The following is a 72,089-nucleotide window of genomic DNA, read 5'->3' on the forward strand; positions in this document are numbered from 1 at the left end:
CGACTGAATTTTATGGACAATTTTGTTTTAGTTCAAGGACCATAAAGATCGTAACCGAAACCGACCAAATTGATGTCGACTCACCACCGTAACATCGGGAACGCCAACGCTTGAGTTTTACAAACGTCCGGGTTTTATTGACTAAATAAACGCCATTCTAGATATTTTTCTTATATGCTAATTTGACGAACCTTTGGGGGGGTGTTAACGCTTACGTTTTTCCTAAATTGTTGATATTGTATCGTAAAAAACGTAACTAAAACCGACCAAATTTGTGTCGACTCACCACCACAACACCAGGGACCAACAATTCTCGGGTTTACCAACTTTCGGGTTTTAACGACCAAATTAACGTCGTTTTAAATATTTTATTTTTTTTTAACGCTTGTGTCTTAGGATTTAGGGTAACGTGACAAGGTTATAAGCATATCCGACCCGGCGCAATGCACCGGGTAATTTACTAGTTGCATATAATACAACACTTATCGGTGTAGTGCATATGTGCACTAATGCCTATTGCATATATACAATAGTGTTTCATTGCATATAATACAACACAGTTGCATTATATAATACACACTATTGAATATATGCAAATACAACACTAATAAGTGTATGCAATACACACTATCGCATATAGGTAATACAACACTAATACACATATGCACTATATCGATTTTTTTTATTTTTGTATATAATATAACACTATTGCACACATACAATACAAACAATTGCATATATGATAATCAACACTATTGCACATATAAAAATACACACTAGTGCACATATGCATTAAGAAAAAGTCGATGTATTGCATATATGCTTTACAACAAGTTTTTTTTTAAATTGTTTTTTATTTTTATATTTTTTGTGGTGAATAATAACAACATATAAGAAAGATGAAAGAAAAAAAATTTAAATATTTTTTAAAATTAAATTAAAAATACTTTATTATTAGTTCTCTAGTTCTCTCTCTAAGTATGAGTTCTCTCTTGATTCTTTCCCTATATATATATATATATAGAGAGAGAGGGCGGTTATTGTACAATAATCCCTTATCGTACAAACCAGTACGCGACACAATCAAGCGTCCGATCAAATTTTTAAAAACACTCGCCTCTTTCTTCAAAAAAGGTAACATCGTCAATTAGTCTCCCTAAAATCACTAGCAATAATCAACCTATTAATCAACTAATCTCGGAGACGAAGCGTACTTATTCAATCAAATAAAACTATCAATTGTTCCGGCGACGAAGCAACTGAAGCATACTACATTCAATCGTAATGAAGATGGATAAAACAAAGAACCCTAAGTTGTTTGCTTCAACGAAGGAACGAAGATCAAAGCATAAACAAGATAAACCTCAGATTACTAATAAATCAGGTGTTTGTTTATTATTCTTGTAATCGTTTTAGGTTTTAGAGAGGTTTTAACAGTTGTTTTCATGAGCGTTTGACAACAATCAGTAGATGTAATCGTTTTAGGGTTTAATTTTATGTTAAATTGTATTATTTGTTTTTAATTATTGGTTATTACGTTGTCAATTAACCTCTGTTTGTAAGCATTTGAAAAGCGTTTGGGTTGATTTCACCATATGGGTATACCAAGTGTTTGGTAAGCTTGTTTGTGATGACTGAATAATAGGTTCTTTAACTGGTCTTGTGCGTTTGATGAGCGTTTGACAAGCGTTTGGTAAGCTTGTTTGTGATGACTGAATAACATGTTCTTTAACTGGTCTTGTGTGTTTGATAAGCGTTTGATAAGCTTGTTTGTGATAACTGAACAACTGGTTCTGCATATAGTATTAGGCGTTTGATGAGCGTTTTGAAGTTATTTAACATATGAGTTTTATGTGTGATCAGTTAAGCGAAAGGTTAAAACAAAACAAGTTGATGCCGGAGTCAAAAAGCTTAAGACAAAACATGTTGAAGCAAACTCTGATTCGGACTTTGAAGTTCCAATCAACAAATTTTTATTAAATAAGAGGAAAGAGGTGGAAGAGAGTAGTTTAGACTCAGACTTCCAAAAACCAAGAAGAAGGTTGTTAAAGCAAAGAAGCCAGCTGAGAAGGTACAAAGGAAACCTTTTTTTTGAATTTATTGACAGAAAGTTGCGGCTCAGATGTGTACCATTTAAAACTGTCGATGCAGTGAGTGCAATGAGCTCTGACCAAAAAGATTGTTTGAAAGAATGAGATTTGGTTCAATATTAAACCTGAAAATTAAACAAACTCCATCAATGTTAGGGCATTGGTTGCTGATGAACTATGATCACCGGTTTAATGAATTGAACATCGGCAATGGTGTTATTAAAATAACAGCAACAAAAGTTCATGAGGTGTTGGGTATACCAATGGGTAAAATACCTGTTTTAGACAGGAGTAGACCAAGGTTGGGGGATGATGCAACTACAGATTTGTTCAAGAACCAATTCCCGACTCCAAGAATAACTATAAAGCACGTGAGAGAGAAATTGATGGCTGATCAAGGAGTTGTTGACATGTTTAAAATTAATTTCCTTGTATTGTTCAACCAACCGCAATCGATAAACTCTTAGATATTCCAAATATGGATTGGTGCAGCTATGTAATTGAAAACCTAAAGATGACAAAGTGTTGGTGCATAGATGTCAGTAGTTCATATGTCTAAAGTCTGTAATCGAGTCTGTAATATTGTTTATGTAATTGTTTGTAAAAGCGAAGTTGTTGACAAGTTCGCTTAGGCGAACTTGTTAACCAAGCGAAGTTGTTGACAAGTTCGCCTAGGCGAACTTGTTGAACGAGCGAAGTTAAGGACAACTTCGCCTGAGGCGAAGTTGTCGTGTATTTATATTGTTTACGGGTTTACTGTTTGAGGTTAATCAGATAATCGGTTGGTCAGTTAGAGTTTTGGTTGATCGAGTTCAGTTTACGTGTAAGTCTATTGACGTGAGTCTGTAAGCATCTCGGTTTAAGTTATCAATATAACGTGTGGTTGTTCGTATTGTGTGTACGTGTGTTCGTGAGCTAATATTCTACGTCCGTAACGATCTACACAGGGATTCCGCACCTGTGTATATCGGGATATCTCGTGTGATCCGTCCAGGGAACCTACAATTGGTATCAGAGCCTTTAATGTTATAGCTCTTCTTGAACATGGCTGGAACAGCAGGCTTCTTGGTCTTGATAAACCAATGAGCACAGCCTTCCTTCCACCTAGGCTGCTCCTCCCACTCAGTCTCATCCATCTCAACACTCACGTCAGCTTTCTCAACCTCAGGGATCTCGTGTTCAACGTTTTCTTCTACTATCTCCCCCTCTTCTATTCCATCTTCAATCACAATCTGCTCACCGATCTTTTCAATCATATCACTCGGTAGCACATCTTCATCAAACAGCACATCGTCGCTGAACATATCATCATCAAGCTCTTTCAGCGCATCAATAACATCATCTTCAACTAACACCACATCATCACCAGAACCACCAGCCACGTCAGTAGACTCCCCCTCAGCTGTGGAAGTACCAAGAGCTTCAGAAGTTCTTGGAAGCTCACCACCTGCATCTTTCGATGCATTGGGATCATCGTCACGGTCATTTTTCTTCTTCGTTCTGAGCTCGTCGCCCTTACAGCTCATCTCCCCCTGAGATGCCAAGAACTCCTTCAAGGCATCTATGATTTTCCCATGCTCGACCAGGAGGGATGCCTGTAGTTGATTTGCTTCCACTAGGCTTTGAATAGTCTTCGATTGTTCTGCCACGATCCGCTCTAGTGAAGCTATTCTTTCTGAATCTGACATTGGCGAAGGCGAGACTCCAGAAGCAGGCGTAACCGCAGGTGGTACCATACCTGATAACCCTGCAGCAGTAATAACCGTTGACTCTACAAATCGTGCTGCTACCACCGACTGAGTAAGCGTTGGCGGCGGTAGAGACACGATCTCCGGAGTCGACGTCTGGATGGTAGTGGTGGATGGAATGCCAGCCGTTGATGTAGCCACCACGGGAACATCCGCAGCGCTTGTACTCGTCACCTGTATAGAAGAAGGAACAATGGACATACCAGACAGTGCGGCCGGAGCAAATCGTACAGTCCTTAAAGTCTCTCCAGCTCCCATGCCAGCACCTGTCCTTTCCCGTCTTGATCTTCTAATTAGCTTATGTATGTCTTCTTCTTCTTCCGACTCGTCATCATCTTCCGTTCTCTTCCTCTTCCCAATCGTTCTTTCTCGAGACACCATCAACCGTCTCCCCTCATTCATAATCTCGTCCAAATCGGAGTCAGCCATCGACGTAGCTGCTCTAGTCATACTCACACCCGAACCCTGTGCAGCTGAGACTTGCACCTCTTCCACTTGATCCATGTCAAAGTAGCCTTGACCTCCAAAAACAGCGTCAAGGTCTATATCCTCAGCAGTCGATGCAACAGGCACAGCAGGAGCAGGAACAGCTTGAGTTGCTCTTGCCTGTTGCGGTTGAGGATCTCTGAACTCGTCCCCACCAGCAGGAACACACTCTGGGTTAATTAAAAACCCGAATAGTGGAGTATGCCTGGGACGTCGTTCAGGATTGCTCCTCGCACTTGACGTGCGGCATTGAGCAAAGATACGTTTGCTCACCGATTCCACGTATCTGATCGGGCGTCTCTGAGGTAGAGCCGGAGCGACATGGTTCAATATCATCTGTAAAAAGCGTGGGTACATGATGAACCGCTCCCGAGACATCGCCCTTCTTTGCCTGTCTATCTCGTAAAAGACCATTTGACTGAAACTATAACGCTTGTTATAGGTCAGTGCAGTCATGGCAGACTGCATGGTCGCACCCATACCATCTGTGCCCGCCTTCCTCCCCGACATGCACACGATCATAACGTGCATGAGGAAGCGCCACTGATCTAGAAGGAAACCCTTCCTCCTCTGGGTATCTCCTAATGGACCAGAGTAGCCCATTCGAAGAAACGCTCCATCACGAAAGGGAGCTACGAACTCTGTAGGATCGTCTCGTGTCTCTTCTCCAAATCGTAGCGCCACCCGGATCTGTTCAGAATTGAACTGAACTACTTGATTGTTCAACGTTGCTCTCATTACCGGGGGCTCCACACGGCAATCATATTCTACCGTCTGCCAGAAGTCTTCGATATTCGGCAGAGATATCGGCAGCGTGTTTGTGATCGCATGAAAGATCCTCGAGCGCAGGAGGAAAGTGATAATCTCGCGGTAGTCATCCACACCGCTCGCCTCCGGGTCAAGAGTGATGTACATATTGTGACCCGGGAAAAACTGTCTCTGATTTTCACCATCATCGCCTCCTGCACCACCAGCACCCGCTATCGCAGCCATATCTGCAACAAACTAACCAAGTTAGAATGACAAAAAGACATAGCACAAGTTCGCTTTGTTACCATGAGCGAAGTTGTGATAAACTCTGTATAGGCGAAATTAAAGTTGAGGCGAAGTTGGGAACAACTTCGCTTCAGCTTTAAGTTCGTCTAATTAATATAAGTAAAAAAGATCTAGGCGAAGTTAAAGTTAACTTCACCTCATCACAACATCACCTCAGGCGAATTTAAGTTCTGGGCGAAGTTACGGATAACTTCGCCTCAGGCGAACTTAAGCTTCGGGCGAAGTTACAGATAACTTCGCCTAAACCCTAACTTCGCCTGAATCTGAATCGGCGACAGTGAGATTCATGGAACAACGTGCAGTTGATGATTCGGCTAGTTTTAGACGATTAAGCACTCGTAAACACAAGTTTTAAGGACATGTTGACGATCATTATAGTGTTTAACACGTAAAAACACAAGTTAAGAGAATCGGTTTCAAAACCGATTGGTTCGAGGTTAATAACCGGGTCGAAACGACCCTTGATTTGTACTATATGAGAAAACAACATCTCGAACCTTTGATCGGTGTGAAAAACGGAATTAAAGAACACGTAATCGAGGTTAAATATCAAGTTCGCCGGAGATGGTGTAACTGTGGATATAAGTTCGCCGGAAATAAGTTCGCTGTGGATAAAGTTATGAACAGTTTGACCCTTAAAATCCTTTATATAGAGGCTCTGTTATACAGGCGAAGTTACGGATAACTTCGCCTAGGCGAAGTTATTCACAACTTCGCCTGTTCAATAACATCGCCTAAAATTTCAAAATTTAACCCTTAAAATTTTAACAGTTGTCAATTAAGTTATAAATTTTCCTTTAAGAGATAAATGACATGATCAATTCTAAGTAACCAGTTAAAAAATCATAAAACTATCTAAGTACAAAAACTTAAAAATACAAAGCATAAGGGATCAAATTTCAGTCTCGATAGGGACTGCTACGTTTTAGAAAATATCCGAACAGGAATCATACTAACTACGTGACTGTCACATAGATCCGTGTTTAGCTGTATTATGACATATAGAGACAGGTTGTAAGCAGGTAATATACTTAAGATGATTTTCATCGTTTCTGTGATACGAGTTAGGTTCAATTAATCCTTAAAATTTAAGTGGGCAACAACTCAGAAATATTGATGCCTCCTATCTATCCTCAAGGCGTATTTGGCTTTCTCCAAGTCACCCCGAATTGACTTTGACACATAGTGTCTGATTAAACATGTATGTACTCTTCTTCTGGTTCCCGTTCTTCTTCTTACTCTAAGATAGAGAAGTCTTGATTTTATCATCACTAATATGTTTCAATAACTTCAAATAATTTTTTTTTTTTTTTTTTTTTTTACGAACAACATAGACTTCAAAGTAGAAATTAACTGCAAGTCCCGAATCTGGATCACTGCAGTATCTTGAGACGCTATCTTCACGGGAATCAGAACACACATGGGCTCGTGTATGACTGGGTAATCGCTTTTCTGCCTATCATTCGAAAAGATATATATGAAGACACGCAAAACTCTTAAGGAGTTTCCACGTAAAATCAAGTAAAATTAGTTTGTATCACGTCTACTTTTACGCACCATAAAAAGTTACCATGACATACAATGATTGTTCTAAAGCCTTTTAAGCCTAATAACTTCACTAGTTAAGCACACAAAATTAGTATATCTATCATTTTCCAAGGTTGGATCAATTTTCCGTTTAACATTGCTAACGAACTTCTTACGAAGTAACAGACTTGAAAAGTAATTTCATTTCCCTCGGTAAAATTTAAACAAAAATCGCCCCGACCAAAACAAAGTCTTCAGGTAAACGGCTATCCCGAAGATCCAATGGATCAGCTGGACCGACCACATACTAGTATGTGTCCTTCTAACTAAGTATGATCGACTAATTTTAAGCGAAAGAAAGAAAAACTCATCATAAACCGCCCCGGTCACTATCAGCAATCTTGTTAATGGCTATCCTCAAAATCTACAAGTAGAAAATGAGGACCAAAACATATCCGAAGACAAGTCCTTCAAACTAATGTAACCGACATAATTTTAAGCGATTAGTGACTTTTTTTTTTTTTTTAATAAATAAACAAGAAAAACATGGTTACTCGGGATTGATCATCCCATTCAGTTCAATAAGGTTTTGAAATCTGGATTTTTCAAACGCTTTAGTGTATAAATCAGGGAAATTATCAAGCGTATCCACCTTTTCCAGAATTATCAGTTTCTTCTCAGCATAATCCCGTATGAAATGATGACGTATGTCAATGTGTTTAGTTTTACTATGTTTCACGGGATTGTTAGTTACTGAGATAGCAGCTGTGTTATCAATGCAAATCGGAGTAAGTAAGAAATTCAGACCATAGTCGCGCAGCTGTTGTTGTATCCAAAGAACCTGAGAGCAGCAGTTGGATGCTGCCATGTATTCTGCCTCACAGGTTGAGATTGCGACTGAAGTCTGCTTCTTGCATTGCCACGACACCAATCTGCCACCAAGAAACTGACAACCTCCAGTTGTTGACTTCCGACTCTGATTGCACCCTCCATAATCAGAGTCTGTGTAAGCGACCAGCTCCAAGTCACCTCCTCTCGGGTACCACAACCCCAGCTTCGGCTTGCCCTTGAGATACCGCAGTATCCTCTTTGCACCTTTCAAGTGAGATTCTTTTGGATTTGCCTGAAAACGTGCACAAAGACAAACAGCAAACATTATATCAGGCCTAGATGCAGTTAAGTACATTAAAGAACCTATTATCGCCCGATATTGAGTTGGGTCCACATCTGCATCACCGTCTACTTCAGCACCCAATTTGTGATTGACGCAGATTGGACTGTCATATGGAGAACTGTCCTCCATCTTGAAGCGCTTGAGCACATCATGAACATACTTCGTTTGATGAATGAACATCCCGTCCTTCCTCTGATCAACCTGCAATCCTAGAAAGAAAGTTAGTTCACCCATAGCACTCATTTCAAACCTTTTCTTCATGACGGCTTCAAACTCCTGACACATGGAGACTTTTGATGCAGCAAATATAATGTCGTCCACGTAGACTTGTACCAGCAGGATGTCGCTTCCATCTCTTTTGAAGAACAACGTGCTATCAATTTTCCCTCTTTCAAAACCATTCTCGAGCAAGTAATCCGATAAAGTTGCATACCAGGCACGAGGTGCCTGATGTAATCCATACAACGCCTTGCTCAACCTGTACACGTGATCTGGATAGTCTGGGTCAGGAAAACCCGGTGGTTGCTCAACATACACAACCTCATCAACTATCCCATTCAAAAACGCACTCTTTACATCTAGCTGAAACACCTTCATCTTTTCATGAGCAGCAAACGCCAAGAACAGTCTTATGGCTTCCAACCTAGCGATAGGAGCAAACACTTCGTTATAATCAATCCCCTCTTGTTGATTAAAACCTTTCACGACAAGCCTCGCCTTGTTCCTTATAATAATCCCCTTATCATCTCTCTTGCACTTGAACACCCATTTTGTGCCTATTGCATGCACATTCTTTGGTTTTTCAACCAAAGTCCAAACTTCCATCTTCTCGAATTGAGCCAACTCTTCTTGCATGGCCTCGACCCACGAGCTGTCCTTTAAAGCCATTTGATAATTCTTCGGTTCGATCTGGCTTATAAAGCAGGTATACAGGCATTCATCGATTATTCCTGTCTCCTTAATGCTTGTATAAACACATGTATGTTCATTCAAGCTATTTCTCGTTTGTACACCTGAGGACACATCACCAATCACATTATCCAGAGGGTGATCTTTATGAATTCTCGTGGTCGGAACAGAACCGACATGCAAATTATCTTCCAAATTAGAAGAGATCTCATCAATGGTTGTTTCATGCTGAGAGTGAAAAGGATTGATAAATTCTTCTTCAGTTGAGGCATCAGGGGTACCGATAGTGTTTGATGAGGAAGGTTGACATTTTTCAATCAGCTGTCTTTGCAATAAATTTTCTTCCTCATCGAGTATCATCTTCGTCGCAGCTCTTTCTTCTTCTTCAGAAATCTCCAAATCCGGAACGTTAAATGACTTAAAAAGCTTAACATAGTCGAAAAGCTCAGCAGGTCCATTGCTAGGTTTTGGCGGTTGGTAACTTGTGATGTCAGTGTTACACACCACCTCCACCTTGCAAGTCGAAGTATTGAAGACCCGTCTGTTGGGAGTACCAACAACATAACCGACTAATATTCCTTCATCGGCTACTTCTCCAAATTTCGAATTTGTCTTCAAGATCGAACAAGGAGACCCGAATGGTTCAAGACCACTCAAGTTGGGCTTCCTTCCATGCATAAGCTCGTAGCAAGTTTTACCAAGTCTCTTAACGGTTAACACTCTATTCAGAACATAGCAGGCTGTAGCAACTGCTTCAGCCCAGAACATCACAGGAAGCTTTGAATCTGCCAGCATAGTCCTGGCTCCTTCAATTAAAGTTCGGTTCTTCCTTTCAGCCACTCCATTCTGTTGTGGAGTATACGGAGCGCTGTATTGATGTTCAATTCCTTTCTGAAGACAGAAGATCTCCATTTCAAAGTTCTTGAACTCCGTACCATTGTCACTTCTGATGAACTTAACTGTTTTACTCATGACGTTCTCAACTTTAGTAATCAAACTCTTCACCATTTGAGCCGTCTCATCTTTCGATTTCAGAAAATATACCCACGAGTATCGCGAGTAGTCATCAGTGATCACCAAGCAGTAAGAAGTACCTCCTAGACTTTTTACATTCACTGGACCGAAAAGATCCATGTGAAGCAGTTCAAGAGTACTGGCAATTGAGTTGACCTTCTTGGTGAGATGGGATTTCTTGTGTTGCTTTCCCTTCTTGCATGCAATACATTTGTCTTCAAAGTTAAAACTTTTCAAGGGAACGCCCATCACAAGCCCATTTTTGACAATGTGGTTCATCTTCCGAAGATGAATGTGCCCCATTCTTCTGTGCCATAGTTCGGATTCTGATTCGCTTGCTTTTGTCATTAAACATGATTCTCCCAAGGCCATTTCAGTAGACCTCATATCCATCACATACGTATTTGTATCACGTGGAGCTGTCATCACTATCCACTCTTCTGGTATCTGAAAACCAGGCTTCAACACGATCGCCTCATTCTTCGTGAAGTGAACAGTATACTCCTTATCACAAATCTGCGACACACTCAGCAGATTGTGCTTCAGCTCTTCCACAAAATTCACATTCTCAAGTGTCATCTTCCCATTGGACACCGTTCCTTTTCCCGTAATTCTTCCTCCACTTTCACCAGCAAAACTAACTCTCGCACCCTGAACAGGTTTTAAGTCGTGTAACAAATATTTGTTACCCGTCATGTGCCGGGAACAGCCGCTATCTACAATCCAAAGACTGTGGGCAGCCCTATTCAACTGTTCCTGCACAATAAAGCAAATGATTAGAATCTAGGGACCCAAGACCAATTGGTCTTGGATCTATACATCCCGTACTTCTGCTTTCCAAAGTTAGCATTTGGATAATTCCTGTCAGTCCAATTAGGAAATCTCCTTGGAAATTGAGTGTGAGGCCTTCCAAACCTATGTGTATTGAAAGTATTATATCTTACGGTTTGGTGATTAGCATTGTAAAACTGAGGTTTGTTTCTCTGAAAACCTGAATTAGTTACATTTTGAAACTTTGAAGGGTTTTCATTTTTAAAATTACCATTAAGCTTATGCTCAGTTTTAATAGGCCTCACGCCTCTGAATTTAGGCGTCAGAGGACAATCTGCAACAAGATGTCCTAACTTATTACATCTAAAACAACACCTATATTCCATTTTCTTTTCAAATGTTGTTTTGGATGTCGAGGCAGTGTTACCGGCCGTTCGTCTCACATAAGGTGGAACGTACGGGTTGAGTGGAGTACTCTTTTTAGAAGTTTTATCTTTTTCTCCACCAGTGGGTAACACTACCTTCTCTTTTGTCTTACCTGATTCGGACAACTTATCCGAATCCGATGAGACTGGACTCGCAACAGAAATTTTCACACTTGAAACAGACGAACTCGTTTCGCCACTACTAACACTCGGTTCTGAACTCGTAACCTTGATTGGAATTGTCTGAGGAACTTCAAAATCAGCAGATTTCTGAACACTAGGGTTAAAAGTGTAATTGTGGTTATACGGTGGTGGAACCTCGTGATAACCAATTCCTCCTCTCTTTGTAGAGGTACCTTGATCACTAACAAGGTGATCAAGAATAGCTGAGGAATTTCGGAACTGCTCCAGTTTTCGGTTTAGTTCCACCACTTTCACCTGGTGGTCAGCGATCTGCTTTTCTCGTTCAGCAATCAGTTTAGTCTTTTCTTCTAAAACCTCATAACTAAGATCAATAACTTCAATTTTTTCAGCAAGTTTAGTTTTTAAGCTTTTAACATCTTTTTCACACGCTTTAATTTTAACTTTGTAACTGTTTTCTCTTGCTTTTGTGAAGTGATGATCTTCTTTAAGAGTTTTAAATTCAGCATCTAAACGAACATACTGATCAGTTATGGTAGCAAGTTGCTCAGACAAATTCTCACATTTAGTACAAATAGATTTAGAACTTACCTCGGAGCGTTGATCCTCGTTATCTACCATGAAAGCTTTTTCCTTACCAGTAGCTTTCTCTTCTCCGGTAGTCTTCTCACGTTCTTCACTCTCAACCTTAGCCATATTTGCCTGTTCACCATTTTCATTCAAATGCAGGTTCCAGTTGTATTCACCTGCTTCTCTAGACAGCATGGCATTGATTTCCTTATTATTCCCAGTGTGCTGTGCAGGCCTGCCTTGACCACGTTCAACTCTCTCGTTTCTGCAATCTTTGGCAAAGTGCCCGTTTTGTTGACAGTTATAGCACCTCACTTTGGACTTGTCGAACCCTGGCCTGCCACCAACAAACTTTCTCCCCGTCTTTCTCATGAACTTTTTCACTCTCCTCACTATCATGGCCATCTGCCATTGTAAATCCATCTCCTCCAGATCATCAGCATCGATCTGGTCGTAGTCTTCATCTAGCATTGCTGGATCAACCACCTTTCCTTGAATGTAGTTTTCATAAGAAGCAATAAATGAAGCATAGAGGCCAAACTGCTCTTCAGCAGATTTGACGCTCATTGGCATCTTTGAGTAATTATTGCTTGAGGAACTTGAAGATCCACTACTCTGGCTTGCTGTCTGCTGAGTACCACTTGATCCACCCGCAACAAAGCAAACATCCCCATTTGTTTTTACTGACACATGCCCCTCCTGTGAAGAATTGGCACCCGACTCACCTTTCGAGTAGTAGGCGGCAGAGTCAGTCTTTGAACTTGTATTGGAGTTCACTTTAGCACCGTACATGCTCGGATCTTGAACCTGATCCATAGATGTTTCCTTTCTTACCATATTAAGCTCAAAAGTTCTGAGCTTGTTGACCGCGGTTTCAAGATCATAAGTAGAGAAGTCCTTGTCTTCCCTCATCAGTACTGTATACATCTCCCATTTTGGTGGGAGAGCATCGAGAAGTTTTTCTACAATCTCTTCTTCTCTGTAGGAAATGGAGTAGTTACTCAATTCCGTCATTAGATGATAGTATCGAGTGATAATATCATCAAGAGATTCGTTCTTCAAGTACTTAAAGACTGAAAATTGAGTTTTAAGCAGCTTTATCTTTGAGGCCCGAATGCCTACATTTCCTTCGAATCTGCTCTCAAGAGCTTCCCAAAGCTCTCTAGCCGATGTATACTTTCTGAATGTATGGAGGATCTCCTGTGGAAGAGCCATTGTGATTGCAGCATGAGCCTTGCTTTCGGCTTCGTACATCTTCTTCTCATCCTCTTCCATTTTACTGTATTTCTTTATTTGGTCTCGACCCTCATACTCCATGATCGGTGGAATATATCCATCTTGGATGTATACCCACATTTTTGCATCCTGGTACTTAACATACTGTATGAACCGATCCTTCCACGCAACAAAGTCGGTTCCCTTCAGCAACCTTGGGGCCTTTGTAGCTGACCCCCGCTTCAACTTCCATCTTGACAAGCTCTGAAATATTGATTGACGACATCCTTCTTGAAGACTAAGAAACCCGAAAAATTCTGAAATGGGCGAAGTTAGAAAAATTTCTTCGAAACAGTACTGTAGGCGAAGTTAAGTATAACTTCGCTTAAGTAATAACTTCGCTGGATCCTTCTTAAATTCGCGTAACTGGGCGAAGTTGAGAATAACTTCGCTTAGGATAAGCGAACTTAGAAAGTAAGCGAACTTGAAGAGAACTTCGCTGAACTAGGCGAACTTGAGAAGAACTTCGCTGAGTTAGGCGAAGTTGAGGAGGTAGGCGAAGTTGTGAATAACTTTGCTTCTCCTTATATCTTCGCTGAAACCCCACGAATCCTGACGGCAACATCGCCTGATGAACAGCAACTTCGCCTGACGAACTAAAACTTTCTGCAGATCTGAAAATCGAATTTTAACGACGATTTTGACGGTTTGAAGGCTTGAACACACTTGTAGGAGGCTAGAATGAGCAAAAACACCAAAAACTCGTCCCGGTAATACCCGAAATGGAACAAATTCTACACCCGCGTGAATATCCCGAACCACACAATCGAGCAAAGGCTCTGATACCAATTGTAGGTTCCCTGGACGGATCACACGAGATATCCCGATATACACAGGTGCGGAATCCCTGTGTAGATCGTTACGGACGTAGAATATTAGCTCACGAACACACGTACACACAATACGAACAGCCACACGTTATATTGATAACTTAAACCGAGATACTTACAGACTCACGTCAATAGACTTACACGTAAACTGAACTCGATCAACCAAAACTCTAACTGACCAACTGATTATCTGATTAACCTCAAACAGTAAACCCGTAAACAATATAAATACACGACAACTTCGCCTCAGGCGAAGTTGTCCTTAACTTCGCTCGTTCAACAAGTTCGCCTAGGCGAACTTTTCAACAACTTCGCTTGGTTAACAAGTTCGCCTAAGCGAACTTGTCAACAACTTCGCTTTTACAAACAATTACATAAACAATATTACAGACTCGATTACAGACTTTAGACATATGAACTACTGACATCTATGCACCAACACAAAGAATGGAAAGATGTCAATGAACAATACAAAGGTCCAATCACCTTTCTTACAATGCTTTACACACATGAGTACCAGAAGAAATATGGTCCATTTGGGTCTCCGGTCACAACACCTGCAGTCAACTATATAACAACAACAACTCTTGCAAGGATGGAGAAATACTTGTATAATAATGGACCTCCTTTAGATGACGAAATTGAAAACGAGGAATACGCTCCTGCGTATGAGAATGATGTTGAAAACGATGAAGCTAATGTTGAAACTGCAAACAAAGGATTACTTGAGCCTACAATTGATACTACTGATGCTGGTAAAGATGATGTTGCAGCTGCGGGTGAAATTGCAGCTACTAGTGAGATTGCAGCTGCTGGTGAGATTGCAGCCATCGGTGACAAGATAATTCCTGAAGCTGCTGCTGATAATACAGTTGATATTCCTTCTGCTGATAAACCTGCAGAAACAGTTGGTGAGGCACCTGCTGGTGACAACATGACACATCAGCCTGATACAGATGGTGACAACCAAAAACATGGTAACAAAAAACTTGTTATTTTCATCTAAAAAATCTCTAATGTGTATTTCTTTTAATGACACATTAACATATGTCAGGTACAGACGGGGGAAGTAAAACAGAATCAGATAATGTCGATCACAATGCCGAAGGCGAATTTTAAGATGATGATGATACGTATTCACATTTGAGTTTGCAAATGCCATTGGGAACACACACGCAAGAGCTGGTCGACTTTTATATGACCCCACTTCAGTTGTCTGGAATATCTGCTTACCTACCACCAAAAGAAACAAATGAAGAAAAGGTGAGACATCTATCAAATCAGAATATCTTAATTTAATTAATAACTATATTTTCATTTTACAGTCCTGGAATAAGAAAATGGATAAGAAGATGAAGAAATTTGAAATACTTTGCAAAGAAATCAATAAATTGGTCAGTGAAGGGAAGGAAAAACATCTATCAAATCCACATATCTTTGCTATGTGTTGTGATTGGGAAGACATATTCAATCCTAATGTGGTTACCAAAACACAAGAAAGTGAAACCATGAAAAACAACACACTCCTTAATTTAGGTGAGAAAAGCAATCTAATTCTTTATCAAAATATATATATATGTCTTTGAAAGTTCCCACTTCTTATACAGCTGCCGCAATTGAGTCAGTTCATTCAGATGCAGTAGTTGGTTCAGATACTGTGGTTGGTGAAGAAGGAGGTGGTACGATTCCTGAAGTTTATAATCTATCAGAAGAAAAGTAAAAATCTAGGGAAACTGTTGATGATGCAGGGGTTAGTGGTGCAGGGGTTGGTGATGCAAGGTGTGGTGATGCAGTGGTAAATACAGAGGTTAAAGAGGCCGAAAAAGGTAATAAATTAAAATCTTCTTTTATACAACTTAAAAGAATATTATTTATAAAAGTTTATATGCAACTGTCATTGGTAATGAATCTCAAGTAAACAAAGATGAAGAAATTATAGTAATAGAGCTAGAAGGAATAATAAACTTGATTCAGTTGTCTCTACAGTACTTGCATGGGCAAAAGAAGGTATTAATATGCTTAAATAATAAACTTAAACGCTTGTCAAACGCTCTGAAAATATGTTTATATTTCATATGAAAGATACACAAGTTGGATCGAAAGACGACAAGATGGAACACACTATTGCTGAAATTCCAAAAGAAGCTGAAGGTATTAAGCGCTTCTTAAACGCTTATATATATTTCTTTTACCAGTTTCATACATAAACGCTTTCTACACGCTCACACTTATTGCTTCACAGTTATCTCACTTGGAGCTGATGTGGTGCACGTTCATACAAATGCCCAAGAGTCTAGTGCCCTTGCATCAGAGATGATACAAGGAGGTGAAACCAAAGATGGTGTTGATCTCATAAACATTGATGCAACTCTAGAAGATATCATAGGTAAGACAGAAAAAAAATGCATTTGCTTTATAAAAACAAAAATTTAGTTATCTGCTTCAGTGACTTGAACTTGTTTTTCAGTTACTAGAGTTGCAGAGAAAACCAAGTGAAAAATTCAAAAGTTGACACTGGTATGTCACCAAGTGAAAATTTCATAACCCCGACATCAACTTCAAAAATGATACCCAAAATTACATCTCCGGTATCATTAATACAAGAAAATAAAGACAAAGAGTTGGTTAGAGAAGAAAGAAAGAGAAAGTTACCTCCTGCATTGAGATCACCATATGTTTTAAGAGATGTTGAACTAAACACATCAGTCACAGATGATGAAAAAACAATTGCGGGGTATATATTTTTTTGCCTTGACGACATATGGGAAGAGGTTTTCAAGACTACTTACACAGATTCATTTAAGGTGATTTTTTGAGAGGTTTTGTCCTGGTTTGTATATAACAACAAACGCAATGGATGCATTCTGTGAACTCTTGAACTTTGAAGAAAAGAAAAAAATATGCAGAATCACCATTCAGGCTCTTTGGTACAAGCACACTGCTGGTATGCTTTAATTATACATGTTATCTTAAAAACGCTTGTTAAACACTTGTTAAACTCTTTAACATTATTTGAATTCTTATGCAGACAAGAGACCATTATAATGAGGCATTTGGTCACACAAACGAACAAAGACTCGATGTGTTTACGGACAACATTGAGAAACATATGATGAGGTGTGATGTCAAAACAATGAAGGAAGTTCCTATTTTCTTCGTGCCAATACTACATAAAGATCACTTCTATGTGGTTGTTTTCAACCTTCAAACCAGAGTGATAGAGTTGCTTGACAACAGTGGACATCAAGAAGTACCGACTAATAAAAAGTTTAAAAAGCCAGAAGACAAACAAAAAGAAATCAAAAGACTTTTTGAAGAAAGATACAACAAGAATCCCCAAATCCTGGTAAACGCTCAACAAACTCTCAATAAAATCTATTATAAAAATTGTGAAATACTTAACTGCTTTTAATGTATTTTTAGAGAACTGCATGTATCTTAAGAAAATCAATCACTCCATTGCTGAACAAATCAAAAAGGCTCCAATCACAAGATTAAGGATGTCATGGAGAACAACCGAAAACGGGGTATATTGTGGGATTTTTGTTATGAGACACATGGAGAAGTATGATGGGAAGAAACCGTGGACATGCGGATTTTACAGAAAATGTCCTAAACAAGAGAATCAGCTAAAATAGTTGAGGACAAAGTATCTGGCCAAAATCCTTCTGTCGGATATAAATAAGAAAAGAGATAATCTAATCAAGAACGCGCAACAATTTAGTGAAAAAAAACGACACCGAAATGTCTGGGGAGGAGATTGTTGAAGAACTCAAAAAAAGGCAACAACTAATTTGAATTTGTTGTCTATTTTAGTCAATGGCCTTATGCTAGAAAAAATCAACCAACAAAAACATTGGAAAATTATTATTACCACACAAAATACTACGGAGTACATGATTAAAAAAACATTACAAAACGCTCATCAAACTCTCAAACATCACCCACTTGCCTCCTACTCTAATAGTGACTTGAGAAAATCCAACTTCAATTTCATTGACAGTTTAGATCAAGAATTGCCTTTGATAATTCTTTGAACTGTTCTAACTCATTCTTCCCTATGTCAACCATAAACAAAATCGCAAGATCTCGGATAGCACTAGCAGGCATTTTGACAAGAACATTCGTAATAACATCCCTGTAATCCATGTTATTATTAAGCATCACAAACTCATGTGTTAGCTTTTCACAGTAGCTTTGTCGGCGGCTACCTGCTCAACAATTTTCATCTTCAACGCTTCCTTGAAAGATAATGATGCATCCATTATAACTGACTTTGAGATTGGTGGATATAACTGTGACAAAATATAGCGTATATATAGGAAAAATATGTCAGACCAAATAGTAAAAAAAAGGACAACAAAACAACTGCAGGTTCACAGACCAAAATAGAGAAAAAAAATATTAAAAAGACAAAACGCTTGAACAACGCTCATAACTGCATGCTCACGGACGCAACATACGAACAGTGTAAGTTCATTACTATATGCTCACGTATAATGAGCGATGTTATGAGACTCTCATTATACGCTCTTGAACGCTTTCACACGCTAAGCAGTCGAATCTCGTTAAAAAGAAATTAATTTCTAATCTAGTTTTGTCAAAAACTTAAAGTTACATTTATTACAACTCATCTGCCAAAACTTAAGTCCAAAGAAAAAAGATTTTTGTAATGATAGCCTACATCAAATCACTTAAATTAAATTACACTATGTCAACAACCAAACAAGATTAAAATATATATATATATATATCATGCTTGTATCACGCTTAATAAATTTAAATGCAGTTTGTGTGATGATCATAGCCTACATCAAATTAAATGACATTGAATAAATAAACTCTATCTCAACTACCCACAATTAGTAGACATCCAAAATTATATCTATATATTTCACATCCATTGTTGTTAATCATATCACTCAAAAAAACACACACAAAAATGTTTTCAAGTGATAAAGCCATGAAAATAATAGTGAATGCCAAGCTTGATCTTGAGAAAGAAAAGGACAAGAAGTTTCTCAACACCCTTCAGCACTCACAAGCCTACGTGCTTCAAGAGAAATCAAAAACTCTTGATGCATACAATGAACTCATGGAGCTATCAGACAGTGAGTTCAAGGCCCAGAATGTTGAGTTCTTCAATCAGCAGACTACATGCTACGACTCCGTGTATGGTACTTTGGTTGACACGGTTTCAATTTTGTCAGCCAACATGGAGTTCAAGGAAGATTGGCATGAGAAAATCAAGAAACAAGGAGCGGTGGGGGTTGATGGAGTTTGGGTTGATGGGGGCTGACGGGGTCTGATGGGGTGTAACCCCATGTATTAAAAAATAAATAAATAAAATCTTTATCTTTTGTTATACGTTTGTCATACTCTTGTCATACGCTTGTCATACTCTTGTTATACGTTTGTTAAACGCTTGTGTAAAAAAGGTAACTATATAACACATAATATAAAAACAAAAAAACTAACTCTTTCTATCTAAAACAATCAACTGCGAATTCATTGTTGCGGTTGCTGCTGCAATGCTTTACATGTTCTGTTGTTGTGGCCATGTAGGTGACAAATTTGACACTCCCTATAACCCCACCCAGAGCGACTAATGGCTATCTGTTTCTTTGATTTAATTCTTTTGTGCGAGCCACGACCCTTGTTTCTTATTCTAGTAGGAACACAAATGGTAACTTCTTATGGCTGTTCAAAACCTAAAACAGCAGCAAATCTATCCCTTTTAGATGGACGTACCCTTTCATACCGAGTTAAGTCTGCTTTTTCAATCATCAAATTCATCTCATCTCTAACTTTAATTAATTCATCAATATCTGCAACATAACTATTGATAAGGTAGACACCGACATACTTTATTTCTCTTGAAATTTCTTTTATCTTCCTATTCTGATCATTACCAAACTCTGACATTGGAACTGTTATGATATTCACCGCAACCTCTTTCCTCCATCGATCATTTATATATCTTTTAGGGAATTTCTTGACTTGATACATATTCATGACTTAGAAAATATGCCGACACAACAAACCATATTGTTCGAATCTTTTGCAGGAGCATGTTGCAATAGACTCTTCACCAAACTCACCGTCCTTCTTAAACACAACCTAAAAAAAATGAAAACGCTTATTAAACGCTTGTTAATTAACTTAAAGTTAAACAAATTTAAACTAAACGCTTACTAAACGCTCATAATTACCTCAAAAAAAACTGGAACATACGCATTAAAATCCATTATTTTACACCTAAAAAACCCTCCTTCTTCTTCACAAGAACTGAATTGTGAAACACCACCAACAATTTCATTCATTTCATCTTGAAGATCATTAAATATAGCTCTTGTATATATCCTAACCGTTTCCCTTTCAAGATAACTTCTGGTTTCTAACTGCGGATACGTGTACCTACTATCATGATCACATCGTCTGCCATTGTATCTCTGTATCTCCATACAAAAATCAAAATGGTTGAAAAACTCAACTAATGTTAATTGAGAATTTGTAGCTTTTCCAAAAAAATGGTTTTCGTTCTCTGATTTTGATGTTGTACGCATCAATCCAGACAAAAGTTCATCTCTATAAAAAGAAGGTATCCAGTAAAATCTTATTTCATACATATCAGTAAGCCATTTATTCTTGTCAAGCTCAAACTCAACCATTATAGCCTGCCATTTTTCCTCAAATTCTAAAGGACAAATTGAATCGGTCCACACAATGTTACATAGCCTGCTCTTAAAATCTTCGTTGTTACATAAATCAGCCCCCACCTGATACACAAAAAACATGTTAAAACGTTTGTGTAAACTCTCATTGTCACAATATATAATCATGTTACGCTCATAAAATGCTCACATATTAAACATCAAAAAGAAAAAGACTATTGCCGTTAAACGCTTGTCAAACGCTCATTATTCAAACTGCTTAAAACACAAATAAGAAAAGTTACCTTGTCAGCAACTTTCTTCATGATATGCCACACACATAATCTATGCCTTGTATTTGGAAACACAACTGCAATAGCTTGCTTCATAGCAGGGTCTTGATCAGTAAAAACAACCTTCGGTGCATGACCAAATGACTTAAGTAACATTTGCAATAACCATGTGTACGATTCAATAGTTTCAGAAGCTAGTAATCCAGCACCAACATTAACACTATGACAATGGTTATCAATTGCCGTGAACGGGACAAAAACCATCTTGTACCTGTACATATAAAATTATATAAAATACACACAAAAACATATACATACAGAGAATCCTATACATACACACAAACTTACTTGTTAGTCTTAAATGTAGCATCAAAAGATATAATATCCCCAAATGCAAGATAATTACTCTTTGAAGTCTCATCAGCCCAAAACATAGGAATTAAATCACGATCATCATTGACATCATATTCTAAAGAATAATCGGATGAAAATGTTTTCTTCGCACACAATCTCTGAACAATCATTTCAGCATCATGCTCTCCAATATAACAATTCAAACCTTGTTTAAAATCCTTACAATCATCTATAGTTGCACCTACCTTTTCAAACCCACCGTACTGTGTTCTCATAAGGTTAAACACTTTAACAGGTCCCAAGCTCATATTAGAAAGCTCATAAATAGCTTCCTCTTGGACATGTGTTAACTTCCTCGCAGAACGAACAAACTGCATATCAGAATCTACAACCATTCTATGATTATGGCATTCAACAAAATCATCTACTTCGAAAAATTCACCGTCAACAGATTTCATCTGTATATGTGCTCTACAACCACCTCTAATTGTCGGCCTCTTCCTCCTTTTGTAATATGGCTTGCTTGATTCATTACAATAACCTTTTGAATCATACATTTTAGCTGGCTTGTGACCTTCTTTACAACATGTAAAGTACTTAGTCTTTAATACACCACCATGCATGTAAGATCCACCTTTACGAGCCCCAAATCCAGCTTTTTTTAGCATATTCACAATAAAAATCAAATGCTTGATCAATTGACGAAAACATCATTCCTTTAACAGGTCTGTATGAAGAAGCAACTTCAGGAATGATATCAATCCCTTGACCTTCAACCAAAACACTTGAATCATCTACACAAAACATCAATATAAAAATTATAATCCAAACACGCTCAAAACACTCTCAAAAATTATAATCAAACCATTTTAACAATCCTAATAGTAACACGCTCATAAGACGCTCATATTATACAACATTATAATCAACTCATAATCAGATATAGTAACACGCTCATGATACGTTTGTATTATGAAACATCAAAAATCAAAAGACAATTCTAATATGAACACGCTCGTAACACGCTCACAAACTAGACTAAAAAAATCATCATGTGATTCTCATGAGAACTAACATACAGATTAATGCCCCCCCCCCCCCCCCGATTATAAACATAGTATACATCTACAGTTGATTAATTCAAACACAGCAAAAACTTACATTCGCGATCATCTTCCATTTCAAACACCTAAAATCACAAAAATCGCTTGAAAACTGATTCGTGTACTCAAGAGAGCTCAATTGATAGTTTTTGGTACAAAAATTGTTTCGTAAAATAAGAAATTGATTTTGATTAAGCTAAATATCAGGATCGTTGCCGTATATACCCAAATTACCAAATTTAAATGACGAATTAAAAAGACAATCGCATCCTTCTCGCTTAAAATACACGGGATCTCCTCAACCGCTTTCAACTGAATGATAAGTGTAGATCGATGCTTGCTGTTGTCGCGTACGGTTTAGTACGATAGGGATTAGCGTATTCCATCTTTTCTATATATATATATTATAAGTGTATTTCTAATAATCATAAATCATAGTTATTTTATTTGAACATGACACAATGATTGGTGTTTTCTCGTCCTTAAACGTCTTTATAAATTTGTTTATATTAATTTTATATATAATATTATATATATATATATATGTATCATTCTTTAAACAAAAATTTGTAACAATCGTATTTTAAACGTATTAATTATATTTATAAAATTAAATTTTCGTTAAATATTCTTAGATACACATTGTGTGATTAATGTATATATTTTAATGTTGGCATTAAATTATTTAATATATTACAAGTTATATTTTTTTATGTACACATTTATAATTGCTTTATATTTAGTTAAATATCATTTAAATAATTGCATAATGGTATTATACTCAAAACTAATAATAATTTCACGATAATAATAACCGTAGAGTTCAATCATTCAATCAATAACATTAAAATCCCAAACTTAACTCAAAATCACATCGAAGTCTTAATTCATTAAATCATATTATATATTTTATAATTAATTTTTATTATTATTTAACTAGGAATCCTTAACGGTATATCCCGAGGGATTTAACGTTCTCACATCATCACTTATTTTTCGTTCATCCGATCAGGTGAGTAATCACTCCCCTTTTTACTTATTTTAAATCTTTTTGGGGACATATGTGTATTTACAGTATTTATCTATTATCAAGTATTCAAACCGCATTTGTTTAATCCTTGTGTGTATATCAGTTTATGCCTAACTTGCTATTTGTTTACTTACTTTATTTGAATACATTTCGGAGAGGTCCAACATATTCACATTATAGTATGATCATACGACCGTCGTAGAGGCCGACGTCCGACGCATTGACAATGGTTTCACCGACATCTCATTCTTGGTAACCAATGCTCATTCGCATGGCAACGGTTTAGCCCTTTCTTTATGGTTTGGTTGATTGTTTATATGCTATGATTTAACTGTTTATTCTCATAGGAATAGTTTGCATCTTTTTTTATTTATTATATATTATTACTGTTGTGTCTTAAACTGGTGTTTTACTCACTCAACATGTGTTGCTGACAAAAATATGTTTTATACGCATTTGCATCAGCTTGGTTGTCTAGCGAGATGAAGATCACGTAGAGATGCCTTCTTAGGATACAAACTTAATTGATCATTACACTACGTGAATATTGACCTTCGGCCACACGAAAAAAGTGTGGCCGTAGGCCTTTAGCCACACACATTTGGTTCAGGTCATATGTGGCCAAAGGTCGCGACACCATGGGTATGATATGGGTACACACAGTTTTTAGTGGCCTTATGTGGTAATAAGTATGGCTAAAGGGTAAAGGCATTAGTTGCTGGCCATCAACAAGCCTCTCCAATAAGTGTGGCTAAATGGTAGAAAATGGTCACATGACTATTTACTATGAGTGACCATTGCACGTATAGAGCCACATGAATTAATGTTTCAGCCACATGAATTTTATAATAATGTGGCCAATAGAGTTGTGTTAAGCGTGCATTGTGACCTATACCGTGTGGATATAACAAAGTAATGACCACTTAAATTTAATAATAGTGTGGCTAATTATATTATATAAACACTAATATTACATTAAAAGTGACTAAAAATGTTTACTTACCACTCAAACACTCCTTTGTAGATTATAGTGTGGCTATTGTCTTACCGTTTGTCACACATAATGCTTTTCGTAATTTAAAATGTGGCTATTGTAAACTTTTCATCACACATAGTGAGGTATTGTGTGGCTAATCATATCATATAGACACTGGAGGTTATTGTCAATGTGGCTAAAAATGTGAACTTGCCAGTCAAACACTCTTTTGTAGTTTGTGGTGTGGCCATTGTCTTACCGTTTGTCACACATAATTCTTTTATAATATAAAATGTGGCTATTATCATACTTATACTTTTGGTCACACATAGATAAATGTGGCTATTTCATAAGTTTAACAAACACAATACAATAAATTCAAAACAAGTTTACATTAACAAACCTTCACTAATAAGTTATGAATTCAAAATATTTGAAACTACTACTAATTATTACCGACCTCAAACTTTCTCATAAACTCATCAAATTGTTTTTGCCTCCTTTCTTCATTTTCCTTAAGTTCTTTTTCCATTTATTCCATTCGTTGCCTTCGTTCTTTCAACTCGTTTCTTGACTTCCTTTCATATTTTTCCATTTCGGCTCTAACATTTTGAACCTAAAATTGTTAACATATTAGCATCATAACTATTAAAGGGTTAATGAGAGGCGAAACCTCAAAGCACGACGACTATCACGCACAATCACATTAGACATAATGTATACACAAACAAAAACTTGAATCGACGACTCGTTGGTGATAATAATCAATGTCAACTATATTAAAAGTCCTAACATGTATTCACACATCGTATCATGACAGATCAACCAAACATTCATCATACAACTTAACTTATGATCACTTAGTTCACGAGACAGATTAAAACGTGTACAAACTGATTTTATTCACTAAGAAAAGATTAAGTATAAATTCTACAAAATTTACCACAGTAGAATATATGAATTAGGTTTCTCAAAAGAATTTTATTATATTTTTCTCATACATACAAAACTCACAATAATTCAACCATTACAGATATGTACTAACAGTTCAGCAGATTGCACAACAAACACTTGTTTAATGGTTCTATTAACTCATTAATCTAAATTGTGCAAGACCAATTGGGTTGTCTTCAAAACTCATAATACTAACTTTCAGAACTGGAAACAACCCGTTTGGTTTTATCATTAGGAAGTTATGGTGTCGGAAAGACAGGCCAAAATATAACTCCCCAAATCATCTTTGACCAGTGTTTTTCTAAAATCATAAAAACTATTCAAAACGTGTCCAAAAATTACAAAATTTACCTTTCTGAAAACTAGACTCATACTGCTATATCCTAGAATCAAAACTCGTTCAGTAATCATCGTTTAACATCAAGTTACATACCAATATTTAAACGAAAACGAATCTGTCAGCAAACTGTTGTCATCAAACAAGTGAAATACATACCTTTTTAGCGATGAAAGAAGATGTACTAAGCTTCAATTACAAGAAATAACACTTAAAATTGAAAATTCCCAAACTTGGTTCTTAGGGTTCTTCACACTCAACACAAATCCGGCAAAAATCGTGATAGAATTGATGGAAACCGACACCACACGTGAATTCCTCTCGCAAAATAATTAGATTAGAGTCCGGAATCAAAGGATTTGGTTAAGAATTGAGTGAGTTAGAGAATTAATGATTGAGGATTATGGTGGGTGTAAAAAGATGAAGAAGAAGAATAATAAGAAGGAATGAAGAGAAAGAAAAAAACGTAGGTTAAATATGTGGTCAAATTAAATTTAAGAATGGGAGGGTAGTTCAAAATTTTTTGAAGAAAAGAGGGGGTTGAATTTAATTTGAAATTTTGAGGGAAGTAAAATTAATATGAACTAAATATGAATTTAATTTATTTTTAATAATTAAAATAAAGAGTTGTTAGTGTGTATATATATATATATATATAACAACTAATTAAACCTTATATAATATAAAAAATTGTATTTTAAATATAAAAACATATAAAATAAATACAAGTGATATTTATAGTTGCTCTAAAAGAGTTGTATAAGAGTGTAGTAATCAGTGTTTACGCCCTATAAACCATACTTTCATTAGTGGGTCATACTAGTTCTTGATCGGTGTTAGTGTCCCATTATAGCATCTATCATGTCACAGTTGCTCTAAAAGAGTTGTATAGGAGTGTCATTAGTCATGGTTAGGTGTTAACGCCTGAAACACACCATACTTTCGTCAATAGGCTTTATTTGGCCTTGATTTGTGTCAATGGACCAACATGTTATACATTCATCAATGGGCCGTGATTGGTATTAGTGGTCATTATAGCATCTATCATGTCCCCATTTCTACAAGAGGGTTGTATATTAGTGTAGTGAGCCATAGGCATGTGTCAACGCCCGATAACATGTCATACTTTTATTAATGGGCCATATTGGGCCTTGATTGTTGTTAATGGCCAATATCGTCTCTATCATGTCATAGTTACATTAACAGGTTGTATAGGAGTGTAGTGACTCATAGTTGGTCATCATACTTTGCAGTAATGGGTCGTCTTGGGCCTTGTTGTTGTTAGTGACCCATTGTAGTCTCTATCATATCATAGTTGCTCTAAAAGGGTTGAATATGAGTTTAGTGAGTCATGGTTTGGTTACGGCCAATAATATGTCATACTTTCATCAATGGCCTTTTTGGACCTTGATTGTTGTTAATGGCCAGTATGGGTCTATCATGTCATAGTTACGTTAACAGGTTGTATAGGAGTGTAGTGAGTCATAGTTGGTCTCATCAAATGGCGTTGATTGGTATTAGTGGCCCATTATATCACTTATCATGTCATAGTCGCTACAAGGAGGTTGTATATGAGTGTAGTGAGCCATAGTCATGTGTCAACACCCAATAACATGTTATACTTTTATTAATGGAACATATTGGGCCTTGATTGTTGTTAATGGCCCAATATATCTATATCATGTCATAGTTAATTTAACAGGTTGTATAGGAGTGTAGTGACTCATAGGTTGTGTTAACGCCCAGTATCATGTCATACTTTGCATTAATGGGCCGTCTTGGGCCTTGATCGTTGTTAGTGACCCATTGTAGTCACTATCATATCATAGTTGCTCTAAAAGGGTTGAATATGAGTTTAATGAGTCATAGTTTGGTTAAAGCCCAATAATATGTCATACTTTCATCAATGGGCCTTATTTGACCTTAATTGGCGTTTGTGGCACATTATAGCCTTTATCGCATCATAGTTGCTCTAAGAAGGTTGTATAGGAATGTCATTAGTCATAGTTAGATGTTAATGGCCGATAACATGTGATACTTTCATCAATAGGTCTTATTGGGATTTGCTGGTGTTAGTGGCCCATTATATCCTTTTTCATGTCATGGTCGCTCTAATGGGCCATATTAGGGCTTGTAATGTCTTAGTGGCATATTATGGCATGTAATATGTAACATTAGATATTTAAGGGTTATATCGTGTTATAGAGAGTCATATTAGACCATAATAGACAAAAACAAGTCATACATGTCTTAATGGGCCATATTGGGCCTTGAAATCTCTAATGGGCCATTATACATATAATTTTAAATTGTGTCTTAAGAGGTACAACTTGCCTAACCCGTCGATATACATTAAACATAGGGGTGGCAAATGGGTTGGGTTGGGTCGAAATGGGTTATGGGTCGGAACGGGTTAGGGTCGAAACATGTCAGAGTTGGAACGGGTCAACTAAAAAAAAGGTTGTTATGGTTCGGGTCGGAACGGGTCAGGGTCAAAAGGTTCGGGTCATAACGGGTCCGAGTCAAAATGGGTCAAGGTCGGAACGGGTCAAAATAGGTTTCGGGTCTTTTTTTTTAACAAGGACAACGGAGGAAATGTTTTAGTTTTATCATTAAAGTTCATGTTCCAGTCCAGTTCATTTCAGCACTTAACAACTCATTTTTACCGCAAACAACATGCTAAACAGCTCGTTTCAGCACGTAATAGCTCGTTTTTACAGCAAACATCATGTTAAATAGCTCGTTTCAGAGATTTTTCAGTCCGTTTCAACACTTAACAGCTCGTTTAAGCACTTAACAGCTCGTTTTTATAGCAAACAACATGCTAAACAGCTCGTTTCAGCTACTTTTCATTCCGTTTCATCAGTTAACAGCTCGTTTTAACAGCAAACAACATGTTAAACAGCTCATTTCAGCAAGTTTTCACTTCGTTTCAGCACGTAACAGCTCGTTTTTACAGCAAACATCATGTTTAACAGCTCGTTTCAGCGATTTTTCAGTCCGTTTCAGCACTTAACAGCTCGTTTCAGCACTTAACAGCTCGTTTTTACAGCAAACAACATGCTAAACAGCTCATTTCAATGATTTTTCAGTCCGTTTCAGCACTTGACAGCTCGTTTTAACAACAAACAGCATGTTAAACAGCTCGTTTCAGCAAGTTTTCAGTTCATTTAAGCACGTAACAGCTCGTTTTTACAGCAAACATCATGTTAAACAGCTCGTTTCATCGATTTTTCAGTCCATTTCAGCACTTAACAGCTCGTTTCAGCACGTTTTGACCAGTTTTGCAGCAATTCAGCAATAAAAAATCAACAGTTCAGCTCGTTTTTGCCCGTTTCAGCAGGTTGCATAACCAATACTTCAAAACGTTTAGTGTTTTCAATCCAGAAAACAAGTATAGGCAAACGTATAGTGTTTTCAAAACCAGTATGCAAGTGTGTCCGTGTTTTCAATCCAAAACCTAGTGTCACGTGTAATAGAGTTTTCCAAAACCAAATGAATGCATTTGACTCGCTAACTGTTACCTAGTACAAGTGTTTTAAGTTATTAGAGTATGCTCAACAACACATGACTCTAAGACCCACGTATGAACTCACACACAAACACAAACACAAACTTGAGCCGACGAATCATTGGTGATAATAAGTAATGTCAACAGTACCGAAAGTCCTAACATGTATCCACACATCATGGCAAAGCAACCAAATATTTATCATACAACTTAACTTATGATCATTCAGTTCACGAGACAGATTCTGGCATGTACAAACTGATTTTATTCACAAAGAAAGGATTAAGGATAAATTCTACAAAATTTACCACAGTATGATATATGAATCAGGTTTCTCAAACAATTTTTATTATATTTTTCTCAAGCATAGAAAACTCACAATAATTCAACCATTACAGATAGGTACTAACAGTTCAGCAAATTGCGCAAAAAAAACTAGTTTAATGGTTCTATCAACTCATTAAACCAAATTGTGTAAGACCAATTGGGTTATCTTTTAAACTCATAATACTAAGTTCCAGAAGTGGAACCAAACAGTTTGGGTTTGTCATTTGGGAGTTATGGTGTCCGAAAAATGGACCAGAATATAACTCCCCGAATCAGCTTTGACATATGTTTTTGTAAAATCATAAAAGGTATTCAATACTCATCCAAAAATTACAAAATTTACTTTCTGGAAACTAGACTCAGAATACTATATCCTAAAATCAAAAATCGATCAATAATCATTGTTTAACAGAGAGTTACAGACCAATCAATAAATGAGAACGAATTTGTCAGCCAACTATTCTCTACAAAACTCAAACCCTAACATGTTTATGACATCACTAGGGTTCAACAATGATAAAAAGTAAAGATTCAAAAACGTCACTTGCAACTTGCTTCAAGATTGTTTAAATTAGAACGAATACTAATTGATTGAATCTAAGACCTAATTGCTTACATTCAAACCCTAGAACACCCAAATTTATCAAAATTAAAGTATAAATCACCTACCTAACCAAGATGAGCTTCAATCGACGTTAATGAGTGATGAAAGTATTAGCAGCAGGTGATGGATTAGGATTCAGATTGGTTACTGAAGGGTGGATGTCTGGTTGGTCACACAAAAGAATTAGAATGTGGCTATTAATTATCAATAGTCACACTTTTGTTTTAATGTAACTGTTAGCTTTTAGCCATACATAAAATTTTATAAGTGGCTATTAAATAATGCTTTATGGTCACATAAACCCCTTAAGTGTGACCATATGTATAAGCTTTTAGCCACATATGAAACAATTAAAGTGTGGCCATTAACTACTAACGGTCACACGTTTTGTTTGCTGTCACCGTTAACTTTTAGCCACACATAAAACTTTTAAGTGGCTAACAAACAATACTCTATGGTCACATATACCCGTAAGTGTGGCCATATGTATTAGTTTTTAACCATATCGTTATCAAACTACTGTGAGCGTAGATCATATTTGGCCATAATTTACTAAGTGTGGCTAGTAAAAGTCACATTTTTTTATGAAAGTGTGGCTAACGGTTTCGAACAACTGTGTTTTTTGTCACACGAATTGAAAAATTGTGGCTAAATGTTTCAGCAGGTGTGATTTTTTACCAGAAAACTATAATTTATGTGGCTAAAGGTTCTAGCATGTGTGTTTTTAGTTCTAACATGTGCGTTTTTAGTCACACGAATAACAAATGTGTGGCGAAAGCGACCTTTAGCCACACATTTAGACCGAGGTGTGGCAAACCGCCCAGAGCATGTGTGTGGCCAAAAGCCAATATTCACGTAGTGTTATTATAATTTCTTTATACTTGATGTACTTAACTGTAATTGTTTTATTTACATAATTTAAATAGATATTGTCATTTATCAGTTTGCATGATAGTACCTTGAGAGCTGTGAGCAATCAGCTTACGCCCCGACATTTCCGTCTTAGGTTGGGGTGTGACAGATTGGTAACAGAGCCGTAGGTTTAAGATAGGTCGTTAGTGGTGCCTTAGTAACATGCTTAGGAGCCCCATACATGCTTATTTGTTTACCTGATGTGTTCTGTTTAATTGTTTACAGGTTATGTAATTACTTGTTAGATTAGGTACTTATTTAACTGCTTAGTTAATTGTTTATTTTTATTGTTATGCACACACACAACTCCGAAGCTATGCTTCACTCTCAAAATATTTTATTGCTCTGAGACTATGTCTCATTCTCAAAATATTTTTATAACTCTGAGGCTATACCTTAATCTCAAAATATTTCTATTTAATTTATTAGATCGCTTTTTATTGTCGGAAATTTCCTTGAGAATTTTCTAGCTTTGTTTTTACTCTTTTTCACTTAAACTAAGGAGCGTGACAAGATTCCCCGCCATAGTGGAAATTTCCATGCGACCGACATTTTAAGCGTTTAACGTAATCGACTAAGCGGTTACACCCTTTATTGTGTTTTATTGTTTTTAAAATGTCTAGTCTGGTGAAAAACCCATGGGACGCCATGGACACACCAACTGTACATCTGTACAATTCGTTATATTTGCGATATCTTGTTAGAACATTATCATCCGTGGTGATACACGAGATGTTTCAACTATTTATGCTTGAGTGTGTTTATTCGCTATTTAGTTTGGTCGGTTAAATCGTAAGGTAACGCTCATGGGCCGACAAACTCAATTGATTCGTTGATTTGTTAATTAAGTTGGACCATTCAAATTGTCATGTAACGCTCATGGGAGGCCAACTCACACGTTTGTTTTGGTTTTGGTATGCTAATACGTTGGGGAAACAAAATGCAATGGAAAGCTCATGGGAAACCCAACACATCGAAGAACATTCGTTATTTGTTTATTTTTTGTTTATTTGATTTTTATACGATATAGTTTATGATCTGATTTAATTATTCAATTATTCAATTATGCAATTAATCAATTTCTTACTTACTAAATCATTTTTGAATCAAGATCTATTGATTCAATCTATTATTACACTCAAAACATTTTTATTCTCCTGTCCGGATACAAATTCTTCATTCATCATGACTCGGTTATCATGAGTAAATCAAAACAATTTACGCTCTATTATTAAATTTGTTTTCACCTAACCATCTTATCACATTATCATACTTAATAATCGAATGTCCTTCTTATACTTATGGTATGATATACATCAACTATTGAATATATTTCGAGTATTCAACTTCAAATTTAACTTGTTAAAACATGTCAAACTTTGATAAAACTCATTCACTCATCAAAATTAACTCATTAATTTTTAATTTAGATTCTAACTTATCCTTAAGTTATGAATAAACACTAGCTTAATATATTTTAAATTCACTTTTCTTAATAACTCATATGAAATCTACACCACTGTCCATTCTTCTCATTAAATCACATCTTTATTAATCATAAAATGTACTCTCAACATCAAACCGCATCAATCATTAGTTTCCTATAGCCATCTCATGGCCACATGTTTAGTCAAGGAGATATCTCATGCGATCTCTAAAATATAAACTCAAATTTCCAAAACATAAATACAATCAACTAAATCTTGTTCATTAAACTAATTGTTGGTAATTTTGATTCATTTACCCCTACTTATTCTCACAACAACAACAACAACAACAAAAGCAAGTCTAAACATCAACTATATGCTATTAATCAAATTAACAATCAATCTCAACAAGATCATAGCATCTCAAACAAGAAACTTTACGTCAAAATTTATTTGTTACGGTTCACTTGCCACTATCACTATTCAATTCAATCCTCATATCATTTTGTACCCCATGTAATCATTTGGTTATCTTGTTAATTCTTGCCACGTACCACAAGACGTTCCACAACTGTCTATGCCGTCAAATTCTAAAACCCATGCTACGACGATTTCCTTAATTTTTATACCCTGCTACATGTAATTACTACAACTATGGAAATCTTAATCACCTACGCCATGTGTGTTCTCGATTCAATCATGTTCATCACGTCAAAATTTCCAAACTTATTCTATTAAATTCTACTTTGCAACCTAATCAAAATATTTCAATACAATCAACTTCAAATATTCAAATTTTTATAGATCTAATTAATCAAGTTATTTTAAATCAGAAATCAAATCAATCATAACTAAGTTTATCAAAGAAGATGTTTTTGCCATTTTTATCTAAACATATTTTATATTTTTTAATCATACATTATAACAAATCTTTATTCAATTTTTGATTTAAACAATTTCAACTATAATAATTTATTAACTTTTAAGTGATTATGCTCATGCAATGAATCCTATATTTTCAAAGACAACTGTTTGCAATACTATACTTTTAAAAGAGCTTTGAAAATTTTAATATATTTTATTAAAACAACTCAAAAATCTAATTCATTTTTAGTAATATTTTACACAAAGTCTATCTTCTACTTATAACCAAAACATATTAAGATTTTTATTTCTCTAAAATCATGTATTCCAAATGCTTTGTAACCCACATGATGGGACGAGTTATGTGGACCATCCGAAGATCTAAGTAATTATGGAGGCCTACATAATGCGTGCAATTGTGTGTCATAATATAGAATCAAAAGTAGTTGGGATAACGGTACAAATGTAGAGATGATAAGGACATGGTGGATATGACGTAAGGATGACATAACGTGCTTAAGTGTTTTATATTGTGTGTTTTACTTGTTTATATGTATCGAACACAAGTACTTTGATTAGTTTTATGTTTACGTGTGATCGGAGCTTAAAAGATCTTAAAGGAGTGAATATATAGCATTAATGATGGAGTGGAAATGAAAGTAATGATAATGATATTATAGAGAATTGAAATACGAAGACGTGGCCGCAAATGGGGAGGAAAACGGAGTTGAAATGAAGATTTTATGAAGAAAACAGTGTTTTGATGTTGTAGCTGCCGTAAGGCATTGACCAAAGGCCGTATGCTACGCCCAGGATGTAAGCTACGTTGGCCTAGCCGTAGGCTACGGCCGGGTCTGATGTAAAATCGTTTTTTCTTGTTTTTTCTTTCATATTTAAGCCCAATTCAACCCTAAATCGATTATGCTTCATACCCTAACATCCTTGGGCGATTTTGGGTCCATTCTCCACCATCATAACACCTTCCAATCATCATAATCATTCATGTTATCATCGTTGCAATAATCAATGCAACTATTCAAGTTCAAGATGCAAGGCTAAACCGTTCGTGACCATCTCCGGGAGTAGGGTTGTGTTTGTAAGCAAGACCTTTTGGTATTTGAATCTTTACATTGGAACTAGAGTTGATTAATCATCTGGTTGATTAACCTTTTATGTTTGTTTATGCATTCAATAGTTTTTGTAAGTTATCAAGAGGAGGAGGACTACTACTACCATGAACATCCTCAACCAGTATATAAGGAAGTCCCTCAATATTATAATCATAGTGGTACATATCAAAGAAATTATCAGCAAGACCAAGAAGATTCCTCGGGTAACAAAGAAGAGTCTTGGAAAAACGTTATGGATTTTCTGAAATAGATGAAGAGAGATTAAGAAGCTCACCATCAGGCTTTAAATCAGAGGTTAGAACTCAATGAAACGTTTAATACTGTTCAAGATAAACTGGTGAGTTAACTATTAGAGGAGGTGGCTCAAATTGAACGAGAACAAGAAAAGTTGGCTAGTGGTGCCATGGTTGATGGGGAAGTGATCGAAGAGGATCTTGATCAATCAGATAATGAAGTTGAGGATGTGGTTGTGGAGACTAATACGACACCAATTCCTTCGGTTACTGAAGAGCCATCGAATGCATCGGTTGTAGTTGTTGATGATGAAGTTGAAGGAGATGATTATCCAGACGTGTTGGAGCATAGAACTGCATGCCTAGATCCAAATGAAGAGATACTAGTAGAAGAAGCAGAGACTAAGATAGTTTCAGATCATCTCGATAATCCTCCATTACGCATTATTCATATTGATAAAATCGGGGATGATGATTTGAACTCGAATAAAAAGGTGAATGTGAAGAATAGTGGGAAGAATGGTAAGAAGTGGGGTCATGTGGGTTCTACAGACATGTTAACAATGAGGAATAAGGTATGGGCACAACAACTCAACTACCGAACATACACGGGGAATTCAGTGGGAAAATGTTCAGTCCGACCACGATCGAATCCTAGTGTTTTAAACTCAAGAAAGAGGGTGCAAGCTCTATGTGTGAAATACCGGGCATATGTGGAAAACATTGAAGGTAAATGTGCATTCACACCGGTACGCGTTTGTTTATTAGACTTGATGAACATGAATGAGGAAACAGAGTTGAGGCAACCTAACTACCGAGCTTATATGGGAATTTCGGTAGGTTAATGTACCCATTACACCACATTTTGATCGATGTCGAAAGGTCAATTAAAAACATTTATAAATACCTTTAGTAGCAAGGGCAAGTAAGGTGTCGAATCCACAGGGAATCAGTGGAAAGTGCTAATCAAGTTCAATACTTAATAACTAATTATGCTAGGCGAACAGACGATGTCAAGCAGATGAAATGTTGATTTGGTTGTAAAACAATTAGAGAAAAAGTAACCAACTCCGGGTTTCACGTTGTGAAGCAAACTAGACTGTTGGGCCTATTTTATATGGTTTGTACTTAGTCTACTTATATTGGGCTTGGGTTACAGGTTGTTATGTAAACCAAGAACACATTAATGTTCTCGGTGGGCTTTTGGTTTATTTGGGCAAGTGTTTTGGTTTCCCTATATATAGTTGACGTCATGTATAGGGAAAAGGTTGTTCATTCACTTGTTTTTGGTATCGTGTATTGTAAGTGCTTAAGCACCCAACGTATCTTAATATACGCGTGTTTTGAAGCAATCTCGTGTTACTTGTGTTCTTGAATCATCAAGTATTGGTATTCCGCACCAATACTTGTTATATTGATATCATAATTGTAGTGATCCAGATTCGGGACTTACAATTGGTATCAGAGCCTTAGACTTTTCAGGCTCGTTATTGTGATATCAAAGATTCAAGATCTTGGTTCATAGGTGATCTGCTTGTGTTTTCCGGTGAAACATTAACCGAAGAAGAGGAAGAAGTTATTCTTGGGAAGAAATTGATATTTGTTTGGAAACAAATCAAAATCCCCCTTCTCTCGGGAGTTTGTTACGAGTTCGTTGACAATCTGTTAGTTTTCAGCCACTGGTATTTCTCGGCAACCATTAGTTCTCGGTTATTGTTGGTTTTCGGCTGCGATGTGTTCTCGGTCAATAACAGTTCTCGGTCACTCGTGGTTGTTGGATAAGGTAGTTGTCGGTCAACATTTTGGGTTCTCGGTCAACGCTACCTGTTCTCTATCAACGATAGTGTTCTCGGTCAAAGCTTGATCTACTTGGTTGTTCTCGGTCAAACTCAGTCTTATATTGAGTTCTCGGTCTGACTCGGTCAACCAGTGTGATTTTGTTTACATCCCAGTTAACTGTTTGGGCTTATTTGATTTAGACTTGGCTTCATATTTTAACTTTAAGTAACTTTTGGACCTGAAGTATTAATGGACCTAAAAACAATCCTTAATCTAATCACAATGGCCCAATTAATGAATGGTGGTAACTCAACCAATTCATCACTTCATCAAGAACTTGATTCCATCATGGGGACTGCCACTCGTATACCCCGTCTCTTATCTCATAAGTGGTTCAGTGAATGGAAATTCTGTTTTGAAACTATGCCAAGATGAAAGATTATAAAATTTGGAAAAGTATTGTGAGGGGACCTCAAAGAATCACCTATCAAAAGGATGGCTCAGACGAAGTTCTTGTGAAACAAGTTTCACAGTATGACGATGATGATTTTGCTAAAGTTGAGGAAGATAAAAAGGCTCTCTCCACTCTAACCATGGCACTCTCACCTGCGATTGCCCTTCAGTTTAGAGAACTTCAATCTGCGAAAGAGTTGTGGGAGGTATTGATAGAAGTTATGAAGGAAATGAAGATATGAAGAGAAGTCGCCAAGATCTGCTACGACAGAAGTTCAATATGTTTAATCACGTTTTGGGAGAAACGTTGGAATCCCAACTTCAAAGATTCATATCTCTTGTGACTGAAATGAGATCAGCAGGAATCTATCTTCAAACTTCAGAAATAAACAACAAGCTGGTGAACTCATTGCCAAAAAGTTGGGACATGAATGTTGCGGTTATCAAAAGGACTAAGGACCTCAACAGAATGGGTATGAGTGAGATGATAGCCATTATTAAAGCATGTGATATGGATGATAAGCAACGTGCAATAAATCATGCAAGTTCTTATAGTGCGGCCGGATACAATGTTGCCTCCAACAGTGCTCTTATTTCTCAAGACAGCTTTTCTTTGTTCAAAGCCACCCAACAGCCACCTCAGAGTAACTTTCAGATGTTTTCATCCACTCGAGGTTTGTCATCTTCCACCCCACCCCAACCAGCTCCAATTTTCTTCACCAAGTCTGGTTAGTGTTTTAATGATACTGGAAAAACGCTCACACGTCCAGTCAAAACTTCAATCAGATTCCCACTATATCGAAAGTAACTCAAGAGAATATCGCTCTAATGGCGGGATTCATGAACTGCTATAATGCATTTTTGACTGGAGACTTGGTTCAACCAGTGGTTGCTGTTGAATTAGATCAGATTCTTCCTGATGATATTGAAGAGATGGACATCTCGTGCAAATCGCCATGGCAGTTTTTCGTGCGAAGAAGTTCACTAAGAGGACGGGTAGAAACAATTGGAACATGTCGAATAATCAAAAGGTGGGTTTCAACAAGGATACTCTTAGGTGCTACAACTGTCACGAGCCGGGTCACTTTGCTCGAGAATGTACTAATCCAACAAAGGATGGAAATAGGGAAAGGGCTTTGGTTCCTGTTGGGAATGCCAGAGGTGAGGTCGGAGGTAATTCTCGTAATGGTGAAAGGGGTATGGTTTCACAATAGTTCTCTTGGGAAGGTCAGATGGCTGCACTCAATATTGGAAACCAGACTGCAAACTTTGCCAATGTTGAAGACACAGGAGAAGAAGACGCTACTAAGGAGAAGATCAAGGGGCTTCAGTTTGCATATATGGCGTTCACTTCACCAAATTCATCTGAGGTAAGTTTCAAACCATGCTTTTTAAATTGTGTTGAAAAAATAGAAATGTATAAGCTTCACAATGATAACTTGACTAGAGATATGGAGAGAATAAAATCCGAAAATTTTAAAACTTAAGAAAAACGAAAAGGTCTTTCTAGATAAAATAGAAGCATAAAAGAAGGACATTTCTAAGCTTAAATCTGATTTTCGTATAAAAAGTTGTCATCACCTAGATGCCAAACAAGAAATTGCTAAGTTAACTGCTAAACTGGAAGCCTCCAAGTTAGAAATCTTTCTAACTAATAAGTTTGAAAAGGCTGAGCTTGATTTTAAAAAATTCGATAGTTCAAGTAATGTAGTTAACTCAATGATTGAGAACCAGTTGTGGTGGAAAGAAATGAAGGTGAGGGAATAGGATACAGTCAAGTTCCCCCACCTTACAACCATAACTATGTGCCTACCCCTGTCACCAAAGAACAGGAAGAAAAGATAAAGGATATGTGTTAGTGCACGGTTTTGCATCTCGAGTCTTTGTATTTATCGATTATGTATTTGTCGTTTATTTATGTAATAAATTATTAAGTTATTAATGTACTTCGCTAAAGTAATAGTCTAGTTCGTTAAGGATGTTTAACGAACTAGATCTAAGTTAATATCTCTCCTGATTCGTTAAGAATGTTTAACAAATCAGGGGGGATTCGTTAAGGTTATTTTCATTTAAATGTATGTAACGAAGTGGATGCTAGTTCGTTACGGAATGTGTAACGAACTAGATCCATCTTCTATATATAGTGGCGTTTGTCCTCTGTTTAAGTAAAGTTTTGAGTTTTACATTATCGAATTGTTGCCCGATTACTCTCTCAAGCTTCATACTAATATTATCATACACATACAATATATATATATATAACGTATAACTAACAATCAATGGGAATTACGAACTAAATCCGTATTAGGTTAATTATACATAGATCTGAGATCTGTGTGTTGGATTAACGAGATCAAACAAGTGGTATCAGAGCTGTTGGTGCTCTTTTGCTCTTGATTTTGATGGTTAATTTGTTATTACAATATTGTTAATTGTTATTTTGGTATAATTTTGTTTTCGGTTGAGTTTTGATCAGATTGAGTTTGATTTAAACTTGTTATGAACTGATTGGTTTGGATTTGTGGTATATAAGGTATTGGAAAGGTGTGGATAATCGGAATTGGTATTTGATTGGAGTTTGGATTGGATTTGATTAAGCCGAAAACAGGGGTTTGGTTTTGGTTAAATCGGATACGTGTTAAGGTTAATTATGTTACGGGATGATGCAAATTGGATTCGCGATGTGGTTCAGATTGTTTTGATAGTTTAATTGAGCAATTTGGTTGAGTTTTGAGTGAGTAATACGGATTTGGTTTATGGGTTTGTGTTTATGTTTTTTCCAGAAATCTGGAAATTTGAGGTTGAATGTTTGAAGATTTGAAGATTCAAATGGTTCGTTAATTCTTTAGTCTGATTCGTTAACTCTTTCAGCCTAATTCGTTCACATCTTTAAGCTGATTCGTTAAGTTGATTAGCTGATTCGTGAACTATTTCGTTACACATATCCGATTCGTATTACACATTCTAATTCATGTTATCTAATTCGTGTGACACGTGTCTCACCTCGGTAACTGTTTATAACAACTTTTTCCACGTGGCATTAGTTGTCAGAGGTTTGTTACAACCATTGTAACTACCTAATTCGCTATAGGTTGATGCGTCATTAACTGTAGCTGATTCGCTACTTCATTCGCTAAGCATACACTTAGTGATTCGTTAAAGAAAACCATTCTGCTTCATTAATTAATTCATGGACCAATTCGTTAAAATCATTTCTGAATTGAAGCTTGAGCATAACCTTTTTTCTTTCAGCGGTGTTACCCATACTTCTCATACGAATGTGTTGGAATAATGAGGCACAAATCTTTATACTTCCTGCTTGGTGAAAAATGTTTTCAGGTAAAGCCATAGTAAGAGTAGAATAAGCCTTTGTTTCAATTTCCAATGCTTTCTTCTCTTCAACCGAGTATTGTGAGATAGCTTTAGGTGTAAAACCAATAGTCTCATCTCCAATCATTGGAACGATATAAACCTCATCCAAGCAATAAGAACAATCAGGGTGAACTGACCCTAGATGAGCATGGAAATGGGTTCCCATTTAGCAAAATCGCTAAATTTCATCAACCGTGGACACTTTGAATGTGAACCGATCTCAGTATCCAGTTGTAAAATTTGTTGCAATAACACATTTTGGGAAGCTAGTGCATACATACCAGCCATTTTTACTAAATGACAAAGTTTTCAAACTCTAAGGGTTAAAATTGAAAATTTAATTAACGAACTGTGAACAGGGGTAACGAACTATGAACAGTAGTAGCGAACTGTAAACAGTAATAACAAATCACACCTTAACGAAGTTAAGATTGATCAGGTAACGAATCAGAAATGATTTTAACTATAAGTAATCATGATCTTAAGGCTGAGTTATCGGTTAAAATGACTATCAATGTCAAAATTTCAAGAAATTTTGAAACATAGATCAAAGATAACCGAGCTTGAAAATGAGGTTCTTGATTTAAAGAACAAATTGGGCAAATTCATAAACTCTTCCTTTTTGCTAAATGAAATAATTGATGTATCTGGTAAGAAAAAAGATTCAAAGAAAGGAATAGGTTTTGTTGAGATTCCACCACCTTTTCAAAATGATTACAAACCAAATCCTTTTGCTAGAAAAGAAGAGGATGTGATTGTTAAAGAATCTGTGATTCCTGAAAAAGCAAAACCAGTTAAATTTGAAACTGTTAAAGCCCAATCTTCAATTCTGAAATCTCATGTTCAAAACAACAAACTTTGTTGAAAATGTTGACAAAGTTATCATTGAGGATGTGTTCGAACCTGAAATCATACACAAGAACAAGAACATTCCAAGTTCTAATCACATACTGTTTGAACCTCATGAATTTGAGGAGGTTGTGTATGGTTCGCACACAACTCAGGTGAAACAAGATACTCATGTTAATGTCAAACCAGTGAGAGCTAAGAAACCATAAAAACCCAAAATTTCTGATGAGAATTTGTTGCGTTTCATAAATCCAACTGTTTCTAAGTCATCTACTGGTCGTGTGTTTAAATTAAAAGGGATAGACACGATATTCACTGAGAAAGACATTCCAAAAAGTATCATTAAATCGGAACTTATTGAGAGTGTATTTCACAATGAATCTTCCAAAGTTCAAGATCTTGAACGTCGGTATGCTCAAGCTAAAACATCAGTTTCATCGGATCCTTTGACTAAAGCTAAGCAAGTTTTAAAACATACTAAGAAAGTTCAATTTTTAAAGTCAACTGGAACAGATACTTTGAAAAATTTCTCAAATTTCTCTAACTTAGATTTTTATTTGAAAAGGAAATCTGAGTTATCTGATGATTTAGCTAAGAGCTTTACCAAAAACGTGAGTTATCATCAACCTTCTGTATCATATGTTACTGCAAATTCTCAACACAAACATGTGGACATGCGAAGCTGTTTCCTTTCCGGTCAACAAGGACATGTGGTGAGAAATAGTGGTTAGAAGAATTCTCAGAATCTTCACCAATTTGTCAACGATCAATCAAATTCTGTACCTTTGATAACTGAGATTCTGAAACGACCAGTGTCGTATGATGATGATACTCACATCATGTTCTCAAACGTGAATCCTCGAAAAGTTGTTCATGTTAATGAAACTCATGGTTCTGTTAAACCAAAGTTTGTTCCAACTGAACCGTTATGCAAAAATGTGAACTCAAATGTAGTTCAAGCTGGTTACCTAAGACGAAAGTCTAAGAAGCCTGTAACTTATTCTCAAGTTGCTGAACAACAGTTGAATTCAACTAAGTTTAACTTTTCTTAAGAAAACCAAAAGGTGCCCAAGACTGAGGCCTGGGCTGCCTTTTTGAACTAATCATTTTTGTTTGTGTGTAGGGTACATCCAAGACCATTTCTGGTGAAAATTGGATTATGGATAGTGGATGTTCTCGTCATATTACTGGAAATCTCGACCTCTTAACAAATGTAAGAAATATTCAAGGGGGTTATGTGGCGTTTGCTGGGAATTCTGGGGTATGATTACACAGGAAGGTGATGTTTCGAATAGGCACATTACTTTTCAGAAGGTTAACTATTGTGACAAGGTAGACCATAACTTATTGAGTGTATCGCAAATCTGTGACAAGCAATATACTACAGTATTTACAGATAAAGAGTGTCTGATTTTGAAACCGGGGTATGTGATTCCCGAGGACATGGTTATCATGAGATCACCCCAATCAAATGATATTTATGTCTTAAATATGAGTTCTAAAGTATCCACATCGATCGAAACATGTTTTGTCTCGAACGCAACCGAGAAAGATTCTATTCTATGGCATCGTAGAATGGGTCACATTCATGTTCGTAAGATGAACTACCAAATGGCAAATGACTTAGTTGAAGGTGTGTCTCTGAATAACTTTAAATTATCCGATCATTGTATTGCTTGCAAAAAGGTCAAACATAAGAAAAAGGTGCATCCTTCTAAGTTTTTAAATTCCATTGATACTCCTCTTGAGCGACTTCATATGTATCTTTTCGGTCCAGTGAATCATGCGAGTATTTCTGGAGATTGGTATTCCCTGGTAGTTAGTGACGATTATTCACGATACTCATGGGTCTTGTTTATGAGCTCGAAAGATCAAACACCGATTCTCTTTCAAAATTTAATCACTAAGATCGAATCACAATAAAAAAAGAAAGTGAGGAGAATTCGAAGTGACAATGGTACTGAATTAAAAATACTGTATTGGACTTTTTTTCATACAAAAGGGAATTCATCGGGAATACAGTGCTCCATATGTACCACAACAAAACGGTGTTGCTAAACGAAAGAATAGAACGTTGATTGAAGCTGCTAGAACTACGCTTGCTGATTCAAAGCTTCCTATTCATTTTTGGAATGAAGCGGTGAATACGGCTTGTTATACACTCAATCGTGTTCTAACTATTAAAAGACTCAAGAAGACAAGTTATGAGCTGTTGAATAATCGTAAAACTAATTTAAAGTACTTGGAACCGTTTGGGTGTCCTTGTACAATGTTGAAAACGGATGTGGGAACGTTTGATGAAAAAGCCATTGAAGGGTATTTCTTGGGATATGCTTCTCCTAAGAAACGAGTATTTAACTTCACGTCTGGTTGTGTTGAGGAATGGTACCATATGGACTATCAAAAGTACACCACACCTTCTCAAGGGAAAGGTCCCGACTGGATGTTTGACTATGATGGCTTATTTAATTCATTTACTCCAACAACTGATCAACCAGATGAAGATTTAGTCTGTGCTTATTTTGAAGAACAATTGGTAATTCCAAGGTTTTCAAGTTCTAATGTTGTTGAAGTTCCAACCGATGTTCCAACTAAAGATCCTGATAATGATTCTCCAGTTATCTTAGATAATGTGTCTACTTCAACTGATGACACTCCAGTTGTTGATCAAGTTATCGAACTTGATAGTGATGTTTCATCTCACGACCTGGGTGAACACTACACTAATTTATTTGAAACTGTTGATGTTCCTGAGAATCCCACTCTTAGGATTCATAATTATCACCCGAAAGAAAACATTATTGGAGAACTTGATGTGGGAGTTCAAACACGTCATCAAGTTGCCTCATCAAGTGAAAATAATGTATTATGTGTTTATGCAGATTTACACTCATCGAGGATTGTAAATCTTGCTAAATTTACTTGTTTTCTATCCCAAGTCGAGCCAAAAACTCCTCGTATGGAACTTCAAGATTCTTCTTGGTAGAAGCCATGCAAGAAGAATTACAGCAATTTGCATGTTTGGGTGTTTGGGATCTTATTGACAAACCTGCTAGAGTCAAGAAGGCGATTCCGACTAAGTGGGTATATAAGTGTAAGAAAGACGGTCATGGGGTGATCGTGAGAAACAAGGCACGTTTAGTGGTGCAAGGTTTTCATCAGCAAGAAGGTATTTGCTACACCAAAGTATATGCTCCTGTTGCAAGACTGGAGTCAATACGAATCTTTCTAGCCTATGCGCGCTTATAAGAACATAAAAGTCTATCAAATGGATGTCAAAAGTGCTTTTCTCAATGGTGAACTTCATGAGGAAGTGTTTGTTTTATAGCCTCCGGGTTTTGAAGACCCCGATTATCCTGACCGAGTTTACCGATTAAACAAGGCATTATATGGTCTACATCAAGCCCCGAGGGCTTGGTATGGCACGCTCGCCGACCATCTGAAGGATAATGGTTTCAAACGTGGGACTGTTGACTGCACTTTATTTTATAAAAATATTGGTGATGATCTTCTCCTCGTCCAGATTTATGTTGATGACATAATATTTGGGTCAACAAACGACGCGTTATGTAAGGAATTCGAGAAATCAATGCAAACCAAGTTCGAGATGAGTTCAATGGGCGAGATGAACTTCTTTTTAGGGTTGCAGGTTTATCAATCTGAGAAAGGAATCTTTATTCACCAGACTAAGTATGTGAACGACGTCTTGAGCTGATTCAAGATTACTGCTGGAAAAATCCCTTCTACTCCTCTCCCCGTGGGTCACAATTTATCACCGGATGAATTGGAGGATACTTTCGATCCTACCGTATATCGAGCTATGATTGGTTCTTTGATGTATCTTACTGCTTCTCGACCCGATATAATGTTTGATGTTTGTTTATGTGCTAGGTACCAAGCAAGTCCCCGAGTGACTCACCTGGCAACGGTCAAGCGTATTCATCAATATCTGAGGGGCAATCCTGACACCGGGTTATGGTACCCCAAAGACGATACTTTTGATCTTACCGCTTTTTCTGACTAAGACTATGGAGGATGCAAGATTAATTTCAAGTCTACCATAGCGGGATGTCAATTCTTAGGAAGCCGGCTTGTTTCCTGGCAGTGTAAGAAGCAGACAACGGTCTCCACTTCAACCGCCGAAGCTGAATATGTTGCAGCCTCGAGTTGCTGTTCCCAGGTTTTATGGATACAACAACATCTTCGCGACTACGGTTTGAATTTTCTTACTACTCCAATCTTAATTGATAATTTTGCTGCTATTAGCATCACCAAAAATCCTGTACAACACTCTAAAACGAAACATGTCGAAATTCGATAAAACGAAACATATCGAATTGACCTTGAGAAAGTACTTACAGATTTTCAAAATGTTGACTTATTTACCAAAGCATTTGATAAAACACGTTTTCAATTTTTGCTTGGTTTAAATGGCTTAAAGACCCTTGCTGATATTCTAAAATTAGAATAACTAGCTTAATTTTTAATTTATGATTATTTTTATTTAAAATTTTTATTTTGGTTTTGGTTTTTAAGGAGGAAAATAGAAAATACAAAAAAAAATGTGCTTTTCGTTTGTATAGATAAAATCCAAAAACATTAAAAATTTAAAAACTTCAAAAATAGTGGGTTTTCATGTCTTTAGTTTTCATGACAATGGAAAGTATTTGGGGTGTTCATTAAGCTTTCTACTTTATTTTTTCGCTGAAAATTATGTTAGTTATTTAAGTTTGTGGAGCATGCTTGCATATTTTGGTCCTGTTATCTACTTGTAGATTGATATATAGCCATTAATTTATAGACTTAAAGTAACTGGGGAGATTAAATTTATTTTTTGTTTTATGCTCCTCAAAATTTTGAGTTTTTAAAGCAAAAAAGAGAAAATGATAGTACATTGATTACTTTACTCCAAATCCAGTAAGAAATAAGCTTAAAAGACTGAGTGCTTAATAATTGGTGCATTGATAGGTCTTAAACAAGTTGTTATAGTAAAATAAGTGATACAAATATAAAGATAAGCCAAATTGAAAGAGGTGTTAGTCTCTAGCAAAAATCTCGGTGAGGATGGCAGAAATGTAATAACCAGTCATACTCAAGCCTTATAGTTGTTGATTACCCAAAAATATAATAAAGAAAATAACAAGCGTTAGGATTCTGGACAATGTGAGTCTTTATGCGGCTTAATCATCTGGGTATTCATAAGCATGAATATTTCACTCGCTTTTAGAGCAAACCTAAAGCCATTAAACTTGATCACTGCTGTACTTCGTACAATCCAAGTTACTGACTTGATCAAAATCCATTGTTAGTCATACAATTGTTCCTCCCTTGCGCGCGTCTCATTACCAATAAGAAACGGACCCCATGGGATACAATGTATGTAAGCCGACAAATGGACTCGTGCATACTCACTCATAGTAAAGGAAACTTGATGCATTGCTCAAAAATTCTAAAATTCTAAAAGTTTTGATCAACACTATAATGGTTTAAGTCAAGTTGGGGTGATTAGGCAAAAATCAAATTAAGCTTGAACCGAGATTAGGGGCTGATAGTTTCTGATATTCTATGCGATAATTCAACATTAATCATATCACAAAAATGCTTGAAGACTTGTTATAAGATTTAAGTGGACAACAATATTAATGACCGACTTAACGCCAGTCATAATATCGCTGAAATATAAAACTGTGTTAGAAGGGCAATTCAGTCAATATGATTCTCTGCTCAAACTCAACAAAAATTCAAAAATATGTACTGTTTTGATAAAACATACAAAAACACAAAAACATTTTCTGTTCTACGTTTTAGTTTCGGATATTTTTTGTGTAAATATTTTAAATTCAAAAAGATTTTGCGTTTTATTTTTTCATTTTATTTAAGTTTAGTGTTTTCAAAACGTGAAACAGTTTAAGGTATTTGATTATTGAGGTATGGGATCTCGGTAATTCTTTTAATTTAAAAGGGTTATTTAATGAATTCTTTATTTATTTATTTATTAAAATTCATTCGTTTAATTTTTCCATTTAAAATTTTATTTTATGTGTGATTCGTTAAATATGAATAACGAATTAGGTCATTTTAACGAACCACATCTTAGTTCGTTACCTTAATTCGCTTCCGCACTTTGTAACGAATGACTTTAATTCGTTATGTATATGTTAACGAAGTAGACAAAAATAAAATCTGATTCGTTATTACAAGTGTTAAATGAATATAACGAATCAAGTGATTCGTTAATTCAAATTTCAAACAAATCATCTGATCCGTTACATTGGGAAACGTGTAATGTCAGACTATATAGGAAAATGTGAAGGTGGTTCGCTTCACTATTCACCCTTCATCTTCCTTATTTGCACTGTTACTCTGGCCATTTTTTCTCAGAAATTTCGACCTTCACTAAATCAATTTCTGATCATACTTTTGAGTTACTAAGGTATACACGATCCTATCTTCGTGATTTTCGTCAAAAATAATGACAATTTGATTGGTTAATTATGTGGTTTTGTTATTGGGTGTTTGAGGTTTCTTTAAACCTTAACTTTATAAGCTATAATGGACCTTAAATCTGTTACCATTATCATTGGAATCGGTTTCCGAGATCAATGGTGGTCTTTGATCATGTTTTGATTAATGATGGTTGGGTTAATTATTATCTGATAACTATCGGGTTTTCGACACTTCGTTCAAACCCTAACTTAATTAATCTATTCCATGATTTGGAACCTCAAATCGGTACCATTTGAGTCGCAATGGGTTTCCGAGATCTTTATGGTCATTTGTTCGGCTACTCCTCGATGATTATGGGGTAATCGATTTCAGACTTGCACATTTTACTTTTTGGTGTTCTTGGTTAATTTTGACCTTGACCAGCGAAGTCAAATATTAAGCCAATTTTTGGCCATTCGTTAAACTTAGCGAATTGGAACTCATTCGTGTCTAATTCGTTAAGTAAATCACACGAACTAGAATAGCGAATCATTTTATTAACGAATCAGTTGTGCATTCGTTGAATTATAACGAATTAGTTGTTAAATTATAACAAACTAGTTCTGAATTTGTCATCTTTCAATAGTAATTCACTACTTCTAATTCGTCAATGATTTACTTGATAGCGAATCAGATGATTCGTTATATATTTTGTAACGAATCAGGCTGATTCTTTAACGAATGACATCTATTTATAATAGCTTAAATTATTTAAATATACACAATTCATTTTATAATGTTGATGATTACTTATTATTGACATTATTTATTTAGTATTATGGTTGATCAAATGGACCAAGACCCACCGGTTGCTGATCAACAACAACAGCATCAACAACAGCAACAAGTTATACTGTTATTACCATACGACAAGAAACACAATATTTGTGCCTTCGTTGGTACAAATTTTGCATATGAAAATCTCCTTGGGGGATTATTAGAGTTTCTCCGTCGTTCGCGTATTCACTACTCTATCACTGCTGATCCTGAAGTCCGTCTCAGTATTGTTCGTCAATTCTGGAGTACAGCAAGATACATTGACGTTGAGAGCCATATCACTGCCACAATCAACCAAACGCCTATTACTATTGATGTTAGTGTGATTCAACGAGTTCTTCGTTTTGGTGATACTGATGATTATCCATGTGAATATGATAAAGAGCTAATCAAAGGACTGTTTCGTCGTGTATTTTATGGTGGTGACATTGGAGAATCTATGTACAACAAGAATGGATTGTTTCCTACTTACAAGTATCTCCTACATGTTTTGATCCATTGCTTGGGAGGACATAAAGGCGGGTTTAATGAATGTCGTGTCATGTTGCAGTCAGATTTTGTGGCACTTGTTCTTAATAAGCAGCTTAACTTCTCCGAGATGATCTTTTATATCTTAAAGAACAGTGTCTGCAAACGGTTCAAAAGAAGAAGTTCCTGATGTATCCAAGGTTTCTTCAGTTAATTATTCAAGACTTGATTCCAAATTTAGTCATCGATCAAACATTGGTAGATGACGTCTTGGAATTAGATCATATGACAGCTGAGACGGTGCGACGAATGAAGATTTATCGAAATGAGAGACCTAAGAACAAACCTCTGATTGGTCATATTGTAAACCCTGATTATGAATGTCCTGACAATAATCGCTGGATCCATGACGATTCGGATTCTGAGCATGAGGAGGGACCAGGTGGGAACGATGATGGTAATGATGATAATGATGGAGGTGATGGTGGAAATGGTGGTGATGGTTCTGCAGCTATACTTAAACAACAAGCTGCTGTTGAAGCTGCGTTAGCTGCTACAATAGCAGCTCAACGAAAGAGAAAAGGCAAGTTGGCCACTGAGGGGTCAGCTAAGCGTCGAGTGTCGGTTGGTGCTGGCGTCTCGTTTGGAATTCAACCTCCAAGGTCGTCCATTCATCTACGCCCGGCGGTGCCGCTTACTACTAGCACCCCGGAGCTTACTTTGACGACTACGCTTACATCAGATCCAAGGCTTGGCATGATTCCACATTCAGTACTATCTACATTACCAATGCCTTCTACTGCAACATCGGTGGTTTCACCAACACCGATGATGTTGCCTCCACCTCCAATGGATATCTCGTTCGTTATATTGAGTCGACCACAAGGTCCTGTGCAACCTATTCCTGCTTCCTTTCATGCAATGTCTCCAACTCAGCAGACAAATATGTTGTTAAGTCTTCTTCATTTGTATGAAAATCAAATGTCTGTTGACCGTCTGAATCAAGAACGCCTCATGGAAAATCAGAAGAAACTAATGAGCTACGTCTCCTTTTGTCAGACGGAAACGAAAGCCCTTCGTGAGATTGTTATGTCTCAGGGGGTGAAGCTGAAAGAACAAGAGGATCTCATTCTTCAACTCACGTGTAAAGATGATGTTTTGAAAAGGTTGAAGAATGATGAGGAGGAGGACCCTGATGCTTCAGGTGCTGGAGGAAATGAGCCGAAACAATCTCACGGTTCTTCCTCTGGTGTAGGCACTAGTGGAGCTGGTGATTCGGATAAGCAGATCATTGTTTATCATGATACGACTACTACTAAACCGATTGAGATGATTGAAGCTGATACAGTTATCTTTGTGGATGGATCGGGGGTGGTCAGGAGTGTGGTGAATCGGAATGAGATTGAAGTTGGGCAGTTTGTGCAAACGTCTCTAACACGAGAGCAGATTTCACTACTGCTTGGTTTGAATGATGATGAGTTGACCGTGTTAAAGGCAGAGCCGGATGTGGAAGTAGAGAATGATGAGGAGATTTTAAATGATCCGACTATTCAAATGAATACTGATTTTATTTATGAAGATGAGGAAGTCGAGGTCGAAGACGTCACAACTGAGGAGTATCATGACCTGTTTCAACACACCAACGTTGATCAGGGTGCTCCAGTATTTAATGAGGAAACATTTAAAGCAGATGAGGACAAATTGGAAAAGGAATCGAAGGGTAAACGTGTGGTTGATACCAGATTTGATTCACTTGAAAACCTGACTGATGCTGATATTGCAAGATGGTTTGGGTATCGAAGCAAGAAAACTCGAAAGATTATTGAGGCTTATAGATATATGGATCGAGAACAGAAGGATGAAGCTGCTGCTCGTGCTAAATCCAACCAAATGACTTCATTCAAAACCGTGTCAAAGGTTCAAGGTAATATAATTTCTTGGTTATATGATTCCGATCTTAAAGTATACATTGTGAAATGGGAAAAGGGGGTTCAGTATTATGAAAAGATAATGGATGTTCTCACTTTACCGCGTTGGGATGTTCGTACCCTCGCGCGTCGTCCATTTATCAACCGTGGGGGTGATTGGATAGTAGACTGGTTCCATCAACATCTGTTATTTGAAGTCAACCATGGATTCAAGTTTCTCAAGCCTCAGGTTCCAACCCGAAAACGTATAGATGAAATTGATCCAAGGACGGGTTGGAGAAAGTTGATCCTCAAGGTTAAGCCGCCAAAGACCATGAAGCGGGTACCAATGAAGACTTTGAATCAACACATGCATATGTCTTTCAACCGTTGGTATTACGATACCCGAACTGGCGAGGCCGTCATTTTCCTGGGCAAAGGTTTGAAGACCGAGCTGATCAAGATCATTGATCCAATGTGGCTGGTTAACTTAACCGAGACCGACAATGACGTGCTACACAAGAATAAGATTTTGTTCGAGCGCAATGAAGATTATGATCTGGCTATGCAATTCCAACAAGTTGTGCGTGTGGGGATTCATAATTGCAGAGATTGGCAGTCCAAGCGTTTCAAGTAAAGTAAAGACAAAGAGCTCAAGACAAGGGGGTGTCTGTTAGTGCACGGTTTTGCATCTCGATTCTTTGTATTTATCGATTATGTATTTGGCGTTTATTTATGTAATAAACTATTAAGTTATTAATGCGGTTCGCTAAAATAATAGTCTAGTTCGTTAAGGATGTTTAATGAACTATATCTAAGTTAATATCTCTCCTAATTCGTTAAGGATGTTTAACAAATCAAGGGGTGATTCGTTAAGGTTATTTCATTTAAATGTATGTAACAAAGTGGATGCTAGTTCGTTACGGAATGCGTAACGAACTAGATCCATCTTCTATATATAGTGGCGTTTGTCCACTGTTTAAGTAAAGTTTTGATTTTTACATTATTGAATTGTTGCTCGATTACTCTCTCAATCTTCATACTAATATTATCATACACATACAATTAATATATATATATATATATATATATATATATATATAACGTATAACTAACAATCAATGGAAATTACAAACTAGATCCGTATTAGGTTAATTATACATAGATCTGAGATCTGTGTGTTGGATTAACGAGATCAAACAATATGAAGTATGGTAAACAAAATAAGGGTGATGGGACCAGTTCGGTGCATGCTGGTCAGATCACGTCAAATATGAACGATTCTAATGTATCTACTTCATGTGCAGAAAAAGTGATTGTCAAGGATTGGATTGATGAGGATGACGACCCGTGTTTTGAATTTAATAATGACTTTGTTTCTTATGTTTCTTTAAAAACTTATGTTTTGAATTCTGTTATTCCGACTGTTTGTGTAGGCTCTGTTTTAAAGAGTAAGGATTCTTGTGTGGTTGATTCGGTTGAAACTTTGAATTCTAATAATAAGGTTTCTAATAAATTAAAAAACAAAAAACATTCAATAAATATGTTGCGCCTAAGTTTGTCAAAGAGGGATGCTCTATTGACAAACAAGGTGAAAAATTCAAAGACGAGAACAAGAATTCTCGCGGATTCAAGCAGACTGGTCCACACAACCAGTCCGGACAAGGAGTTGCTCAAAATGATTTTTACATAAAATGTCAAACTTGCTTAAATTGTGGCACTCCTGTTCATACTGCCAGAAATTGTCCACATCATCCATATGTTCCTTATTATGGATTCTATCAAAGGAATATGCCCTACATGCCTTATAACGTGTTCAGACAAGGATTCAGGCATTATCAAGCTAGTTCCTTTGATGATGATTGGAATCGAAACAAATCTGGAAGGTTTAGTCCTTCTCAGACAAACCCAAAATGTCTAAAAGAAAGGTCAGAAAAGGTGCTTCCAATTCAAATTCAAATTTAAGCACTAAGTCTAGACCAAAACAGGAGAAAAGGGTTGATTCGTCTCCTTCCAAACCCAAAACACCGGAGGTTACGACGATCATTCGTACTTATAATGAAAAATCTTATAGACACAAATGGTCGCCTAAATCTCCGGCAAAAGAATCTGCAAAATCTACTTTTTATGATCAAAAAGATATGTCATGGCAACCTGTGACAACAGTAGATGAATCAGGGTTACCCAGTGTAAGTATGGACTGGGTACCAAAAACTAATTAATCCCGCGTTTCGTGCAGGGACAGCTATGGAGGAATATCATCAGACCTTGGTATGTTGGTAGTGGTTGTTCCAGGCACATGACAGGATACATTACCCAACTACATGACATTCAAACCTTTAACGGTGGGTGTGTCCTTTGCGGGAGAAGAAAAGGGAAAGATCACTTAGAAGGGTACTGTAAGTAACGGTGTTCTAAAATTTGAAAATGTCAATTTTGTTCCAGAATTGAAGCACAGTTTGCTGAGCGTGTCACAAATCTGTGACAAAGATTTTTCAACTCATTTTACTAAGAAAGAGTGTCTGATTTTGAAACCTGGTATAATTATACCAGAAGACTGGATTCTTGTTTGATCGCAACGAAAAGATAATGCTTATGTGATCGACATAAACAAAAATGTTCCTGACGAAATAACTTGTTTGTTTTCAAAAGTGTCAGAAGATAATGCAATGCTTTGGCATCGTCGGCTTAGTCATGCTAATACTAAAAATCTGAATCGTCTTGCTAAAAATAATTTGGTTCGTGGTTTACCAATCAAAGATTTTGTGACTATTGAAAAATGTGTAGCTTGTGCTTTGGGAAAACATCATCGAAAGTCTTACAAGCCAAAGTTAATTAATACTATATCTTCCGTTTTTCAATTACTCCACATGGACCTTTTCGGACCGGTTCATGTTTTGAGTCTTTCTCGTAGCTCTTATTGTCTTGTTATTACTGATGACTACTCACGTTTTACATGGGTATTTTTCTTGTCAAATAAGAGTGAAACTGCAGATTTAATCAAGAAGTTTGTGATACTCATGGAGAACCAACTAAACTTAAAGATGAAAGGAATTCGTTGTGACAATGGAACGGAATTCAAGAATGCATCATTGAATCATTTATGTTCAGAAAAGGGAGTAATTCGTCAGTATAGCGCCGTTCGAACACCACAACAAAACGGTGTAGCTGAAAGAAGAAACAGAACTCTTATCGAGGCAGCAAGGAATAGGTTGTGTGACTCTGAACTGCCTTTGTTCTTCTGCACAGAGGCTATCAATACAGCATGTTATGTTCAGAATCGGGTTATTATCAACAAGTCCAAAATGAAGACTCCATACGAGATAGTTTATGGTCACAAACCCACCGTTGCACACTTCAGAGCATTTGGTTGTCCATGCACACTTCTGAATCTTGAGTCTACTCCAAAGTTTGGGGCCGCAGCTGATGAGTGCTATTTTGTTGGTTACGCGGGTAATACAGCCTACAGGGTCTACAACAAATCAACGAAACAGATTCTTGAGTCCTATGAAGTTCGTTGGTTGGAAGAAAATGAGACAGACGCTTGTGTTGGTCCCGATTGGTTATTTGACTACAACGAACTCTTCAAACCATTCAACGTGTTTCCAGTCATCAACACAGAATCTCCAAGTGGTCCCACAGTGGAAGTTACGAAAGATAGTTCACAGGCAGTGTCTCACATTTCTCCGGTACTGGATGATGATGTTGCTGAGTTAAGTAATGATTCACCTACAACTGACACTAAGCCCAAGGAATCTTCAGAAACCGATTGCTCGCCGAATACGTCTGAAGATACTGCTGTTGTTGAGGGGGAGAGTTCCATCCGTCAGATATTCGGGAGCACACTGTTTACCGATGCCATTCTAGATGAATACGTTGCTGGTACTTCGTACTCCAACAGTACGGCGACAACTGGCTGGAAGAATCCCCTTACAGATTCTGGTGAGAATGTGTCAAATCTTCAACCTAACAATGATGTTTCCGATCATTTAATTCCGTCGAGAATCCAGAAGAATCATCCGATTGAAAATATCATAGGTCCCATTGAAGCGGGTGTATCCACCAGAAGTCAGACTTGACACATAAACAGTTGTATGTTTTCCTTCTTCATCTCTCAAATTGAGCCAAAGAATGTTGAAATGGCTCTTCAGGAACCTAGTTGGGTTGATGCTATGCATGAAGAATTAAATCATTTTAATAAGTTAAAGGTTTGGAGATTGGTTAAACTGCCGAAAGGAAAGAAAGCTCTTGATACAAGATGGGTCTTCAGAAACAAGCAAGATAACACTGGGGTTATTGTTCGAAATAAGGCACGACTGGTAGTTCGTGGGTTTCGTCAGGTTGAGGGGTTAGATTACACAGAAGTCTATGCTCCAATGGCTAGACTTGAAGAGATAATAATTTTTCTGGCCTATGCATCATATATGAGTTTTATAGTGTATCAGATGGATGTCAAGACCGCGTTTCTGTATGGTGAGGGTCAAAGAAGAGATTATGTTGATCAGCCACCGGGGTTTGTTGATTCTATGAAACCAAATCACGTCTACAAGCTAGACAATGCACTGTACGGGCTACATCAGGCTCCTCGAGCGTGGCATGCTACACTGACCGCGCATCTTCTTGATCATGGCCACAAGCGTGGAACTATCGATCAAACATTGTTCTAGAAAACTGTCGGAAAAAATTTGATTCTCGTCCAGATCTATGTCGATGATATCATTTTTGGATCCACCAGTGCTGAATTGTGCAAAGAAATTGAGGGTGTAATGAAAAAGAGATTTGAGATGAGTTCGTTGGGTGAAATGACAACGTTTCTGGGGCTACAGGTTCGCCAAAGCTCGACAGGAATTTTACTGCATCAAGGAAAGTATGTTGAAGATATGCTGGCAAAGTTTGAACTTCAAGATTACAAGAGTGCTAACACCCACATGGAAGAAAGACCGCTACTGTCATCCGATCCTGAAGGGAGTCCCGTATATCAAACGTATTATCGATCGATGATCGGGTCTCTGATGTATCTCACAACCAGTCGTCCTGACATCATGTTTGCAGTTTGCCAATGTGCTCGTTTCCAGACTAACCCTAAACTCTCTCATTTAATTGTTCTTAAACGTATTTTTAGATTTCTGGAGGGACAACCAAAGTTAGGTCTTTGGTATCCCAAACAATCAGAATTTGATCCTTATGCTTTTGCTGATAGCAATTATAGTGGAGATGACATAGACAGGAAATCCACGTCAGCCGGTTGCCAGTTCTTAGGAGACCGTCTCATTTCATGGCAGTGTAAGAAACAAAAGACAGTGTCCACCTCGACCGCTGAAGCACAGTATGTTGCTCATTTGCTTACTGCTCTCAGGTTATTTGGATGCAAAACCAGTTGCTGGATTACGGTTTGGAATTTCTTGACACCCCTATTTTCTGTGATAATGATGCGGCCATTGCAATTGTGAAAAATCCAGTTCAACACTCTAAAACCAAGCACATCGATATCAAAATTCATTTTTTTCATGATTGTTTCGATCGAAATTGATTCATCTCGAACAGGTCCACACTGACAACAATGTAACGGACTTGTTAACAAAACCGGTCGGAACAGCAAAATTTAATGTGCTTGTGGGTTTTCTTAAAATGCTTCATTTCGAGGATTGAGTCTTTTTGGGTATAAATTTGTACATATTTTTTTATTCTTGCACAAATTTAGGGGGAGAAAAAATCAAAAAGACAAAAAAAGTGTGTGTGCGTTTTTATTATTAAAAAAAATTCAAAAAAGACAAAAATAGTGTGCGTTTTTATTATTAAAAAAATTAATTAAAATTTTTCCTTGCTTTTCAAGATTCATTCTCGCTTAAAATTATTCCGGTTGCTCAAGTTTGAAGGACATATACTTGTATATGGTTGGTCCGGTGTTCTACTTGTAGTTTCACAGGATAGCCATTTACCTAACGACTGAAAGCACTCAGGGCGACTATGATTTGTTTTGTGTTTCGTATTCTTTCACTTAAAATTATGTCGGTAAATCTAAGCTGGAAGGACATGTGTTCACATGCATGTTTGGTCCGGTTAACCACTTGTGGTTATAATGGATAGCCATTCACCTGAAAGCCTAAAGTGACCGGGGTGACTGAATTCCTAACATGTGTGTTTTACTTAACTCCTAGGGAAGTGATATTACTATTCTAGTTAACAGCTTTTTTGAAGCTTCAAAATATTTTCAAATGAGAATTCATCCAACCTTCGGAAAGTGATAGATAAATTGTTTTTGTGTGCCTAACGGGTGAAGTTATTAAGCTTAAAAAGGCTCTAGAACAGTCATTGATTTGTATGGTAGCTTTCCATGATGCGTAAAAGTTGAAGTGATATAAACTAAATTTGCTGAACTTCATGTGGAGAGTCATTTTGAAGGCATGTGCATGTCTCCAGATACATCTCTCCGAATGATAGGCAGAAAAGCAACTACCCAGTCATACACGAGCCTGTTAGTGTCTTGATCACCAAAAATATTGTATTATATTATTTGTAAAAAAAGTGAAGAGTTTCCATTATCCTATTCGTCTATTCTATCAAAAATCTATGTTTTCAAAAGCTTAAAGGGACAAACTAGAACTACAGAGATGGGGGCACAAAAATAAGTCCTGTCATGTCTCGAATGAAAGGCCTGTAAGTCCGGATGGCCTGTAAGTCCAATGTTCAACCTTAAAGCTTAAAACTGTTTACTTTCTATAAAATCTTTTGATCAAGCACTAGGGGGTTGGAGTTAAATTGGGGTGATCTGGGGAAAGCCAAAAACGCTTTGAGAAGAGATAGAAGGCATCACAGATCCATGAGTGATGTCCATCTAAGCTTTATGCCGAACTGAACCTTAATCATATCACTGATGCAATGAAAATCATGCTAAGTATGTTATACCTGCTATTAACCTGTCTCTTTATGTCATAATAACGCTGAACATGAATCCTAGTGACAGCCTCTTAAATGATATGATTCCATGTTCGATCTTTTCATAAAAGAGCGGTGTTTTTATTGAAACTGAAATTTGATCCCGACTTTATAAAATTCAAGGGAGTTCCTATGTATATTAATGTGGATTTATTTTTCTTGTTCTTGTTTAATTTTATTTTATTTTGTTTTATCTATTTTATTTATTTATTTTTCCTCGAAACGTTTGTATAAATTGAGCTTATTTTCAATTTGGGCTTTGAAGGTTTTTAGGTCACCTTACTGTTTGGGTATGTTTCTATTTGGGCTGCCCACTATGTTGAGCCCATTAAGGGTTTTCGGCCTGTCTTGGTTACAGTATAAATGATCTCAAAGTTTTTTTTTTCACTTTTATTACCCTCATCTGATTAAAGATACTTAACTCTCTCTCTCTCAAGTGTTCTAGCCGAAATCTAAACCATCGTCACTAATCATCTTTCAGTGTGCACTTATTTGTTTACCAGGTATTAAACAAAGTCATATGGGATCTATGTACCGACTGAGGCTTACTTGATGTTGCCATGAACTGATTTCATGGATTGTTTGATGAATTAAAAGTGTATTCATGAGTAATTAGGGGTTTTGGTGTACTTCTTAGGGTTTAATTAAGTGTTTTCGGTTGATTATTATAGACTTGTTGCAGGTTTAATGGAGGTTTTAGAGATCTCGGTGGGTTGAAGATGATTGCACGTTTCCCTTAGACGAACCCAAGGGGTTCTCTGTCCCCATCTGTCAAGGGGTTCTCGGTTGACTTTCGTTGACCAAGAACACCTTGTCTTGACAGAGAAATTACGTTCTCGGTCAAGTTTTGACCGAGAACTCCCGTTCTCAGTTAAATGTTGACCGAGAACCCCAGTTCTCGGTTGATTCCACTGACTTTCGTTGACCGAAAACTTATTCGTTGACCGAGAACTCCCCCTGTTAACTGAGATCTCTCCAGCTGGACTCAATACTCTCTGTTAGGCTTAATCCTATGCTCTGTTGTTCTTTTTTGGGCCAACTAATGGATCTTTTGGGCTTTCAAATGAGTCCTCTTTGGGCCTGTTTCAACTCTATGGCCCAAATCCCTTATAAGTCATGGACCATATTAAATACTATCAAATTAATCTATATATTATTTAACTTGATACGTTTGGTGCAGAAATGGCTGATCAGAATCCGTTAAAGTTTGTTGATACGCATAACATAGCTGGTCATTTGTTTGATCCACCCATGGCCCACAAGGAATTCAAGTCGATGATAGTCGGACTTAACACTTGCAGGATCTCTCATGCACTACGAGAGAACCCTGTCATATGTAAGATGATGGTCACCGAATTTTGGAGCAATGCGTCAATCAATCCACGAGGGCCATATGGAGTCATGTTTATAGACTCCAAAGTACAAAAGATGCCAGTTGTTGTCACAGAGGCCATTATTAGAGAAGTTCTTATGTTTGGGGATCAATCTGATTACCCGACAGAGTACTCTGCTACTGAAGTTACTGAGGTTCTCACCAGGATGGATTATGAAGGCACCTATCCAGCAATCTAGAAGTTATTTCACCCGTATTGAAGATAACTATTACACACATTCTTTACATGTATCTCGGGGAGGAAGGGAGGTTCAGACGAAATCAGCCACACTCAGATGTCTGCTATCGTTGCTCTGATCATGGATTGGAATTACAATTATTCCAAGTTTGTATCAATGAGATGATGAGCAAATTGAAAGTGAAGAAGAAGGAGATGTTCCTTATGTATCCAAGATTTTTAAAGATGATTTTCGATTCTCACTACACTGACCTGGTAAGATCTGTTGATACTTTGGATATGAAGTCAATGGGACCCAACACCTTTGGGTTAATGAAACAGTCCAGCAAAGGGGCCAAGGTTGTATATCGGGGCTTAAATGCTCTGGTAAAATTTGGACGATTTGCTGACACTGAAGCTGAGCCAGTCATAGCTCAGGTTGCTGATGAGCACGTGGCACCAGCTCAACCACGTGCTGCAACGTTTGAAATTTCTGATGACGAAGAAGATGAAGAACACCATCAGATAGATACTCTTTCACGTGCTCTTGAAGCTGCCAAAGCTTTATTTCAGTCAACTGGCTGAAACCTCCTCAGACAGTTACTGAATACATTGAGGAAGACGTGAGTGAAGAGCCAACTGCTGATCTCATCCATTGCAAACGAAAAAGGGTTGATCCGAGATCTAGCGAGTTTGATAGTAAAGCCGAAACAACAACTGCAACACCAACACAAACAACAACCACCAGCCCACAACAACAAACTGCTCAACCAGAGTCACACACTCCACAAACACAATTTGAACCAGATACATCTACTGCAGAGCCATCATTTCAAGATCTTTTGTCCAGTGATTTTGTTAGTGAATTTGACTTTGAAACAGACATTCCATACACCGACACTACAGATATTCCCTCTGATTCATCTGGTCCAGCCGTTCAGGGTCAGTCAAGCCCAGGTACATCAAGAAAGGTTGCCCAAATCCTTGTTATGCAAGAGAGTTACTTTCAGAACAAGGGTAAAGGTGTGGTTCTTGAGAATGCCCCTGTAGACATTCATGCACTACAACGTCGAGTCTTTGAACTCGAATAAGATTCGGTTGTTAAAGATGTTCGTATTCAGGAACTTGAAGCAAGAAACTCACACAAGGATTCCAAGATCAAAGAGTTGCAGTCTGGTATGGGTGGTTTAACAGCAATGTATCTTGATCTTCAACAAAAGTTATTTCAAAAATTTGGAGATGAGTTTAAAAGCAATGATGATGTGGTACATCAAACTCCCACTGTTGATCAAGGAAAAGACTCCTATTCATCTAGCCGACAACATTCATGAGTCAGATTCACTAAAGAAATACATGGATGCACCCCCCATCACCAAAGAAAAATCAGACAGAATTCAGAAGAAATTGCTTAAAAAGGGAAAGAAGAAATTGCTGGTGATGAAGAACTCAAATCAGAATGTTGAATCATCGGATCATCCAGACAGGTTTGTTGCCACTTTTCAAAAGGGTTTTTCTGATAAATACGGTGATCGATCGGGAGTTCTATCATGGGGTTTTGATGCAGATAAGAATATGTGGTGGGTAAAGAGGAAGTCAGGAACCACCGAATATTATAAGAAGATGAAAGATTTTGGTTCCTGGACTAAAGTAGATTTGAGTGACCTAATAAATTCTCCATTCACCAATCCAACAAATGACAAGCGTGGTATAGACTTCTGGAATTTTCTGAGACGTGAGGTTGATCGAGGCTTTCCGAACATGACAACTGCAGAATCTTTCTTGAAGAAAGCAAAGGGGGTTCAGGATCCAAGGACGGGAAAGACGATGGTCAATGTTATGTGGCCTGCTACAAAGAAAGCCACTCACATTCCTGTTCCTGATGCAATTCTGGATGGCACACTTGATAACATAAGGTTCTGGTTCTATGACACCTTGACTGCCACCGTTATCATCAAGCTACAAAAAGGGAAAGGTCAATACCGATTCGTTGATCCTAGAGACTTATTGAAGTTTGGAGAGAGGGATATTAAGACTCTCAGTACATTCAAGATAGTAGCTGATCCACTCTTTGAAACGGCCGCCAAAGAATACACTAGCATGGTTGCATCTATTATCAGGTGCAAGTTTTGGGCAGGTGCGTTAAAGGATGCAGATATTGACTACATGGAGCATGATTGAATACAAGCTACAAACCAAGGGGGAGATTGTTGGGCCTATTTTATATGGTTTGTACTTAGTCTACTTGTATTGGGCTTGGGCTACGGGTTGTTATGTAAACCGAGAACACATTAATGTTCTCGGTGGGCTTTTGGTTTACTAGGGCTAGTGTTTTGGTTTCCCTATATATAGTTGATGTCATGTATAGGGAAAAGGTTGTTCATTCACTTGTTTTGGTATCGTGTATTGTAAGTGCTTAAGCACCCGACGTATCTTAATATACGTGTGTTTTGAAGCAATCCCGTGTTACTCTTTATTGTTTACTCGTGTTCTTGAATCATCAAGTATTGGTATTCCGCACCAATACTTGTTATATTGATATCATAATTGTAGTGATCCAGATTCGGGACTTACATAGACCAATTGATTATACCTATTTGGAAAACTCATTTGATTACACCTATAATCAAAAGACTAGATATTTGACCTTGCTAATCGTCAGAACTTAATCCAAACAATTGACTTAGTTGAATAATAACCTAATTGATTACCAGTTTTAAGGTTTGAGAAATATAAGTGATTTAGTGGCTAAAGATAAGCGGGTCAATGACTCAAAGAACTTAATCCTAAAAGTTGATGACCACAAATCAATAAACTGATAAAATCACAAAACATTCAATTATAAAAAAATGTTGAACGCATAAACAAACATAAAAGTTTAATCAACCGAATGTTTGATTAACTCTAGTTCCAATGTAACGATTCAAATACCAAAAAGTCTTACTTACAAACACAACCCTACTCCCGGAGTTGGTCACGAAAGGTTTAGGCTTGCATCTTGATCTTGAATAGCTTCATTGATTTTTGCAAGGATGATAACATGGATGATTATGATGATTGGAAGGTGTTATGATGGTGGAGAATGGCCCCCAAATCGCCCAAGGATGTCAGGGTATGAAGCATAATCGATTTAGGGTTTAACTGGGCTTAAATATGGAAGAAAAACAAGAAAAAACGATTTTCCATCAGACCCGGCCGTAGCTTACGGCCTGGCCACCGTAGCTTACGGCCTGGGCGTAGCCTACGGCCTCTGGTCACTGCCTTACCGCGGCTACAGCACCAAAACACCGTTTTCTTCATAAAATCTTCATTTCAACTTCGTTTTTCTCCCCGTTTGCGGCCACGTCTTCATATTTCAATTCTCTATCATATAATATATCATTACTTTCATTTCCACTCAATTATGATTGCTCTAAATTCACTCCTTTAAACTCTTTTAAGCTCCGATCACCTGTAAACATAAAACCAATCAAAGTACTTGTGTTCGATACATATAAACAAGTAAAACACACAAAATAAAACACTTAAAGCACGTTATTTCATCCTTACATCACATCCCCACACTTACCATTTGCTTGCCCTCAAGCAAACTATCATGAAACACATACACCTCGATCGATGGTTCATCAATTATTAGTATTAATACTAGTGAGGTATAAGGTCAGACCCAATTCCCAAGAACTGACACTGTCAAGGTTGGTAACCCACCAAATAATTTAATGATACAATTTAAAACTATAGAACCGCCCAAATGAGTGTACTTTGTTTCTGGTTAAGGCACACATGGTCATACCCCTCATAATATAACATCTCTCCTCTTGATTTAATATCTGGACCAGCAAAAAATGTGTTGTTATCTCTCTGCCCTCTATTCCAAGTATGAACACAATGTAATAAGCTTGGAAGTAAGTCATATCTCCACCCATTAGTCACCGGTTGAATAAAGAATAGAACTAAGGGTTTTGTTGTGGCTTAGGTTAGGGTGCGGAAGAATATTTATTTAGTGACTTATGGTGGATGAAACCCAATTTATTCAAACGACTAAACAAATAAACAAACTAACTGACTTTTATTTATAACCAATACTGAATCTTTTTGAGCTTTTCTTTGACTTTTTTTTTTTACTTTTTCTCTTCATTTTTTTTTTCTTTTTTTCACAAATACTAACATCAGTAAATACAAACAACTGACTCGAGACATACGTACATTGTATACTATGCTCGATAAATAACTTATATACAACTCTAACATACCGGGTTTCATCCACATGTTTAAAAATAATAAAAGGCCTAGGCAAACACGGCTTTTAATGTGGGTTTAAACAAACGAAAAGGAAAAGGCACAAACTTGGCTCCTAGGGGATAATTTAGGGTAGGGAGTATTATTTTATTTTTTCATGTAAAGGCCATTATATGTGGGTTTCTACAGTCCTATTTCTCCATACAGGTAGTGGTATTAAGATCTCGAAATGCATGAGACAACCAAGTTCTAGATATCATGGACATACTGGTTACTCTCTATAATGGCACTCGTATGACATGTGTATATACTATGTATTATATGTGTATTATATATAAAGCAAATCTCACACACGTACCGGAGGAATTAGGTTGCCTCTATGAAACATGTGTACCCGTCCCCATGACTCGTTATCCCCATCTAAACGGCCGTTTTAATTTTCTTTTTGAAAAATATTTGCATGGAAAGACTTTCGAGAAGCTTAAAAACTGACCATGACCAAAGACCTCTACTTGGCATTAATACTAACAATTAACAAGTTACAATTCTGGATTTTGCGCACAATCAAGCTACTCTAAGGCCAAAAATTTCAATTTCCCCCCATCCCCACACTTGAGGGTGACATTGTCCTCAATGTTTAAAAATATAACTTTTAAAAGAACATTTACGAGGACGGTGTTAAAATTTAATTCTTATTAATTTTATAACCGGGCTTAATGTGATGGGAATATCAGATTATACAATTACACTTTTAACAACGCAACTAATAAAACAAAGAAAATTATGAAAACGAAATCACCTGATATAGGTAACTTGTGTGCACTCGTGCTTGCTCCATATGAACCTGTCTGCTCAACTAACTCAACAATATCTAAAAACTCTCACACGTGTAGAAGCACACTTCTCACAACTGTTAGGATAAGTCTTAACCGGTTGCAAAACTGTTAATTTTAATTACCAAGCTGAGTTAAATAAATTTCATAATTAAATTTGTTAAATGATTAAAAATGTTAAAAGACCTACCTCACTTCCGTAGGAATCACGATTGCATTTAGCATATACAACAAACCCTTTAAACCCCCCGGTAGCCCGGGTGGACGAGTAAGGTCTTGTGAGGGCTTATAGTGAACTACACCCACAGAGTTCAAATACAACAAAAATATACACATACCTGAATTAACCATAGAAAAAGAAACATGAAAGCACGTCAGACAAATTGAACCTCGTAACTTATAATTCTTTTACCGAAACACTAAAAAACTCTGACTGTTCCGTGTGGCATCCCCACACTTAGCTTTTGCTACAGTGGTAAGCTTGAAATAAAACAGTTAAAAAATTGCAAAAATAAAATAAAATACAAACTGAAAATAAAATTCGGGTTGCCTCTCGATCAGCGCAAAGTTTTTGTTAAGGTCTTCAGCCAGACCGTTACCTGATTTGGCGGTTATTGTGGCCTAATGGAGTGCTTACCTTCCACCACCTCATTCTTCTTAATTCTCCAACACAATGGTATCTCTAATGTCTCCTGTAACACCCCGCAACCGCAGCGGAAACGTAAACGGGATGCGACAGACACCTCTGATATCAACCACATTGTTTATAAAGAAAACTGAATGCATTAATATACTTCAAAATTACATTATCTCGTATTTCATTACCGTCTAGGTGATACACACATCATACCATACGATACATAACTCTATTTGTTATAATGTATCCTAACATCCTGCACGCAAATCTTACACACATCAAGCACTTAGCACGTAAGCAATTACTTCATCTTAATTGTACCTGAAAAGCATGTGAGAAAACGGGTCAACTACGAATAGTTGGTGAGTTTCACAATTCGAGTAAACCATGATATATCAATATCAAAATATAATATTATCGATGTAATTATGCTGAGCCCACAAGTGAGACCTCTGTTAACCCAGAACACTTCCAATAACCTCTGTGGACACTGTTAACCCAGAACACTTTCAATAACCTCTGGGGACACTGTTAACCCAGAACACTTTCAATAATCTCTGGGGACACTGTTAACCCAGAACACTTCCAATAATCTCTGGGGACACTGTTAACCCAGAAAACTGTTGCGGGGCCTTACAATATTAACAACTCAGACAATTACCATCTTAGTACATTTCCGTACGATTCCCGTACAATAAACAATATATATATAAATCCACGCAAATCCATGCGTTCAGTAAAATCCACGCAATCCATGCGTTCAGTATGTACTTAAACATTTAAATAATAACATGCTTTCCGCCCCGGGAAAATATTTAAAACAGTTCAGTAAAAAGGGGGTCGTGAAACTCACCTTAGCACATGCAAGCAGGTAACAACAGTCATTATCAATTAACACGTCCAATCTGTAATATGATCCCTACGATCGTTATTATACACTCATTATTAATATAACTTTAATGGTATCAACCGGTACATCTGGGGACACTTTTAACCCAGTCCTGTACTCATTCCGGGGGCAATGTTAACCCAGAAACACTTTTCCGGACTCAGATTGTGATATCGTTTAGAGTTCCATGGTCACAATTGCTATTAGTCGTTTTTCTCGTTTTGCGTGCCTAGCACGATTGTTCGTTTTTATGTTTCAAAAATGAGTTTGGTCACACACGACCCGAAAATAGTCGTTGACTGGTAGTTTAAATAAAGTTGTGAAATTTGAGCTCGGTTTAGACGCCCCGTCTGGCCGCGGGACCCGTTTCCGTCTTTAGCATACCGGAAACTGTTAAAATAGGTTAAAATTACTCAAATCATCCGAATTATTTTCGGATGATTCATTTTTACTTGTTTAACTCAATTATATGAAAATAGTTCATTTTTAGGGTTTTTATACACCAGTCAGCTCGCTTAAGCGAACTTCACCGGTTTACGCGTTTTAACTTTAAAAGTTTGATAATTAGCACAAATAATTATCCGTTTAATCTCGGATCTTGAAATTTTGCACAAATCACTTCTTGACAGTGGGGAATTTTATAAAAATATTTCCAGAATTAATTTCTATATTTAAAATTTATTTATCTATTTTTAAACACCATTTAAACACTAAATATGTCGTAAATACCAAACGACCTTAGAAAAATCCCAAATTTTTCCTGGATGTCCCCTGCCATCCACATAGTCCCCTGTAATTTTTCCAGAACCAAAATCTTCTTTTACATGCCATTTTCACTAAAACCGAGCTAGAATCCCTAGAACTCGTTTAACCGAAAAGCCTACTTAGACTTCTCCAACTGACCTCAAATTTTGTGTGTGACTTATACATGATATAAAAAGCTTATCTGCAATTTTCCAGAATTTTTCATGATATTTAACTATTTTTCACCATTTTTGGCCAAAACCAAGCATTAAATTCACCAAATATTCATCCTTTATCCAAAAATTACCAAAAATTCACAGAACTCTTATTTTCATGTGTAGAACATCCTTGTAAAATTTCATGACCTAACTCTAAACGACCAACAATCTGTCCAAAAACACATACACCGACATAAACCGAATATACCTTTCGTTTTCCGCCACTACAAGCTACAAACTCGTCTTTCCGCCTTATCTACCACTAAACACAGAGCCTACAAACAACATACCACAATACCAAGCAAGTTACACTCACGATCAAGCCATTTCTTTCATGGTTTCGGTTATGATTCAAAAAACAAAGATTTAAACCGTAAAAGTTCGTTTTTGGTTCGTTTAACTCCTTTCTTGGACCAAGATCCATTGTATAACCCGTATACATCACTTGATCATGCAAGAATCGGTTTTCATCTTTGAAACCTCATTTTCTTGCAAACAAACTCAAGAAACGAAGATGAACACGTGAATAACTCGATCATTACCTTGTTTTTCTTGCTAGAACTCTCGGTTTTGGATGAAATTGTTGAGAGAATTGATGATCTTGAATGTTTTGATGTAGAAAAAAGAAATGAAATGGGGTATAACCCCCCTATACACCGATCGGAACTCATGGAGGGTGGGGTGGGACCCACCTCTCCATTCTAGGCCACATGTTTGGATTTCGAATATCCGGATAATGTTTTGGATAATCTGGTTCAGTTCGTTTTTCGGTTAAATGTCTAATTCGGCTTAAAACGAGGCTAAAACGGTCGTTTTTCGGCTTAAAAATGAAATTTATATAAAACCGATTTAAAACTTAAACCATGACATTTATTAACTTAAAACATCATAGTATTAATAATTGTGCATCTTTTTCGGCTTGATCGATCGTCTCTTGCTCGGTTTGGTAATAAAGGTTTCGTTTAACGTACCGACGTACCATTAAATCGAAATCCTTTTTCTGCGCTTTAATTCACTTACCCCGAAGCTTTAATACTTCGTAACATCACTAAATATCATATATCTCGTCTATAATTGAACCCTCGATTCATTCGGGTTTCAATAACTATCGATCGATTGATCGCATATTCAATACGGTGAATTATGTATTCACGTACAATCAATACAATGAACCATGTATTCTCGTATGATTACTATGGTAATTCATATGCCCGACATTAAATATGACGTAACTACAGTCTACCGGTTAGGGTATACCTGGTTTCGTCGGAATCGTTACATTCTCCCCCCGTTAAGAAATTTCGTCCTCGAAATTTTACACGCCCACTATCCCCTTTCGAGTGAAAGGTGGGGGTTTTTCTTTCAGAATTCACCCTCGCGTTACCAAGTATAATTTGGTCCTCGCTGTAAATTCCACTTAATCTTAATTAATAAAGCTTGGTATGTCCAAACTGTTTAGTTTTCCCCGTCTATTATCTCTACCGAATTAGTTATGATATCAAGCATGTCTTCTATGAGTACCTTTATTACTAGTACTTTCGTTGCCTCATCGCTTATGCACTTTTCAATCCGTATACATGGCAAAATATCATGTATAGTACTTAGCCCCTGAGGTACTTTAATCGATGAACTACATGACCAATCATGGAGATAGTTCTCATGGGGTCCAATTTATTAAGAAGCTATTTTCGGTTTTGCCAAACCTCATATCACCTCTCTCTAAGGTGATGCCTTAAAATGCCTTGTCACCTTTATTCAGGGACAATGGTTTCCTTTGAACGTTGGCATAAACCCTTTGCCAATCACGCGCTGCTTTCAACTTGTCTTAAATATTATAAATCCGATTGGTTGTTTCTCGAATCAATTCAACTCTTATGGCTTGATTGACACCCATTTTCAATTTAACAAATTGGTGATCATTACTTCACCCATAAAAAGCTTCAAGCTCTCGATGCTTCCTTCCCCGCCTTCCAATAATGGAAGTAGGATGACTATTCTGATCTGAGATAATTGAAAATGGCACTCCACGACGAGATACCATTTCACCATCAGGAATTTAGGCAAGAATTCATTGCAATTTATTCCCACTATCATTGGCGAATTTCTGTCGTTGTGGCGTTCCCTAGGGTTTTCGGTGTGCAGCCTTATCTCTTGCATAACTCAATATTCACCAACACACGTAACCATATCTTTCTCCAAACTCGACCATTAATAAAAACCCTTTCCGATATCCGTATCATCAATAGTCAAATCCGATCCCGGATGTATGGATTATTTCGATCTATGCGCTTCGTCAATGATTAATTCATGAAGGTCATGGAGGGTCGGGATCCAAACCCGATTTTTGAAGTAGAGAATTTAGTCCACGCGCTGTTCGAAATTCTCCTCATTGCCGTAAGATTCCTTCTTTTCCAATTGTTCCTCTTTCAACGCCTCACGTTGAGCGACTCGAATCAGGTTCGAATGTTCGACTGGACTATCATCCCCAGCACTCGCACTCGCACTCGCAATGGCTTAACCCGATCTTTCTTACTCAAGGCATCGGCTACGACGTTAGCCTTGCCAGGGTGATAACGGATGTCACAGTCATAATCGCTTAACAACTCGACCCATCTTCGTTGCCTCATATTCAGTTCCTTCTGATCCAATATGTGCTGCAAACTTTTATGATCGGCGAAGATGGTGCACTTCGTATCGTAGAGACAATGTCTCCACATTTTAAGTGCGCAGATAACCGCTCCCAGTTCTAAGTCGTGAGTAGTGTAATTTTACTCGTGTACTTTTAACTGTCGGGAAGCATAGGCTATAACCTTACTATACTGCGTCAACACGCATCCTAACCCTTTACGCGATGCGACACAATACGCGACAAAACCATCGTCTCCATCGGGGAGACTTAAAATCGGCGCTTTGCACAATTTTAATGGTTTCTATCTTATTTGGATCTTTGTGAAATCTTTGTTGTTTTACAACATGACCAAGGGATTATGCCTTCTTTATTCAAAATCACATTTTGAAAACTTCGCATATAGCTCTTCTTGTTTAACACTTCCACAATTTTCCTTAATCGTCGTTCGTGCTCTTCTTTACGTTGCGAATATATCAAAATATCATTAATGAATGTTATGACAAGTTTGTCAAAATAAAGTTTACCGACTCGGTTCATGAGTTCCATGAATGCTGCCGGCGCATTTGTTAGCCCGAAAGGCATAACTAAGAATTCATAATGGCCGTAGCGAGTCCGAAACGCTATTGTTGCAACGTCCTCCTCTCGGATTTTTCATTTGGCGATAACTATATCTAAGACCAATTTTCTAAAAATAAATCGCCCCTTGCAGTTGGTTAGACAAATCGTTTACTTCGAAGAAGTGAATACCTATTCTTGATCGTCACTTTATTCAGTTCTCCCTAATCAATACATATCCTAACACTTCCGTCCTTCATTTCTCAATTAAAACTGGTGCACCCCATGGTGACAAACTAGGTCGTATAAAACCTTATCCAACAGTTCTTGTAACTGATTGGATAATTCTTGCATCTCGGACGGTGTAAGTCGGTAGGGTGCTTTAGCAACAGGGCCAGCTTGAGACATTAAATCGATTCTGAATTCGACCTGTCGGGTTGGCGGTAATCCAGGGAGTTCTTCTGGGAAAACCTGCGGAAATTTGCGTACCACCGGGATATTTTCTATATGTTTTCTTTTAAATACTTTGGCAATCACGTTTGTTAAATACACCACGTCTTCTTGTCGTAAATATTATAACATCTCAAGATGAGATTTGAGTGGCAACATAATACCGTACACTTTTCTCTGTATTTAATCGCTTCATCGTCCGAAAGAGAGCTTCTAATCATCTTCTTTTCATATTTGATTTCTGCTTCATGTTGAGTTAGCCAATCCATGCTAACTATTACGTCAAAACTTCTTTGCTTTACTGGTCGTAGGTCAATAAGGAAAGGTTAATCGTTCAGAATAATAGGACAATTCCGTACAATTTAGTTAACCATTAGGGATTTACTGTTAGCGATTCTACAGTATAGGGTTCTATAGTTTCACTAACCGGTATCTTTCCAAATGGTAGGAGGTTAGCAGGAACTAACTTCTATCGACGACCGTAAAAATATCACTGGAGCCTATTGATTTAAAACTACAACGTACTTAATACCACTTTTGGATCATGACGTGCTTTATTTGAAGTACTCACAAAAGCACGGCTCCTTGCTTGATCAGAGGTTGATGCTTGTCATGAGGTTCATCTTCCACGACACCTTGGTTCAACTTTGGGCAATCTCTCTTGAAACGTTCTGTACTACCACATTCATAGCAAGTACAACTGTTTGGCATAATTTGATTTCTTCGGATGGATTGTTATTGAAGTTGTTGGGTTCGGAGTGGTTGTACATGAATGGGTTGGGGTTGCCGGTTCACATGGCTTCAATTGGTTCTACAAATGGGGCATTACGTCCATCTTTACCACACCCGTGGCCTACTATCACTCGACATTCTTCTTCCTGCCGATAACCATATTTTCCACAGTTAGGGAAGGACCCTTCATGTGGTTCATGTTTTCACACCAGAACTAGTCTTAGTATAATTCTGGGTTGTAGGACATACCTACTTATTCAAAGCCTATCTTGCACTATACCTTTATCATTTCTCTTCTCTATTACTCGATGTCTCACCTAACGTCCTTCCAGTCCACTTCCCATAGAGTAAGATATATCAATGCTGGCTTGCGACCCAACCCTTTCAAAGGTTGTATATTTTACAGGATTGACTATACTCTTTATCGATGGAGTTAGTCCCCAATATTGCGCTCACTTCGCTTAGTTTCAGGAGTAATTAGCCATGTTACCAGACATGACAATTCCTTCAAACGATTAGCGTGTTCCAAGTGATCAGCACACAACATTTCTACCTTTCATAGCTCAGTTTCCAATCTCTGAACTTAATTACTCGAATAAAAGTGTTCTAGCCCAAGAATTTTAAATTCCGACCATAACATCTGAGTATCAATTTTCTAACTATAATTTTGTACCATCGTGTTCCATCACGATACAACATAATCTACCAACATATCTGTAGCATATTTCACTACACAATGTTCTAGACTCATACCAATATCCTTAACCATTTCGATCTTTTCTATCCACTCACTAATCTATTCCTCCCTTTACCATTAGTAAACCATTAATAATTTCCTTAACACAATCAACAGACATATCCTTCA

The sequence above is a fragment of the Bidens hawaiensis genome, unplaced genomic scaffold (genome assembly GCF_021521415.1).
Source record: "Bidens hawaiensis isolate Kalapana, Puna unplaced genomic scaffold, B.hawaiensis_p1.1 tig00020424_1, whole genome shotgun sequence".
NCBI classification, from domain to species: Eukaryota; Viridiplantae; Streptophyta; class Magnoliopsida; order Asterales; family Asteraceae; genus Bidens; species Bidens hawaiensis.